At 38.0% G+C, this 72,089-nt stretch overlaps 4 protein-coding genes across 5 annotated transcripts; 3 read left to right on the top strand and 1 right to left on the bottom strand.

Annotated features, from left to right (window-relative positions):
• The first annotated feature begins 11,821 nt into the window (after nt 1-11,821).
• Nucleotides 11,822-13,661, top strand: LOC140776960 (probable sarcosine oxidase). Of its 2 annotated transcripts, none has more exons than XM_073120835.1 (2): nt 11,822-13,338; nt 13,465-13,661. In XM_073120835.1, the coding sequence occupies exon 1, from the start codon at nt 12,145-12,147 to the stop codon at nt 13,324-13,326; it is 1,182 nt and encodes a 393-aa protein (XP_072976936.1). In that variant the 5' UTR covers nt 11,822-12,144; the 3' UTR covers nt 13,327-13,338; nt 13,465-13,661. The 2 variants fall into 2 exon arrangements, with proteins under 2 accessions (XP_072976936.1, XP_072976935.1); XM_073120834.1 differs by having other exon boundaries at nt 11,822-13,366.
• A 5,968-nt stretch (nt 13,662-19,629) lies between these two features.
• Nucleotides 19,630-20,673, bottom strand: LOC140779454 (uncharacterized). The gene has a single exon (XM_073124521.1). It carries the CDS (start codon nt 20,671-20,673, stop codon nt 19,630-19,632), a length of 1,044 nt encoding a protein of 347 aa, XP_072980622.1.
• A 32,937-nt stretch (nt 20,674-53,610) lies between these two features.
• Nucleotides 53,611-55,190, top strand: LOC140778293 (probable sarcosine oxidase). The gene has a single exon (XM_073122935.1). The coding sequence runs from the start codon at nt 53,757-53,759 to the stop codon at nt 54,942-54,944; it is 1,188 nt and encodes a 395-aa protein (XP_072979036.1). The 5' UTR covers nt 53,611-53,756; the 3' UTR covers nt 54,945-55,190.
• A 6,046-nt stretch (nt 55,191-61,236) lies between these two features.
• Nucleotides 61,237-64,527, top strand: LOC140779528 (beta-glucuronosyltransferase GlcAT14A-like). Its single transcript, XM_073124628.1, has 4 exons — nt 61,237-62,500; nt 63,166-63,241; nt 63,351-63,466; nt 63,812-64,527. Exons 1-4 carry the CDS (start codon nt 62,002-62,004, stop codon nt 64,294-64,296), a joined length of 1,176 nt encoding a protein of 391 aa, XP_072980729.1. The 5' UTR covers nt 61,237-62,001; the 3' UTR covers nt 64,297-64,527.
• Nucleotides 64,528-72,089: the final 7,562 nt, after the last annotated feature.

Below are 72,089 nucleotides of genomic sequence, written 5' to 3'. Positions count from 1 at the left end.
TAATGCTTGAGAGTTACTTATGCAATGCTAGGGCATTTAGGGGTGTAAACGAGCTGAGCCTGAGTGAGCCGGCTCTAGCTCAGGCTTGGTTCGAAATTAATTTCGAGCCTCAAATTTAGGCTTAGGCTCGAGTCAGTTCAACTCGAGCTAAGCTCAAGCTAAACCAGACTAAGCTCAAACCAAGCCTAAGCTGAGCCCGAGCTTTATTAGAGGATGAGGAGGAGGAGGCGACGGTGATGAAGCGGACGGTGATGAAGAAGTCCGACACCAACGAGGCTCTCCTCAGTCTGGATGATGCGCAGCTTGCCAATGGAGGACGAGGAGGTGACGGCTAGATGAGGTGGCAATGGATTAAGGAGGAGGACAAGGCGGCGACGGATTAAGGAGGAGGACGATGACGAGGCGGCGACGACTTAAGGAGGATGACGAGGCAGCGACGGCTTGAGGAGGAGGATGATGAGGTGGTGATTGAGCGAGGATAAAGAATTAGGAAATTTAGGCTATGTGACATTGTGAATACTAATTTTTTAATATAAACCGAGCCTACCGTGCCAAGCCTAAGCGAGCCAACTCAAGCTCAGGCTAGGCTCAAAATTAATTTCGAGCCTCAAATTTAGGCTCAGGGTTAGCTCAGCTCATATCGAGCGGAGACAAGATTGAGCCGATCGTTTATTTTGACAGCCTTAAGGGCATTACATATATAATGTATATAATATAGAGAGATAAATACGCAATACAATGTTAGAAAGATAAATATGCAATACAATGCAATGTTAGATAGATAAATATGCAATACAATGCAATGCTAAGCAGATAGATATACAATACTTGAAAAATAGACATGCAACGCTTATACAAATTTATATTAACATTTAATCCTACACATTTTATTATCAAAAATAACGTTTTGAATAATATTATATAGTATTATATTTTTTTTAATATTATTATGTTGTATTATTTTAAGTAAGGATAATTCCCTTTTCACTGCCTTAACTATCAATGATTTCCACAGTGACCCTCTAAACTTTTTTTTGATACATACTGACCCTCTAAACTATCAGAAATATCTTGCTCCCATAACACCGTTAATGAAATCTGTGAATTAACTAAATTATCTTTCCATTTATAATGACAAAATAGTTAAGTAGCTTAGCTAATATTAAATATTTTAATTTTTTTAAAATTTCTTCATAGCCCCTAATCCCCATTTCTCCTTCTAACATTTCTCTCATCTTCCTCCCCCTCATCATCTTCCTACCCAAACGAGAATTCTTTTGGTACCTTGATCAATTTGGGAGGCTCGAAGAGAAAAGCGGCGCGAACCCACCATCGTCATGCTCGTGCCCGGTCCGGCAGTCGTGGGGGAGCCTCAACAACCTTATCAATCGCCTCTAAGCCACCTACAAGGAGAATGGCGGGAAGCCTGAGTTTAGCCCTTTCAGCGCCCGCGTCGTCCAACTCTATCTCCGCGAGGTACGCAAGCACCAGTTGAAGGTTAGTGTTAGGAGAAGGAGTCAAGAGATCTAGGAACCCATCGAAGATATCATCCACGGCTACTACTCTCCTCCCTCTTCGCTCTCCTCTTCCAAAACTGCCTACTTCTCCTCTCCCTCACCCCACCATTTGCTTTTTTAGGTTTTTAGTGTTGGCAATTGTGTACAAAATATTCTAAATGTTTTTATACATGTACATGAATATTTATACAAGTTTTGAAAGTATTTGGATTGAAGAATTTTAAGATCAAAGGAGAAAGGTTCATGCGTTCGCACCGCGTTTGAACGTGCTCTCAGGAGTTCGTACATACAAAGGATGCGTTCGGGGCATTCGAACACATGCACAGGCATTCACACATACAAAGAACACGTTCAGGCCATTCAAATACATGCACAAGCGTTCACATATATAGAGAACATGTTTAGACCGTTTGAACGCGTGCATAGGCATTCACATATACATAGAACACATTTAGGCCATTCGAACGTGAGCATAGGCATTTAAACATACATAGAACATGTTCGGGCCATTCGAATACATTTATAGGCATTCACAAATACAAAGAACATTTTTCTGCCGTTCAAACACAATCAAGAGTCGTTCGAACGCACCCTACATACGTTCACACATATAGAGGAGTATATTTGCGTGTTCAAACTCAACTAGTGAAAATCAAGTCATCGCATTCAAATGCACTTGGGCCCGTTCCAACGCACCTGAGAACAAGTTAGCATGTTCGAACACACTCGGGCTGCGATTTAAGGCACTTATGTAATATGCAAATTTTGGACTTACGTGAGTTCTGATATGACTTAGATTTGACTCTATCTTGGTTACATATATAAGCATTGTGATGCCCTAACTATAGGGTGGTTGGTGAAAGCAATTAAAAGAGAGTTCTTGAGGCTACATCATTTCTTCTACCAACAAGATCCGTCTCTTCTACATCGTATTAAGCTTTGGTCTTAAGGGTCATCTAGATGAACGATAAACATGAAAGGCTACTAAGGTTGGATATCAATCACCGGAAGCGGTGAATCATGGGTTCTAGTGAGCAAGACTGAGAGGAATAAAGTTGTGGGGATCGACGGGTTATTTTGTGAGTCAGTCTTGTAACTACTACTATTTTAGTGATTGGCTTTGATTTGAGTTTAGATCTGTAGTTTTTTCCTATTTAGGTTTTTCCACGTAAAAATCTTGGTGTTTATCTTTGCTTTTGTTTTTTAATATTTATTCCGCTTTTACTTAAGAAAAGGGGTGATATCATTGCCTAGGGTTTAGATACATACGTGTGTCTAAGTTTTTTCATGCTCTACTCCTTGCTTCCTTTGCTTGCATGATACGATCTCCCCTTAGGCTAAGGTTCGATCTCTTTCAATTCTCTGATCTGGATTAGCTGGCACGGAACTTTGAAATAAGATCCCAAAAGATGCCGCCGATGTGAAATTTTGATATGTTGTAGCCCCAGAAAAGAGCTTTCCAATTGTACTCGAGATATCGTCCGATTAGTGGAAGAAGGTCAAGGTGATCTGTTTAGGATCCATGGATGGAGGCACGTGATCCTAGGTGATGGTGGTTGGTGGAAGACCAACGTTAATGGGGTGGCACCGGTGAAAAGTGGTAAAGGAAGGGTTATGGTCGATGGAAGGGTTAGGGCAAGTGTCGAATAGATTGGAAGAAGTGGGAGGAAAGGGCCGCCCCAAAGGGTCTAGGGTAATTGGCCGGTTGAGAGGGGTTAGAAGCGGCGTCGCTGGGGATTGAGGGAACGAGAGCGAAGAAGATGAAGGAGGCAAGGCAAAACTCAATTCTTTAATAATCAATAATGACCTCTGGTTGCCATCCACATCCTTTTAGAGGCTAACCAACAACTCAAAATTAACCCTAAACAATACAATTTCGTCGACCGCATTCGCACGTGCCCGATCGCATTCGAACGCACCGAGTTCGCTCTTCTCTAGATTTGCGAATACGATGCAGGCATTTGAACGCGCCTGTTTCCCACTTCTCTGGATTTACGAACATGATGCAGGCATTCACAGTGCGTTCGAACGGGGCGTTCGAACGCACAATGTACACTCTTCACCCACGTTCACAACCCATTCACAAACGCGACTTACAAAAAAACTTATTTTTCATGGAAATTAAACATTGAAACAAAAAACAAAGACACTCCTAAAGTGAATCCATACTCGAGATGACATCGGTGGAGTCCGAATCGTATCATTGCAATACACATGCTCGTTCTTCGGTGACTCACGTGTCGAGGGCGTCGTCTCCTCCGTGGTGGACAAGCTCCTCAAGCGGGAGGAGAACCGAGACCTAATAGAGGGTCTGGATGAATCGTCTCAAAGAGCGAAGAGGGCGAGAGAAGCGCTCGATGACATAGAGAGGCAAGAAGCTAAGGCCTCAAAGGCTAGGTCCTATGTGCGCCAGCTCGAGAAGAAGCAATCGGAGGTGGGTATTCCCCTCTCTCTTCTTCCCCACCACCTATTTGATCTTTTTCCTTAATGAGTTGTAAACATTATCTGCTACTCCAGCACACTGAGCAACGGCGATGTCAAACTCGGAGAGGAGGTTGATGATAATGGCAACCCTAGGCTCGGAGAGGAGGGCAATCACGATGCTGGGAAGAACGTGGAGGAGAAGCGCGACGGGAGATGTGTAGTGGCCAATACCGGAGGAGGAAAATATGGGAGTTGTGGATTAGGGTATTCTCTAAGATAGGGAGGAGGAAAAAGAAGAGATCGATGGTATTCTCTAAGGGTATTTTGGTCATTATAAAAGTCTATTTTAACTTGTTAAATGCAGGTAAGAGTAATTCAGCCATTTAGTTGTCACATGTTAACTTATGGATGAAAATGGATAACGGAACCCTAACGGAAGGGGTCAAGTGGAATATTTCTAATAGTTCAGAGGGTCAATGTATATCAAAAAAAGTTCGTAGTCATTGTAGAAATCGGTGATATTTCAGGGGGTGAAAAAGGGAATTATCCCTTTTAAATATTGTTATATTTTATACCGAAATTAATAACATCTTATTTTATATGAAACATATATTTTTTAAAATATTTACACCGTCATATTTTTTATTTTAGATTAAAATATGAGATTATTAATAGTATTATTTTACTAACGCTCAAAAATAGTATTAATACTATGTTCACTTATTTTTCTATAAATATTACTCTAATGAAAAAAAATAGTAGAAAGTAAAACATTTTTGAATCACTCTTTTTTACTTGCATTTGCATATCAACCAAAGCGCTGCAATTTTATTTCACATGATATCTCATAGATCATGGCTATCGATTCAACGTCATGGCGGGTCTGAAAGATGCATGTGTCGTGTGGCTGTCTTTTTAGGAGGATCAGCTTTATTGTCCAACTTAATTATTTGAAAATTTATAGATCTAAACTAAATGTCTTTATGTAATGTTAGCTATATTTTTATTTTTTTCTACTAACATCCAAACAAATTCATCAATTAACTTTAAAAATACCCTCATCCTAGCTTTCCAATAAGGATAATTTAAACCATCTAGAAGTAGGGCTATCAAGCTCGACAAGCGGCTCGAGCTTGGCTCGGGCTTGGCTCGGCTGAAGCTCAAGTCAAGCTCGGCTATATCAAAGCTAAACCGAGCCCGAGCTGCTAAAACCGGCTTGAATTAATATCGAGCCGAGCCTAAGTTGGAGCCGGCTCGATAGGCTCGATATAAATCCCCGCATCATCCTTTGTCACGGTAGAACTCCTCCTCCTCCTCCTCCTCCTCCTCCTCCTCCTTCTTCTTCTTCTTCTTCTTCTTCGGCAGCAACTTTCTTCTTCTTCTTCTTCTTTTCTCCTCCTTCGGCAGCGGCAAGCCGCCGTGGTGCCACCTCCTCCTTTGGTAGTGGCAAGCCACCTCGGTGCCCCGCCTTCTCTTCCTTCTTGTTCTTCTTCTTTAGCAGCGGTAAGCTGCTGCAGTGCTGCCTCCTCCTCCTTTAGCAATGGCAAGCCACCGTAGTGCCGCCTCCTCCTCCTTCGGTAGAGGCAAGCTATCGTGGTGCCGCCTCCTCCTCCTTCGAGAGCGATAAGTAGTCGCGGTACCCTGCCCCTCCTCCTCCTTCTTTTTCTTCTTCTTCGGCAGCGGCAAGCTACCATAGTGCTGCCTCCTCCTCCTTCCACAGCGGCATGCAGCCACGGTGCCCCGCCTCCTCCTCCTTCTTCTTCTTCTTCATCATCATTATCATCTTATTTGGCTCAACTTGGGCTCAATCTGGATCTGTCAGGCTCGATTCGGCTCGGCTTAAATGAGGCTTGATGATAGGCTCATTTTAGGCTTGAGTTAAGCTAAGCCGAGCCTGAGCCCAATTCTAAGGATCGAAATTAATTCCGAGCTGACCTTGAGTCAGAGTCGGCTCGCTCAAGCTCGGCTCGTTTTCACCCCTACTTAGAAGAGATGGTAGTAGCCTATCATTCCCTACTTAAGTCTATATCTCAAGGATATCTCTAAAATAAGAAAACCACAATTTGATACCAATCGAAAAAAAAATTATGGTGGAGAATAGGAGTTCTAATCTGACTAGGTTTAGAGATATGGAAAAAATTAGTCAAAATTAAAAATCTAAATCTAAATTAGTTTAAAAAAATCTAGTCCTACGAGGTCTAGAAAAATCTAATAAGTATCAAACTTGAAAAACCGAAACCAATTAAGAAATCTAAATCCTACTCGAAAAAAAGAAAATCAAACTCAAATTGGTATGTGAAAAAACCAATTTAGATAAATAAAAAAAAATGAAAGACCAAATATGAATAAGAAAAATAAATACGGTTAACACAAGACGACATATTTTTTAATATGAAAAACCTCTCTCACATGTAGAGATATAGAACCTCCCAAAGCTGATTGATCCTATTTTACCGAGCAATAAAATCAAAACTTACTTACAACTCCTCACGCTACTTCATCGTCGTAGTACTTAAGTAACCGGTTGAACAATTATGATTTTTGGATCCTTTAAATAAAGTATGGCGGAATCTCCGATTTGTACTAGAAGAATCCCATAAGAAAACACCAAGTTTGAATAAAATTTAAATGTTTCTTTTTTCTAATAACTGCGAGGTGTGCATTTGACTTATTGTGTATGCATCGAGCTCTGAATTACATAAGGGCTCGTATATATGATAATCTTTTTTCCGGGGTGAGTACAACACTGTTCTGGGTGCACAACAGGCTACAAATGTTGAAAGTCGATGTTCTTATTTGATTTCTCATTCATTCTTCAATCTTCTTTGCGTAATCATGCATTCTTGCACAAGTCATATGTTTTGATCAAATAAATTTAGATTGTACAATATATTTGAAACTATTTTGTATCCACCAAACCTAATGTTAAGAACTAGGCATTGATACCAATTTGTTATTTGAATATGCTCAGGAACACCAATAGATCTCATCGCAACAGTTTAACAAAATGAGAAAATATTATGAATCGGTCTAATATTATGAAACTTAGATCCTAGCTTGATAGCCCTCCAATGGCTAAATGAATGCTAGGGTTAGTTCTTGGTGTAAAGGGGGATAAGTTATTATAGAAAAGGGGGGATAGAGGCTGAAAGAAACATACCAAAAACTTCGACGGTGGAAGAAGGAAGGTAGGAAAATGTGTCAATAGCTAAAGACAAGAGAAGAAGATAGGACTAAAGCCAATTCCAATAACAAAATCATCATCATCCTCCTCTAATTAGGGTTTCCACCATATATATATATATATATATATATAAATATATATATAAACGCTCACCCTAAGGATTTATCGACTAATTTAAACAACTCCAAACAAATCCTAACAAATCAATAAAATAAGTCTTCCTTATCTTCTCGGATTAACTCTTTATTTTGTATTCCGAATCAAGAGAAGTCATGAATATCAAAGTTGTATCTGGAGGTTGGCAAACTTGTCAAACTAGTTTGACATTATTTGGATATGTGTAGAATATTCTACGAATATTTTTCTAAAACTGCGCAGAGTTGGATTTAGCTAATTAAATAAAATCCTAACCTGCTAACTCTAACTAAATCAAATAATCAAATAAGATAATTAGACTCAATCCATTGAGCCTAATCTCTCTTTGATATGAACCGATCTAACCCAATTCGCATTAGAAAATTAAATCCCAAATAAAAATTGCAATATTAGTACATAAAAGAGAAGAAAATCGAACTAACAGATAAGCCATAAGATTTATGTGATTGACGGAGGAGAAGTTGCAAAATAACCAGAAGGAATTATGAATCCCAAGTTAATATCTCTCTCAACCTTCATTTTCAATAAAGAAAAGCAGGTAAAAATCCCTTCAAAAGTGCTTCTGCTGCTACGTGTGCAATGGTTGGCTGCTCCAAATTTTTTTCTCAAGTGAAGAACGATTCAATTGTGGCTGGCGTACTTTTGGACAAAGAAAACCTCGTTTTCTTTTCAGTCTTCATGTGAGCCCCAGTTTCAATTAACTAATAGGAAATCAATTCCCATTCGAACTTGCTTAAATCACAATCAATGGAACGAGTCAAACCCAACACCATAGCTGTAGAGCGAGAAAGGGCGATGGGAAAGAAATGATAGTATAGTTGATCCATAGTGGGTGCATGCGATTTCCATCTTCGTTAGGTGGAGAGCATGATGTATTTCTTTTTTATAATTGTAGGGCCTATAGGCTGTAGAATTTAGAAGACACTAAGATCCATAATTTTTTTTTAATAATTAAATTGGATAAGTAAGTCAATTCTCTCATAATAATAAAATTTTCTTTTTTTAATTGATCATGAGTTAATAGGCTATGTAGACTATCATGCAAAGAAATGTAGTATGCAAAAATCAATCACTCGTCAGAATATTAGAATTACAATCTAAAAGGGCTTATTTGTTGCTTTCTATCTGTTGGCCCTAGCAGTGCTCTGCTAGGGTTCAAAATTTCCCCTTTCCAAAACAAGGTTTTTCCCACCGTTGGTCACCTCTGGCAGCTTGTCTGCACTCTCTCCCACTAGTTTAGTGGGTTCCTTATTCTGTCCTCAGTCTTCTCTCTCCTTCCTTTTTTTCCTCCTTTCAAAGTTCACTCCTCCTCGTCCTTCTATCATTGGCGTGCCACTACCGTCTCGCCTTGGTCCCCTCCTCGACCTTCCACATCTCCCTCGTCTGCACCGAACGCCAAGGCTGTGGATCTTACCTCGGTCTCTTTCTCGAGCTTCCGCACTGTCGTCATCTGCGATGGTTGTCATGGATCTATGTTTGGGAAAAACAAATTTTTTATCCATGGATGTATCGACAAATCTATCACTCCCGCCCTACTCATTATTTCCTTTTCTTTTCTTACTATTTCATTCTTGGTTTTATTCTTAGTTTCACAAGTTGCTCAAAGGAGTTTTCAAGTGATTTTGTTATAATTGCTAGACTCCATCACTAGTGTGAATGTATTCCTATCTAGGCTTGCTCCTTTGTTGAGTGCTCACTATTTCAAGACTCATGTTGTTATCCCTTTAGTGCCACTACGGTTGGCTAAGCAGGAGACTTATTTTTAGAAAAAATGATCTATCTCATTTTCTTATTGTGCTCAAGTATTTGATCTTGATACTTTATTATTATTATTATTGTTCGATCTGTAGTATAGCGAAGCGAGAGGCTTGTTCTTAGGATTGTTATTTTATTCCATCTTTCTTCTCATGTATCAAATTATAATCGTTTGATTGAAATTAATAATATAATCAGTCTACAAATTTTCTCTAAAAAAAAAAATCTACATGGGCTCAAGCGATATAGTCAGATCAATTTGGATCATAAATAGAAGTCTTGATGCACAGCAATCCACATGAACTAAGCGGGCTAGGCAAAACTTTTGGAAAATACTTTAATCTCTAGCTTTGAATTTTTCAATAGATTTTCTTGTATTCCTATTTTTTGGGCCTTGTATTGGTTAATGAGATTTTGATGGTTTTTAATGGACTTTTTTTTTTTTTACTTAACGGATTTTAATTGATATACCTTTTGACTTCATGGATGTTTAAGACTAAAGTCTTTTCATTTCTTAGTTTCCAGTATTGATTTGAATTTTGCATTTTTTTTTACTTTTTTTCTTAGTTTTTTACCAAAAAAATAAAAAATTTAAAAACTGAAAATATCAAAAGAAATTATTGCATTATCACTTTTTTGAGATATATTGCATTATCACCTTTTTAATGTTTGTACTTGACTTGAATATATTATATATTGGTCTTTTAAAAGAAATTATTTTTCTTCTTTGCATGTAGGATTAAAAATACATTTAATAATTGCACGCATTATAAACCTAATTTCCATTCTAGTATCCTTTATATAGAGTGTGCATACTTTGATTATAATAGATTAACCTAGTCTTAAATGCAATTACATATATATTCATTATTAGTCAAGTAACACTTGGCTCATTGATTCACAAAGTGATAAAATCGATTGAAAAAATAAATGAAAAGTCATTATAAAAAATAAAGAATTGCTTTGCATGATGCATAGTTTCAAAAAATATTTAAGGAAAGGGCTACTCTATTTCTTAAGTGTGAAAGACATCTTTTCACATTAAAAATACCTTTAATTTGTGTATTTGTGATTTGAATTCTTTTGATCATCCTGACCTATGTTGATTCATTTGTGCATTTTAGGATCTTTTTGTGAAAATTAGTTTTTAAGATCGCGCATTTTAGTTTGTGCCGAATTTCTAAAGTGCTTAAAATATTTTTTTAACTCCTCTAATTTGAAATTAATATTTTTCTTTTTAAGTCAAATATCATGGATTGAATTTCGACACAAAAGCAATTGGACAAATTTTGAAATTTTCAGTCTAGCATTGGATTTTTCATGAATTGATCAAACTCGGTAAGTTTATGTGATCATGTGTCTTGGTTCAAATTTTTTTTATTATTCGGAGCAATTTAGTTATTTGGGATTTCATAATTTAATTTGGCATTTGATTTCAAACTGATTTTAGAATCTTAGCTTTGAAATCGGTTATATAAATTTTAGATTGTATATGGTAAATATTTAGTTTTTTGTGTCTACGAATTTGGCATTGTAAAATTTTGCCCTAACACAAATATTTATAGGATTTCAATAGAAAACTATTAACTATCATTCCCAATATACATGATATGAATTAAACTCATAACCTCCATTAGGGGTTGGTGAGATTCAGTGGTGGCTTAAAAGACCAATTTTAGTTATAACACATTTCCTGTATAAACGTGGATTAGATAGGAGCCAACTCATACTAGTCATTCCAAGGGCAATGACTTAATCAAGTCATTCTAAGCAAGTCATGATTGAATCTGAAAGAGAATATAAGTGACTCTACGATTCAAGCAAGCCGAATCAAAGTCATTAGACACACGCAATCAATGCATTGACGTTCTCAAATTAATTCTCATGGAGTTGGCTAGTATTGAATCTCAATCCCTTTATTAGTAAAGATTCAAATCCAAACCTCCTAATTGGGAGTAAAATCCAACATGAGCCTAGATAAGATGCAGGTTGTTTTACTCCTTTTTACTTGAATTATGACCGAAGAATGCCACAATAACAGCTAAACACCAATTGTACACTGTACTTACGTATGAGGCTATAAGGATATAATATAATAATAATTTGATCTAATTTTGGCCCAACCTATAAGCTATGCTAAGGTTTCTTATATTTTTTGTTTTCCCCTTTTCTAAAAACTTCTCCCCATGATGAGTGAATTTTCCCTAGCTAGTTTAGTTGGGAGGAGAGGAGAGGCTTTCATTTTATTTCCCCTCTCTCTTTCTCTCATTCTTCCTCTCTTTCTTTTCTACCCGCCCTCTTTTCCTCCTTCAACAATTGCAATGAGTCCCTTGTTACCATCACCTTTACCTAGTTTCCCCTCCCTCCATTTCTAGACCTAAATCTTACCCATCTCTATAATGTTTGATCACATCTCCTCCTCAGTCTGTGCCACCCACGAGGACCGATTAATCTATGCTCACAACTTTTTGCTGACCTCCCATCATCTACACTGACGCTGATGAATTTGACATCCTCCATCACATTAGCATCTGCAACCTTTGGGTCCCAATTCAAGGATGGGGTAGCTAGGCCGGTGTAGTAGATGCTGACATTATTATGACTAGAATAGTCATCATCATCGCTACTAGCCCCCTTGTTTGTCTTTTTTCTTTGCTTTCTTTATGATCTATTTGTTGTGCATTGCAGGTTTGTCTACGTTGGGTCTTTGTGTGGTATTGACATGGCTATAAGACTTTGATCGTATTACATATGTACTTTACCAATACCAACTTTGTCTTATTTTTAGGTCATTGTGCTATATCTTCTGGTTTTGATTGTATATGAGTGCTTATAGTATTGTTTGTTTGATATTATGTCTTATTATTGCTTAGTCTATTTTTAGCCAAGTATGGAGTATCTTTCGTTCAGAGTTGTCGCCCTATCTCTCTTTTCTCTATGTGTATCAAAGTTGTAACGGAACACTATATACTTAATTTAACAATCAATCTATAGATTTTCTCTAAAAAGAAATTATTAATTTCCTAGTACTAGTGCAAGTGAAAGCCCTCCACAACCTTTTAAAAGGTAGGAGGGAGAGAAGAGAGAAAAGCTAGAGAGGCTACAGAGATGGAACTAACGGGTGATCGCTTCGACGTGATTATCATTGGCGGCGGGATCATGGGCAGCTGCACGGCCTACGAGGCCGCAAAGCGTGGACGCCGCGCCCTCCTCCTCGAGCAATTCGACTTCCTCCACCACCGCGGCTCCTCCCACGGCGAGTCCCGCACCATCCGCGCTACCTACCCCAAGTCCTACTACCCACCGCTCGTCCTCGAGTCCTACAGCCTCTGGTCCAAAGCTGAATCGGAGGCCGGCTACCGCGTCCTCACCAAAACCCGGCACCTCGTTGTTGGCCCCGCCGCCGACTGCAGCCTCCAAGCCGTCATCGCCAACTCCGCCGCCCGCGTCATTGATCGCACCGAAGTAGACGATCTCTTCTCCGGCTCGTTCCGGCTCCCCGACGGTTGGATCGGCATCTCAGAGGCCGGCGGCGTGATCAAGCCGACGAAGGCCGTCGCCATGTTTCAAACGCTCGCCCTAAAGAGAGGAGCGGTTCTTAAAGACCACACGGAGGTGAAGGAGATCAAGAAAGACGAAGCCGGAGGGGTATTGATCACGACGGCCAACGGCCACATGTTCCGGGGAGCCAAGTGCGTGGTGACGGTTGGGAGCTGGACCAGGAAGCTAGTTAATACCGTTAGCGGTCTTGTCCTCCCGATCCAACCACTGCACACCTGCGTTTGCTATTGGAAGATCAAGGACGGCCACGAGGAGGATCTCACCCTGGAGAAGGGCTTCCCGACGTTCTCTAGCTACAGCGAGCCGCACATCTACGGGACGCCGTCGGCGGAGTTCCCGGGGCTGATCAAGATCGCGATGGACAGCGGCTACCCGTGCGACCCCGACCTCCGAGATTGGACGTCGAGCTCGGGCGTTCTGGTGGACTCTGTCGGCTCGTGGATCGAAAAGTTCCTCCCCGGGCGGATCGAGGCCGGGCGGCCGGTGATGACGCAGGCGTGCATGTACTCGATGACGCCGGACGGCGACTTCGTGATCGACTTCCTCGGGGGTGAGTTCGGGACGGATGTGGTGGTCGGGGCCGGGTTCTCCGGCCACGGGTTCAAGATGGGGCCGGCGGTCGGGCGGATCCTCGCTGACTTGGCGATCGACGGGGAGGCGAAGGGGGTGGATCTGAGGTGGTTCAGGATGGCTAGATTTGAGGAGGATCCGAAGGGGAATGCAAAGTAGTATGAGGATCAGGTCTCATCTCATCTCATTCTCTAAGAAGGTTAAATTTGGATTTGTTTGAATCTTGGGCCAGTTATTGTCGTAAGTTCTTAAATTTGGATTTTTCATTTTATTGAACTTAAATTTGGATGTTCGCAGCCTTTTGACTTGCAAACCCAGGCATCGAGTCGACGCTACAGGGGAGTTGAGCAGTTTAATTATGAGTCAATAATGCAAGCACTTGTTGCTTAAGGAAATCTATCTGTTTAATCCCGTGTTTGGAAATTTGAAAGTGTTCTTCACGTAATCGCCACTGAAAGTTTTAAATATTACAAATATCACCACTTATTTTAAAATAGAGGAATTATAACTAAAATTTGTTGATCCTTTCATAATTATGATTAGGTTTAATTATACTCATACCTCCTGAACTATGACGCACTGATCTTCTACTATTTAAAATATTACAATCAGACTCTATAAATTAATCGAACATTACAGTTTTATTCTTATCATTATATGGGCGTCTCATTTTTTAACTCAAAATGGACAGCGTTGCACGCAAAGGATTTTTGACAATCATACCTTTAGGATAAAAAATAATTACTTTAAATTATCGTTCTTCTTTTTATTTCTTTATTTTTTTTAATTTTCGTTCCTTTATTTCTTCTTCCTCCTCCACCTAACTGAAACATTACTTCTTCCTTAACTCCACCCTAAACTTAAACCCAAACTCTTCTTCCTCCTCCACCTCAACCATTCTTCTTCCTCAACCCTAAACCAAACCTAAAATCAAATCCTTCTTTCTCATCAACCCCAAACTATGAGTGAAACTAGAAGACTTTACTGGATTCGTAGCAACAATAAACTTGATACTAGATAGCATAATTTGAAGTGCACTAGTTGCAAGAGCTAGGGCTTCATGCTTATCCACACTTTTGAACCTTAATCCAAACTCACTAAGAATCCAAACCAACCTTGTGAAGGAAGGCGTTAACCTCTTAGACCTAATTGATGTAGTATTCCTCATGCCACTTCTATTATCGTCATGGTTAATTAGCATAAAGATGACTTTTTACTTAAATTTGGGGAGCATCTACAGTCTACTCCTTAGTCATAATCTTTATCATAGTGGCTGACTTTGCACATACCAAGACTAGCAATTTAACCCCCTTCCTCCTATTTAGTGTGCAAGTGGTATTCAAAGCTGTTGGAATTGTATATTTCACCTTTGTTGGAATTGATAACATAACAACAATGGCAAAGGAAACTAGAAATCCTTCGAGAGACATACCATTATGGCTGGCTATTCGGGTGGATTCGGTACTTAATAGTACCAATATGGATAGACGGGACACTTTGTGCCTTGATGCAGGATGCCAAAGAGTTAGGGCATGTCATTAGTGCCATGGATATCATCTTTGTCGATTGTAACCAATTTGTTCCTCATAGGCTCTTTCGGGTCTCAAGCAATCACCAGATTTGGAATATGCAGTGGGATAATACTCATTTACTATTATTTTGGCAACTTATAATATGGCTCATGGCTATAAGCAATATGACAAGACTAGAGAGATGCAATCGGAAAAAAGAAAAAGTGGAGGAGACATGATGAAGGCAATGGAGAGGAGAGAAGTTTGATGCTGTCCTCTCAATTCCTGATTGATGCTGTGCAATGGGAGACTTTAGGATAGATGATTTGAAAATGGAGAGGAGAGAAGCGTGATAAGATTGGGTGGTGCAGTTTTGAAATGGAGAGAGAGAGAGAGAGAGAGAGAGAGAGAGAGAGAGAGAGAGAGAGAGAGAGAGAGAGAGAAGAGGAAGTTCTTCCGTACTTCTAATCAAATAACATATAAAACAAGTATTTATATTATCTCTAAATATCAACAAATAAGAATACAAAATAAACCATGTGGACAAGGATAAAAGAATAATCTGCCATCTTTCGTTAATGTCGCTCGCTCTGTCGCACCCCTTGATTGTTTAAGCAATCTAAGTTGTAGCATTTAATACAGTAGGTGGTCACTACAACACTACCCATGGTTCATGGGTGTAATGTAATTGAACATTATTATTTTAGTTGGTTTTTTTTCGAAATATTTATAGAATATTTTTAACATGATTTTTTGAAGGTATCAATTATAATGTTGAAAAGTTTTCCCCAGTAATTATGTAAAAATTTTAATTTAAAATTACGAGAAAGTAGGTTTATACTACTTAGAGCATTATGCTCTCGTCAGGATTCATTTGGAGCTTCAAATTTAGAGCAGAGCCTGCTGTCATAGAGCTCTATCTAAAGAGAGTAGCTCATCGTTTAGACTGATAAAAGAGTGATAGGTACTGGTGGTCCTGTTGGTTGTTGCAATATTATAGCTTGAAACAAATTTTAAGTATCCGGATCCACTAAATTTTATCCTAGATTTATCGGATACGATGGGAACAATCGGGTCAGAATCCAGCTTAGACCCACCAGCTCCACTGACATTAGATATCTATACTTTCTCCGCAAGAAGCATTAAATATTTTTAATCCAATAATTACAAGTACAATGTTATATAAATTTATAATCAATGGCACAGTTGTAAATTGAACCTCGGATTAAATTATTTGGTTTAAACTGCTTAAAAATCAGATCGGATCGAGTCGGATAAAAGTAAGTCAGGCTACCGTACGCAAACCTAGCCCACGGAATAGTATATTATCATTTGCATATATTATTGACTGAAGTAGCCTAACATCTTTTAATTTCCTACATTTGCTCCAAAAGATGTCAAAATAAAATTCCCTACCAGTATTTGCAAAAGAGACAAAAAAGACCAAATAGCTAAGGATTTAACTCTAGTTCTTAAGGGGGATTTGAAGCTTGATAGTGTAAAAAGATTAGAATGGGGGAATTGTGTATTTCTCTATGATAAATCAAGTACATAAATAGGAGGAGATTATAACAATCTCTCCTATAATTAATCTGGTCTATCCAACAGATTAGGATAAAGTTGCTATATACAAGGAAAGTAAATAACAAATAGATTAACCAAATCAATAATAATAGTAATAAAATTTGATTTTGATATTTTTTCCACTACTCCCCCTCAAGTTGGAACCAATTTCAATATTTCTTTCCAACAAACACCCCTCTCAAGTTGGAACTAAATATGATTTCAATATTTTTTTCCAACACTCCCCCTCAAGTTGGAGAGTGGATATCTTGCACGCCCAACTTGCGTACCATAGGTATAAATATTTCTTTTCCCAAAGGTTTAGTTAATAAATCTGCCAATTGATTTGCTGAGCTAATATGCTTGGTAATTATTGAACCATCTTGAATCTTGTCTCGAATATAGCGACAATCCATTTCTATGTGCCTTGTGCATTCATGAAAGACTGGGTTTGCTGCTATATGCAGAGCAGCCTTGTTGTCACAATATAAGGAAGCAGGTCTATGGTGAATAAGGCCTAAGTCTCCTAATAGGCACCGAAGCCATGTTAACTCACAGCAAGCTCCTGTCATTGCGCGGTATTCTGCTTCGACTGAAGATAATGATACAGTTTTCTGTCATTTTGATTTCCATGAAATTAGTGAGGACCCAAGGAATACATAATACCCTGTAGTGGACCGTCTAGTGAGAGGACAACCTCCCCAATCTGAATCATAGTAGGCCCGTAATTTCAAATCATTTTTTGAAGAAAAGAATAGACCTTGACCTGGGGCACCCTTTAGATATCGAACAACGCGTAAGGCTGCTTCCATATGATGTCTTCTGGATTGATGCATAAATCTACTCAAGACATGAACAGAATAAGTGATATCAGGTCTTGAAACTGTCAAATATATCAGGCGGCCCACCAATCTTCTGTATCTGCTTGGATCTTTAAGCAATTCATCTTTATCTGACAGTTTTAAGCCTCTTTCCATAAGAATATCCATTGGAATAGCATTTAATAGACTAGCATCTTTGATTATTTCTAATGCATATTTTCTCTGTGACATAAAAATCCCATTCCCAGATGCAGAGATTTCTATTCCTAGAAAATATTTCAACTCGCCAAGGTCTTTAAGATTGAAATTTTTATGCAAATGCTTCTTGATGGCAGCAATACTGTTTGGATCATTTCCAATGATCAAAATGTCGTCGACATAAATTAGGAGAATGGTAAAGGACTTGCCTTTCTTTTTGGTAAAAGGGGAGTAGTTAGCTGTGGGAGAGAAAGTCTCGTGATAGTCGATGCCCTCCATTTGGGTGAATCCTTGAGCAACCAGGCGCGCCTTATGTCGCTCTATTATGCCATCAGAGTGACGTTTGATCTTGTAAACCCACCAACATCCTATGGGTTTCTTGCCAGTTGGAAGAGAGGTCAGACTCCGTGTGCCGTTGGCAGCAAGGGCATCTAACTCAAGCTTCATTGCATCACGCCATTGAGGGTTGGTGATAGCTTCATTGTAAGAGGTCGGCTCTCGCTCTTGACTGATAGAAGCAATAAACGATTTGTGTGCAGGTGTATAGTGATGATAAGAAAAGTAATTAGTCAGTGGGTACCTTGTCCCTTTGTACGAATTTGGAGAGGAGGAGGTGACTGGATCAGAGGGAGGATGCGTGACGGCGGAGCAAAGATAATCGTTGAACCTCACAGGTGGATTAGATTGTCGAGTGGAGTAGCGGAGAGGAATATTGGTTGGTGGTGGTGGATCAGGTGTTCTGGTAGAGGGAATGGTGGTAGTATGGCAAGGTGGTGGTGGCAGGGAGGAAGTAGAGGGGAGAAGGTTCATGGGTGAACACATTTCAGGCGGTTGTATGTGTAGTGGTGGTGGAGTTACGGTGGAGGGTGGTGAGGTGGGTGGGTTAGGTTCAAATGATGATAATGTGGTTGAGTTGGGTTCAAAAGAATGGTCATATGGGCTTATGGGACTTGTATCATCTCCCTTTGATGGGCTTATTGTTTGGATCAAAGGAAAGGGTAGAGAATAGGTATTATTTGGAGAATAAGAAAAAAATCTTCTTTAAAATAAACATCTCTACTTGTGAAAAATTTTTTTGTTAATAAATCAAAAAGTTAGTAACCTTTTTGACCTATCGGGTATCCAATGAAAATGGAAGGTGTAGCTCGGCAATCGAATTTATGAGAGGTATGGATGTTTGTGTCATAAGCCAAGCAACCAAAAACTCGTAGATGGGAAAAAGTAGGAGGTTTTGAGTAAAGAAGCTCAAATGGTGTCTTGTCGGCTAAAATTGGGGAAGGTAACCGATTAATGATATGAACAGCAGTAAGAGCACATTCTCCCCAAAATTGGGAAGGAAGATTAGCTTAAAATTTTAATGCTCTTGCTACTTGAAGAATGTTACGGTGTTTGCGTTCCACAACCCCATTTTGTTGAGGTGTGTATACGCTAGAATGTTGAAAAATAACACCGTTATCTTGAAAAAAAGAACAAAGAGAGATAAATTCGCCACCATTATCACTTCGAACAGTTTTGATGTGAGTTTCAAATTGAGTAGAAACATAACTGAAAAAACGTTTTAGAAGCAATTGTGTTTCATCTTTATGTCGCATCAAAAATATCTAAGTAAAACGTGAAAAATCGTCGACAATGGTGAGAAAATAATGAGAACCAGAAAGGGAAGGATGTCGATAGCGACCCCAAATATCACAATGAATAGCATCAAATGGTTTAGTAGAGAAAGTACAACTAACATTAAAAGGTAAACGACTTTGTTTGCCAAGTGGACAAATAGAGCAATTGGAATTAGTAGAAAAATTTAAGAAATTTTGGACAATAAAATTCAAGCGGGAAGATGATACATGCCCTAAGCGGTTGTGTCAAAGGTCGGTAGGTGAGATGGTAAGATTGCATGTTGGTTGGTTTGAGGATGTGGCTTCTTTAGTGGTAGACTTTCCTGCTCCTAATGCCACCAGATAATAGAGTCCGTCACTTATTTCACCCAAACCAATCATCTTCCTCGTATCCAGATCCGGCAAAATGCACCAATAAGGGAAAAATGTCACTGAACAATTTAAGACTTTTGTCAATCGTCCTACTGACAACAAATCAACTTTGAATGTAGGAACAGATAAGACATCATGCAACTTATAGACGGAATTCAAAGGCATAGATCCTTTGGCAATAGTTTTGGCCTTCTCTCCACTAGGTAATAATACGGGTGACAACGAGCAACCTTTGTCTTTATGCAGTATTTTTGATGATGAGGTGATATGATTTGTTGCACCACTATCGATAATCCAATTTCGACGAGCTAATTGAGACAAACCTGGTTTTGTGACCGCATTTGCCTTAGGATTAGGGGTACCTTCTACTTGATTATTGAGAAGTTATATAATCTGTTTTAATTGGGCCTCTATGAATGTGGTGTTAGGTCCACCTTCTTTAGAGCTCGTCTGGTTGACCGCAGAGTAATTGGGCCGAGTAGAGCCTGAGCCCGGATTGGACTTGGCCTTTGGATGGTCAGGGGGGTAGCCATGTAATTTATAACACTTTTGGACCCAATGTCCATCGGCATCACAATAGGTGCAGTGGGGTCGCACCTTTCCAGAACTGGGTCCATTATGTCTGTGATTAGAATCAGGCCGATCGCTCCACTCATTTTTCCCCGGTGATGGTGGATAAAGCTTGCGGACAGCCATGGCAGCAACCGAGGTCAGCTCGGTGGAGGTGGAAGCAACTCCTAGGTGGCGTTGTTTCTCCTCTTGAGCAACGAAGGAGTATGCTTCGCAAACCGAGGGGAAAGGTTTCATCAAGAGGATTTGACCGCGTATTGCACTATAAGATTCATTCAAACCCATTAGAAATTGCATTACCTTTTGTTGCTCCGACTGTGATGTTTCACAATGCATCCCTAGCTCGTCCCATAGGGTTTTCAATTGAGTGTAATAGGTGGAGACAGAGGTGGTTTCTTGCTTGTGGAGAGTGATGTCTCGTTGGATCTCAAATATGCGGGCTAGATTGCCCTGAGAGAATCGGGCATCGAGGTCATCCCAAACTTCTTTGGCAGTGGAATAAAAATTCACAGTGTCAGCAATTTCTGTATCACAGGTATTGACTATCCAAGAATGGATAATGTCATTACATCTTGACCAAGTGGCATGACCTTCAGGATCATCTGCTTCTGAAGTAGCTAAGATAGACCCATTGATGAATCCGAGCTTATTTCTTGTATTCAAGGCTCGAATCATGGATCTTTTCCAACTGGAGTAGTTATCTCCATTGAGGGGCTTGGAAACGAGAACCAATCCGGAATGATCGGAAGGATGGATGAAGTAAGGATTGGAGAGGTCAGTAGGGGATTTTTCTTTCCCTACCTTTGATGGATTTGGTAGAACAACACTTTGAGAAGAAGAATGATTATCTTCAGCCATTGAGGGTAATGATGGTTCCGATAGATGCTAGGGTTCTAGCTCTGATACCATATAAAAAGATTAGAATAAGGGAATTGTGTATTTCACTATGATGAATCAAGTACATAAATAGGAGGAGATTATAACAATCTCTCCTATAATTAAGGTGGTCTATCCAACAGATTAGGATAGAGTTGGTATATACAAGAAAAGTAAATAACAAATAGATTAACCAAATCAATAATAATAATAATAAAATTTGATTTTGATATTTCTTTCCAATAGATAGGAAGTGCCATATATCAAATAAACTAATGTCTGATCACAACTCCCGAGCTGGGAATGGTTTTAATAAGGCCAAGTAAAAGTACAGAGTATATCGATCCTTTGTTTGATCCCGGAAAGTCCTTTTATTTTTGTTTTTGCAAACATAAAAGAAAGAAGATCCAGGAAGAGAAAGAGACAAACTTTGATTCCGATCGGATCTCGTAGGCTGCTACGGTAATTATAGATGCTGAGAGAAGGAATCAGTTTAGATAAAAAAAAAACAAAAAGATCCTATAAAAACAAACAGGGTTGTCTTTTTCTTTATTCATATTTATTAAGAAACTAGACAAAGTAAGAGTCAAGGCCAAGCATACTTTATGTTTGTAATTCGTTGATATCTGGACAACAGGAAACTTCTGGCCTAAACATATCAAAATAGCTCGCTGACTCAAGAGGCCCGTGAGCTCAGATTGAGCTCTAAATTAGAAAACTAGATTTTAATAATAAATATTATATTTTTGTTATTATAAATTTGAACAAGTTGGATATTAGATCTAACTAATAATTTTATAACCAATTAATGTTTCCTCTTGCCCAAAGCTCTTCCAAAATCCTAGTTCCCAAACCTTTTCTAAAACCCTATAATATTCAAGTCTTTTTTTTTAATCTCTCTCTAAATCGCTGCCTACAAATACACGTCCCTCTCACGTAGATAACACTCGCATAACATCAAATCAGGCAACACCCATCGAGGAGGAAAGACATCTAGGAGTAGTATCGTCTTCATTACCTAAAAAAAAACTGACTAATTGTATGCCATTGTAGACTAAAGATCTTAGTCGTAGACCCATCACTATCATATGGGTTAGCATCGCCTCAATACTGTCCACACATGTCCCCAAGTCATCAACAATATCGTGTAGCACTGGGCTCAAAACGAGCCACAGAGTACTAAGCTCAACACAAGCACTCTCACCATACGCCGATCGGTACCACTAAGTCCAACAACCTATACCTTCTAATCATAGTTTAAAAACCATCCAGTGTCTAATCTTCGTACTCGGTAGTGTTATGCTTGCTAAAATCAGTGTATGTGATGCTTGATAGTCTCATTCTGGACCTAACAACCTAGGTATTAACTAATATAAATATAAGTACTAGATACACTCTACACCATAACCCTAGGCTAAGTGAGTAGGAAGGCATTACCGAGATAGGAATTAAATATATAGTTATACGTGGAAATGGTACAGTAGTTAACATCATCAGTCATATGACACACACATCATAGTTATCATACTTTAGGAATGCACCCAATATTCCATGTATAATTATTAAGTAGTAAATAAATATAATTATGCTAACTAGTAAATAAGTATCTGCACATACATAATATAGATGTGATGAAATCATAAAATAAACATTACTTCAGTACTACCACTATGCCAAAAAAATTTAGCTCTATCCCCCGGTAGTATCTGTATAAAATTGCACCGGATCCTTCCTGAAACATATCCTAGAATTAGATCTTGATTATCTAAACAGACCCGGAACATACTGTTAGCTTTTTTCGGCATTTTTATGTGTCAGCTACAAATTGGGTAAGTGCTGGGATATGTTTTTCCTGATTTTTGAATAAACGCCCTCTAAGCCCTAGTTGGTAAAAGTTTTTACCGACGTATTTTAGTAAATGCTGAAAAATTTCGATGCATGTAAACGCTGGCCATTATACTTGGCTTGGTGGTTTAAATGCCGAAAGAAATATATTAGCTAGCGTAAATATTCATCGGTATAAATACATTAGCTAGCAATTGTAAACGTTGGTCAACATATTTACTATCGTTTAAATAAATCAGTTTAAGTTGAATAGTCAACATTTATACAAGCCGCGCAAAATATATGTGCTGGCCTTTATTAAAGGCCAACATACTTACATTGATCGGTGTATATTAAATGTCGAAGATAGTATTTATGCTGACATATAGATATATTGGCATATGTTGCTTGGCTAGCATATATATACACAAAGAAAGTACTTTAAAATTCTTTTCATTGAATAAAAATAAAAATATTAATAGGATAAATAATTGATACTTTAATTAACTTATTAGATCAACAAAATGTCCAAAAGAATGGCAAAATAATTAGTCGATCTCTTGATTCTAATTTCCACAACTTCAAATTGAAGCATAACAAAGTTGTCATTACAAGAAGATATATATATGTCTAATACATAATAAAAGTGTATCCTCTTATAAGAAGACAAAAATGTCTTTATAAGAAGACAAATATGTCCAAACATAATAAGAAAATCAAAACCCACCTCAAATCTAAGTGTTGGTTGAGATGTATTTGCCCGTTGAATCTTTGATCACTGTTTGTAAATGAATTTTGCCAACAAATAGATTTAGTTAGAAGAGAGATTACATCAAGAAATAAATTTCGATATGAGTGAAGCATGTTCAAAAGTAAAGGAAAAGAAATCAAAAGAAACTTCAAATCTTAATTCACTTGCCAAAACAAATATTGTCGAAGAAACTAAAACTGTCTAAACAGACTTATTTTTGAAACAGAAAGAGAAACTTGTAATGACAACAAAACTATCATCCGTATAGAAATAGAAGATGAAATCTAGAGGTATTAACACTCTACTGAAAGAATAGAGGTGTTAACACACACTATTATAACAGACTCTAAAGTATGTTATACCTCTAGATTTCATCTTCTATTTGTGGGTCGCCAAAGAGTCGTCTCACTATCAGAAAAAAGGACCCAATAGACTAAAAATGTGAAATTGAAGCCAAATAATAAACATGAAAGGTTATTGCAAGATCATGCATCTCTACTTGGTCTCCCCTCGTGCTTTTTCACTTTGGTGCTGCTAATTAATAGCTCCTCTCAGTAGCACCAAAGGTTATTGCAAGGAAAGTACTCCATGTAGCATCAAATATCTTCTATCTAAGAGTATCAATCTCTCTAACTAGCAATAACAACAAAGGTAGTAGAGGAGCAGGAGTTAATTAGGAATGGGGCATCATCAGCAAAGGAGGAGTTATTAACATTCATCTTCTGTTCCTCGTCATCTCCATTGCATCTATTCTTTGGTTATTCTCTTCTTCTCAAGTACTAGTCTCAGAGGCAAGAGAGTTACTTGGATCACAAGAACCAGGTGGCTGTGACACTCCTAGTGAGAATTGTCGAGATCCCATCTGCCGCAACAAACCTACTGCAGTCCCCCCCTAATGTACTAGAACTAGTAATTATTAAAATTACAATACCATCTATTTGACTAAGTTTATTAATTTTAATTTTCAGTTACTAGTTGTTTGTTTATTGCTAAGTCAAGATTAGTATGGAGCTGCCATGTTCTAAAGGTAAAATGTCCTATTCAATAGGGTAGTGGAGTTAGGGAGAGAATAAGTCATCCAGCTATCTCTCTTGTATGCCTATAAAAGGCAATGTAATCCTATGAAATTTATCATCCAGGTTGAGAAGCATAGGAGTGATTTTCTTCTTCGACGAGATTTCTTCTAGAATAAATTTAGTACTTTTGTTCTTCTAATTTCAACAGTAATTCCATTTAATCTCATTTTGAGAATAGTGTTTCATGCATGTTTGTTATATTAGAGTTTCTAAATTCCTAGTAGCTCGAAAATTTGAGTTGTGACTATGTTGTGCCAATTCTAATAGGGTGAAGGGCAGCAGAAGCGATTCTCAATCAGCCACACAATAATTCAATAGAATAGCAATGGACAGAAGCAATACCTAATAGGAAAAATCATAAATATGACTCTAATGGTAGAGTAATAGTAATTAAACAATCTAACCATGAACAAGAACTCTTACTAAAAATATTCCACACAGAAAAGAGAGAGACCATATTTACGTGATTTGACGATATGCGTACATCCACAGGGGGTGCAAAGCTTCAATCTACTAATCCAAATCCAACTACAAAAGGTTTCTACTCTCCAATCTCTCTCAATATAATGGTGGTTATATCTCTAAGGTTTTTCCCTTACTTAATTACTCTAAAACCCCAACTTTACTATTTATAGGAGTGACTTAAAGGAGAAGAAATCAGTAGGCTGTTCGAACATTGACGGCATTCAAACGCTTGTGCGCCGCTGCAAGCCGTTCCGCAGACGATTCGAACAGATGGACGATGTAACACTTGTGCGCTGTTGGAATTTCATTCTAATGAATTTTGAACACTGACCCCTTTCGGACTCTAGAGTTATCGACCATTTGAACATTCGATCGGAAATAACGTCGTTCAAATGCGGGAACAAAATCCATAACACTAGCAATTTACAACAAACCTGTTCAAATGTCATCAGTCTGTTCCAACAATTTTTTTTAATTTGAGCCAATCTTCAACAGACTATTATTTTTTTTCTAAACAGAAGAGTTAGTCTTCGCTGAAAGAAGGCATGTTGGTCTTTGTTATGAGCTTCATAGCACGATGATAACTTTTGTATTTGGTTGACTAGGTCTAAAATGGTCACTTTTCATTGTTGCTCAATGTGTATATTCAATCTTCTAGAATGTTTCAATATTTTTCATAAATCATAGAGAAAAGAGATAAGAAATTAATAAGCCGTTGTCTAATTCAGTAATTAAATAGGAAGACATCATCTTCACATTTCACAATAAAAATGAAAAACAAAACAAAAGAACAAAAGACCAGAAGGTTTCCTAGGACTCAGACAGAGTTCGATATTCAATAAGATACGAGTCCTTTTAAGCAACTAAGTTCTATCTGATTGACTAATAATAAGATACGAGTCTTTCACAAACAAAATTAAAGGCCCAAGAGTAACGTGAAATCGAAGCCAAAGACTAACATCCACTTGTGGTCGATCTAGGAGGAAAGATCTCATTTTCTGCACTTAGACTATCTGGAGCTCTTATGGTCATATTCTCCAGGCCAACTACTCCACTCGTAGTCTCGCGCAAGGAAAAGGACTCAAATATCGTAGCATCAAGACTCTTCTATATTTAACTGTTTCAATTTCTTTGCCTAACAACAACAACAACAACAGCAACAAAGGTAGGAGAAGATCTAGGAGTTAAAGAATGGGGCCTCATCACCAGAGGAGGAGTATTAATCCTCTCCTGTTCCTCGTCATCTTCATTGCATCTATTCTTTTGCTCTCCTCTCCTTCGCAAGTACAGATGATATCAGAGGCAAGAGAGTTGTCTGACTCACTTCCAAAAGCCATCAATCGGATCGTGTCAACTGGCCCTCCTCCACCTTGTCTTGATCCTAAGGTTGAGATTTGTCCTCCTCCTGCACATCCATAGACTAATTATGATGAATGACAGTATGCTTGTGTGGAGGATCCATCTATGTAGAACTCGTTATTCAATAAATTTAAGATTTTTGCTACTCCTTATTTATTTATTTTCCAATCTCTTCCTCCTCTCGTCGTCCCTCCGTGGGTTATTCTTTCCCCTTTCGCTACTTTTGTATCCACTTCCTCATCATGCTGGCCCTTACTTAGAGACATCTCGATCGACTTCACCTCCTCCTAAAAGCTAGCCCCATAATCTCCTCTCAGTCTGCCACTCTTGGCTATCACCGCCTATCGATCACCTTTCTATTTTCTCTCCGACGAGGGTGATGGCCATGGATTTTGGTGACCGTTGCGTCACATAGGTTTTTAGGTGGTGGTTTGTTTTAGTTTTTTATTTACACTGCTTTAAGATCCACTCTACTCCAAATTAAGTAGAAGCTAAAGCTAACTAGTCTGCTATATTTGAATGTATTGGATGTCTCTCTTTCAAATTTTGTATCTCCATATGGTTTGATGTTTGTTTTTCTAATAGTGGTGATAGAGGAGCTCTTGAAAATTATCTCATCATATATGTATCAAGCTTGTAAAATATAATTGGATTCAATAAAATATGTGCCGTTGGGCTATTTCTGAATAAATAAAAATAAACAGTTGATGCATTTACGGTGTTAGTTCCTCGTGAATCAACAAATTAGAGAACATACAGGGTGAAATTAAAATTTCACACTAAAAGTATACAATATGAATTATAATATTGCTAAAATACAGGGACCCAAAACTTGTTCCACTTAGAATCTGTACATCCAAAATAAGTACCTAAATAACTATTTATTTATACCTAGATCTTTATTTATTCCTATTTTTATATGATTAATTAATTGATTAGTTTAGAGCACTTAATAAGAAGTAGAAAGAGAAAATAAAAAATAGTATAGTGTTATAGTGTCGCATCAGTATTTAATAAGACATTAAATAAGAAAATAATAAATTTAGAAGGAAAAAAAATGAAAAATATCTCATCTATAAATGAAACAAAAAATAGGTTTGATCCATAAAATCGAAAATCTGCTGTATTATGGTGCAAATTTTCCAATGCAGCCTGGGGAATGAAAAGTTTGCTCAGTGTATTACTTTTACAACTATTCTTTGGTTCTTCTCTTCTTCTCAAGTATTAGTTTCAACAGTTGGATCAGTTGAATAACACAGATATTTATGAAATTACATAGGTAGCAACATAAATGAATTCCAAGCCTTCAAAATAGTTGAATTTAAAGATACTCACTGAAGTACATTTTAGATAATTAAATAAGTCTTCCAGTGCATATAAAATAATATCGATCGGAGTTCTTACAAAAAAAGATATGAGCAGAAAAGAAAAAAAATTAATTTTATTATTTAAATAGTCAAATTTGAAGACACTAATTAAAGATGTAGTTTTAGAGAATTAATTAAGTTTTTCAACACATATAAAATAATGTCAATAAGAGTTCATATTCGAAATATCCTAGCGCTATTGTGATAGGGAGATAAAAGAAGACTTTAAAAATTACACTGCAAAGAAAGTTTTTAAAATGATAGGAAGAAGGTCGAGGATGAGGATGAAGAAATCAAAAAAATGGTCACAGCTTTTCCCTCACATCCAATCACATCTAATAAGGAAAAATTTTCTCCAAAATACTCTATATTTTGCATATGAATGTGAAATATGTTTTATCATTTCTCAGTATTTTATTAAATAAAAAGCCAAGTTATTAGAAACTTTTAAAAGGCAAGGATATTTCCAACTGGTCACAAAATAGATACTGAGAAATTGCAACTGAAACATAAAATAAGGAGAAAGTATAACTTGAAACATATTTTGGATATTTAGGTCAAAAATATCTATATTTGACTATATTACAAATAAATTTTATTTTTTAGTATTTACAAGTAAAACTCCCTATTATATATATATATATATATAAAGTTCATATCATACCGTTTGATAAATATATATAATCTAACATGGCTATCACATAGCATACCGTGTTATGTAGAGTGCTCCTGGGCAGAGTCTCCTCTCCTAGTCTTCTCCTCTCCTCGGAGAGTTTGCTCCCCTCTAATTATCTGAGAGTTTTTACCCCTGCTCCTTCTACCCCTTGTACTTGCTCTCCCCTAGTCTACTCGCTACTTATGTTTCGCTTCTCTTCTTCTTCCCACACCCACTTCTCCTTAACCTTCCTCGGTTAGGTGTTGTTCCTCCCCTTAAGCCCTTCATGGCAAATGCTGATGAAGAGCTAGTTCATCGATTCTCTACGCTCCTCCATGAAGGAAGCATGGAGGAGTCCATTCCTCTTGTAGAAGACAGCATCCTACCTAATAGGAATCCCAACCTTTATCTGGTTGGTAAACTCATCTCAAATCATCTATTGAACGGGTCCGCCCTAAAAAACTCCCTCAATTGAGCATGAAATTTGGAAGGAGCGGTGTTCATTAACACTAGCAGGAATACCTTCTTGATATCCTTTGAGAAGGAAAAGGATAAAAGGAAGGTGTGGTTTGGCTCCCTTTAGACTTTCAATAGGGATCTATTCTCCCTGGCGTAGTTTGTACCAAACACCTCCCCGAAATGATGGCTCTTTGACAAATGCAACTTCTGGGTCCAGTCCCACTGACTCCCGCTGAAGTACTTTTCAACCTTAACAGGGGAAAAGCTAATACGTGTCAAAGAAGAGGTGGTAGGGGAAGTCCTAGATGCCTCTAAATGGTCAAAGTTTATTCGAACAAGGAATTTTTCGGGTTTCATTCGATAAGTAGGTAAGTGGTTGACTCAGATGGGATCGCCCGTGAGCTCCCAGTGGAAAAACTTGTGTAGTCCGATCCACTGTGCCATAAACTAGTGTGGACATAACTAAGCCTTTTGGTGAGTTCCCTCTCGATTACGCTTCTGAATGGGCTAGTGAAAGATATGAGGGTAAGATACGAAAGGTTGCCATGCTATTGCTCATTTTATGCTAGGATTGGCCATGAACAAAGCAAATGCATGTTTAAAGGCGTCCTCGAAGAGAAGATGAAGACGGAGTTCCCAGACTATCTAGACCTACAACTATTGGAGCTCCCGAAGCCAAAAGTTCCAAACCTTAATGGGTCTTTTAGCTTGCCGAAAAAATAGTGCTAGAGGAAAGAAATTCTCACCGACAGCTCGCTATTGACTACAGGAGTTCAAGGAGGAGAGTCAAATCAACCTAATAGCTGCCCTCAATTATGTATAGAGCAGCCCATCCAAGTTGGGTACTAGAGAGGAGCACGTGTCTATTCCTACAAGGAGTTCACCAAAGAACCAATTGGATTTGGTAGGGAAGCTTAACCTGGCCAATCCCCATATCGAGAAGCCATCATTAGTCTTCTCGAAAACTAGAATTACAAGGGACAACTAGGACACCACTCCCCCTCATCAGTTCAACAACTCAGGCCTCTTCACTGTTCATGTCAGAGATGTCGAGAGTCTCACCCATCCCCAGACAACAAGCTACACTAGTAACACCCCCCATTCCTTGAAACCCAACCTAATCTAACTCCCTTAGCCTAACTAGCCAAAGCCATGCAAGTCACGTCATCCCCACTTCCTATGCAATACCCACTAACTCCCTACATGAACTAGCGCTCGCACTAATTGTCACTGGGTCCGCTAAACCAAATACAACCCTGGAGGAAAATAGCTCAAGTTTATGTTCTCCTGGCAAGTGTAAGGCTACTAACACTCTCTCATCTCAGTCTAAATAAGCACTATTACCACCATTAGCTCCGGAGTCAGCTCCAATTGATGCCAACAATGTGCTAGAGGTTGGCCCAAAGACATACACTACTACGGCGAGACCAGGCCTACTGTAGAGGGACTAATAAATGTTTTGGCATGGAATTATCAAGGGTGTGGAGGCCCACTGACAGTTCGCAACTTGCAAAGCATCCTCCACATGTCCAAAGCTAAGTTAGCTTTCTTGTTTAAAACTAAACGTGGCACCCAAAAAGCTGAGAGAATTACCTCTTGGCTCTCTCTCAAAAATTCCTTTATTGTGAGCTCAACTGGTTGGTTTGGTGGTTGGTTTGGTGACCTCTGGCTACTATGGGAGGACAGCGTCAGAGTAGTGGTTAAGTAAGCTACCTTAAACTTCATTTTTGCTCATATCCATGGTAGTTCGTTTGTTTCTGTTTGGGTTTTTCTATGTAAAAATCTTAATATTCATATTTTCTTTACTCTTTGATATTTATTCTACATTTATTTAAGTAAATGGTTGAGATCATTACCTAGGTTTAGATATATATGCGTGTCTAAGTATGTTAATTTTTTTAATTGGTATTAGAGTAGACTCTCTTACCTTAAGAGAGAGATTTGCTAGGTATGAATTTTCATAGAGATAGACAATTTTGTATTAGACCCCCTATTCTATATGGATCAAACTATGGATGTCGAAAAGCTAGAATGAGAACTTTTATGAAATCTATAGATGAGCATGTTTGGCTTGTTGTTGTGAACGATTGGAGTGCACTTATGCACTTGGTGAATGATAGCTTATTTGAAAAACCTTCAAGTCTTGAGATAGGTTGAATTATAAAAAAAAATTGGTTGGAATAGCAAATTAATTAATATGCAAGTTTTGGACTTTTAAGAGTTCTGTTTTGGCTTGGATTTGGTCTTATCTTGTTAACTTATATAAATGTTAGGATGCCCTAACCCTAGAGAGATGGGTGTTTGCTTTTGAAAATGATTTCTTAGAGCTACAACGTTCTTCCACCAACAAGGCCCGTCTCTTCTACAATGCACCAAACTTTCATCTTAAGAGTCATCTAGATGAAGGATCAATCTCGAAGGCTATTGAGATTGGAGATCAATCACGAGAAGTGGTGAATTGTGGGTTCTAATGAGCAAGACAGAAATAAAGTCGTGGGGGTTAATGAATAGTTTTGAAAGTTAGTCTTGTAATTACTACAAGTTTAGTGAATAGTTTTGATCCGATTTTGGATCTATGATTTTTTTTCCGTTTAAGTTTTTCAATGTAAAAATCTTATCGTTCATCTTTACTTTACTCTTTGATATTTATTTTGCATTTATTTAAGCAAAGAGTTGATATCATTGACTATGTTAAGATACATATACGTGTCTAAATTAAGTTTATTTTTTCATTGTTTTTGCTCCATCCTCTTTGACGTCGTCTAACCTTCTTTATTTTTGAAGACCATACATCCATAGCTATTGGACATCCCTCAGGAGAATTCCACCAATTCTTAACTAACCCTTCAAAATCCTCTTTGCAAAACCAATAGTGTTCTAACCTGAAAATATTATTTTTGTTTTTCACATCATTTCCCATATCCACCAACAAAGGCATATGGTTAGAACATATTCTAGGAAGAGCGAGAACCACAGCCATAGGGTACATTCTATCCCAATCATTTGTAACAAAAATTTTGTCCAAAAAAGCTAACATTGGTTGCTCCCTCATATTTGACCAGGTGAATTTCTACCTTTTAGTTTGAGTTCCATCAACTCTAGCTCATTTATTACCCAATTGAATACCTTCCTTTCCCTACCACCAAATGGTTTCCCCTTCCTATCATTTAAAAATCTGGTAGCTTTAAAGTCACCACCAATGATCCACTTGTCCCTCTTCAAATTTTTCAGTTTTAGCATCTCATCCCACATAATTTTCTTATCATTTCCGTCTTGGGGGCCATAAACATTAATCAAACCCCAACCCTTTTCCTTTTTTATACTTCTAACATTTAAGGCCATGGAATGAAAATTTTACACAATCTAACACCTCCAACATGTTCTCATTTATCCCAATAGCCAAACCACCAAACTGACCGGAAGCAAGTAACTAATCCTAGAAGGTTATTCTCCCCCGTCCAATACCTTCTAACATTTGGTCACTCATGACCTCTTTTTTAATTTTTTGTAAGCGCAGAAAATCGAAATATTCTTAACTGATTATCTCCCTGATCCTTCTCTTCTCACTGCCCCCAAATCACCAATATTCCAATATAATCCTTTCATAGATCTCTTGCTTTCCCCTCTGTCTTAGTGTTATTCTTTTCCTTTAAGGACTCCATATATTTCTCAACTCTCTCCCTTTCAAGGGCCTGCAATATTTCCAAATTTTTTTATTTTTCTTCCACAAGTTCCCAAGAACACAACACAAGTATGGGCAATAGACAGTGGTTTATTTTCAGAGAATTTTAAAAAGATTAGACATTATATTAGAAATGATCATTACCTGAGTTACTTATTTTCTTTGTTTGTTCTAGAGCCTTGGACCAACCTCATCTATTCTATCTTGAATCATTTGTTCCTGGCCTCCAGTTTTCAGCAGATTTCTAATACTTTCTCCTTGTAGGTATCTTCGGAGAGGAGCTCATCATCTTTTCCATATATTTCTTCATCTCAGGGACTACTTTTAAAGGCTCAACCTCTAAAACATTTTCCTCAGAATAAAGAGTTATTTGCTAGTCTTGATTTTCTTCATTTAACATTTCTTGGTCACCCAATTCTTCTTCTTCATAACTTTCTTCCTTCTATGTTTGAATTATTTTCCTCCAAGTTTTTTCTTCCACTAATTTTTTTTCTTCTTTTCCAAACCCTCTCCTTTACAATCAGATTATTTCTTTTCAACTCTCCTCTCCCCCTATATCTGTAACAATCTTTGGGGACGTCACCCAACTGCCTCCCTAATTTTCTTCTTTCCTTTCATCTCTTCCATCTCCACTATCCTTTCTTTTCCCTTTTTTGTTCTTCTGAATTTGTCCTCCCTTCATCCCTCTCCCTAACATTCTTCCTTTCTATTCCCACTTGGACCTTAACATCAGGCCCCTCATATGTCTCTTTATTCCCCACTTCCTGAAGCCAAACACCATGATTCCCTTTCATTTTATTTTCCTCCTTACCAATATAACACTTTCCTAGTATGAAATTTGATTTTTCACCCCATTTTCCCCAATCATTGTTACTACTTTGATCAATGCTACGAAATGGCCTCTTCCACAGCCTTTGATACATTTTCTCTGTCTCTTTTTTTTTTCTTTTCCATTCCCTCCAGTTCACAAGAAATCTCAAAAAGCATGCCTTCCATTATAGTTACTAATTTCACAGGAATATCAGCAATATATTTTACAAGAACCCTTAAACGAATATACTTCAGGTTTAATTTTTTACTAGTTTCCTCATCCACCATCACCAAAAACCCAAATGATTCAACTATCTTTAGAAAGTGAATATAGTTCCAACAATGTAGCAGAATACTTGAAATCCTTACCCATACAGGTTCTCTTCTGCCGATCATATTAGCATCCTTTCTCCAAGTCATGAATTTCGCAATGGGTACTCCAAGATCAACTTCACCCAACCTGGAGACCTCTTCCATCCTTTAAGCAGATGGGAAATCCACCAAATATTCTTTTCCAGAAATCACTCTGGCTCTCCATACATGCCCCCAAGACATAGCATCCATGGCCAACACCAGATAACTTGCAGAAATCCACCCTTGAGTCATTGTAACCACCATGCAAAACTTTAGATTGAACTCGTTCTTTCGCATTTCCTCTGAAGCTCGCAACATCACCAATGGTGAGCCGTCCCCCATGACATCTTGAATTTCTTCTCCTATTCTGTAGCTTCTTGCTCTATGACCAAACCTCCCGCACTTATAGCATAGAATGCTATTTTGACAGTTTGCCGCCCAATGACCTCTGCCACCACATCGGAAGTAGCCTCCCTTATGCGGACATGGAACCCTCAATATTTCTCATTGTGACGGCGGAACCCTAGATCTTTCTCCCTCAAAACGAATTTCTTCAGATCGATCAAAACCTAGCAAAACCTGTTTGTATAGAGCTTTACTAGTCCCCCTTCTCAAAAATGGATGTACTCTCTCCACGACGGCGTAAACCTTCAAGAGACATGATCTCCTCGAATCCTTTGCCCAGCGTGAGAATATCCTGCACTTTCCCCAAGGAAATCCCACTCAATGTTTTCCTGGGTGAGAATCCAAAATTCAAACCCGTATCCAGTTGATCGAACTCCGGCAAATCATCGTTGCAGGCCATTCAAAGATCCGATCTCTAGGTAGATTGATGGGTCGAATCTTGAAAATTGCCTCCTAGATAGACATGATCAAATGGCCCAGCCCGTCCATGCCCGGCCCGGATCCGGTTTAGGCCCGGCCCGGCCCGAGGGCGGCACGGGCCCGCCCTTTGTCCGCTCGACCCGGCCCGAAAGCCCGCCCGTTTGGCCCGCAACTAGATCCGCCCGTATGCTACAGTGCTTTGCCCGTTTTGTTACAGTAATTTTACCACTGCTACAGTAAAAAATATTTTGATATTATACCATTTTCCCTTATTTTAAGCACACCTTTAAAAAATTTTCATTTATTTTAATTTTTTTAAATAGAGGAATATAATAATTTAAAAAAAAATAAGCTAATAGTTTAAAATATTCTAAAAATAGCTGTAATATGGGTTAGGCCGAGTGATTGGTGGGTGGGGCCGGCCCGGCCCGACCGGATAGCCCGATCTCTCACGGGCTGACAGACGGTAACAGGCTAAACTATTCTAACCCGGTCCGGCCCGCTCGATTATTATGTCTACTCCTAGAGACTTTAAACCCATGGGAAGAGGTCCAGGAGTTAATTTTCATGTAACAACAATTAGCATAAAACAGAAGATTGATATTATAAATTTACTACGAACAAATAGATTAGGAAATTTACTTTGCTTGTAAATAATCAGATTACGAAAAAGTAGAAAGATTGTAAATGAGTGTGTGTTCTGTGACATTTATAAAATGCTAGTAAAGAGTTCATAATCCCAGTATTAATAAATGTCGTGAATACTATAACTTTTACTAAATTGAAGTGTCTATTCCGAGGCCTTTATATGTGTAGGAAAGATTTTATAGTCACTAGATTAATAAATGCCGACGTAGACTTTCATCGCCATTTATTAATGCCACTAAAAGTACATAATTACTAATTTTCCTTGCATGAGACTATGAGAGGAGTAGTTGGTCTGAAAAATTAACCTTAGGATCAAGATGGACTGCTCGAACTATTAGCACCCTCAAGCATAAGAGCTCCAGCGAGACTAAGTGCGGAAAAGAAACTTCTTTAGATGTTAAAGTCTCTGGCTTCTATTTCACGTTAGCAGAGTATTCTTGGGTCTTTCGTTTTGTTTTGTTTTTTATATTGACAATATAATGAGGATGACTTCTCCTATTTAATGTATTAGCAACTAGGGTACGTCAAGCGCATTAACCGCGTATTTCTTATCTCTTTCTCTTCATGGTTTATTTTCCTTCTTTTCTATTCCGCGTATCAATTTTTCCACCCGGTACTTTGGAGCACTTCTTCACAACAATAGACTTATTGGTTGGATGAATGGAGACTTAATATATAGTAAGTATGAACCGCTTATTTCTTATCTCTTCTCTCTAATGATTTGATTATCTTGTTTCTTCTTCTTCTGATCATTTTATTTTCAACTTTTATACCCATTAGTGATATTTACATTGCATTTCTACGACACGTATTCTCTTTATTTCTTGTCGTGCGGTTTCTATCTCAATCGCTCTCTTTCATCAATGACATAATGACATTGTCATCCCTCTCATTCCTCCAAATCCTGATTATGGGGTTGCAGCCTTGTAATATAATATGGAGGGATAAGTTATCGTTATATTTATCCTAAAAGAGCAAGTAAGTCATAAATAAATGACATTATTATTCTCAATATAAAAAGTAGTAACATCAACTAAAAACAATAGAGTTGATATAAAAATATAAATGTAAAAAAAAATAAGGTTTCAAGTAAAAGAAAATAATAAATAAAAATAAAACGTAAATAAAGAAGTTCAGAAAAGTATATTGCTTAATTTGACTTATACGTATGAATCCAGGTGGTTAATTTGTCAAAGCGATAACTCCCGGCTAGCTGGAGATAGCTAGCTTAAATTGATGGAAAGGAAGAAGTCCGACCATCTCGAAGTACTTGTCCCTCCGTATAAACTAACTAAGTGCAGTAGTGCACCATTCATCTCTTCTCCATCCCCAAGAAAATCAGTTACGAGTAGGGGTGAAAACGGATCGGATAGTGCTTAATCCATATCCGAATCCGTATTTTTAGTTCGGATACGGATTCGGATACGGATATTAGATGGATAGCAAAATTTAAAACCATATCCTAATTAAACGGATACGGATAATTTTCGGATAAAGGATCGGATCTTAAACGGATATTAATTAAATTTAAATAATTATAATATTTTATTTAAATATAATTAACACAAAATTATTAAGAGTTTTACAACAATTTTTTTGTATGTCAAATATATAAAATTAGAGAAATTAATCTATATAAATAATATATAACGCATTATTAGTAATAATATTAATACTTACTATTTAAATAAGCAAACTAAAAACTGTAAATCATTTAAAAAAATATGCGGATAAACGGATATCCGATATCCGTATCCGAATCCGAAAAATTTATCCGACCCGTATCCGAATCCGTATCCGAATTTTTTTCAAAAATTCTATCCGTATCCGAATCCGAATCCGAGTCGGATAGAATTCTTTTATCCGAATCCGATCCGAGTCGGGTCGGATAGCGAGTCGGGTCGGAGTTAATCCGACCCGTTTTCACCCCTAGTTACGAGAAGAGATGGCCCATCTTAGGAGGAGGACGAGTAGTTTAACTCCGACCCGTTTTCACCCCTAGTTACGAGAAGAGATGGCCCATCTTAGGAGGAGGACGAGTAGTTCTACTATCACTACTACTCTCTTCCTCCTCATCTCCATCATCACTTGTTCCATTCTAAGGCTTCAGCTTCCAGTGATCTCAGCCGAAAAACAAGGTAAGTGTACTGGTGAGACTTGCATAGGTGCCCCAACGACTGACAATCCTCCAGAACCTCAACGTCCTCATCGCATTACTGGGCCACCCGCCAAACATTGATAAGTGAAGTTGTGATTGGAGACCTTTTCTTTATATTAACCAAGTGTATTTTTCCTTTCTAAAGTTATGGAAGGAAAGGGCGAGCTTTCTATATATTTTTAGCGTTTCTTTTTTGCACGTGTATTCATCTAAAACTCCCCCGTTTGCTTATATACTCCTTCTCTAGTAGTACTAGAACCTTTTTTTTTTCTTTTTTTTTGGAAGAATTAATAGCCCCTTAAAGCAAATCAACGGTCTACATATATATACTCAATCTATTTAGTGGTACTACTCGTCTTTTTAACTTATAATTGTAAGGAGGAACTATATCTATGCAAAATCTTGGGTTTTAACGAATATACGTGCAAGTCATCATAAGATTTACAAAAAATACAAATAGCATCTTTTATATTTTCACTATATTACAAATAAATTTATTTTTATCCATTTACAAGTAAATCTCCCTATTTGTTAAAACTCAGTTTGACTGTCCGACTCTAATAACTATGTGTTAGGTTTTATTTGTACTTATATAATTAGTAAATTATATTTCAAAATATAATTTTTATTTATATAATGTATCTAGATTTTATGTATGAGCATATGCACAAGTTATTACATATTACGAGATATTTAATGAAAAATATTGAAGTGGAAGATTGACTTTGAAGTAAAATCAACCTTAGGGCCATTCAAACGCACTTTAGGGCCATTCGAATGCACCTTATAGCCGTTTACAATGTGTTCACACATACCGCGTTCATAATTTGCCATGACGTGCTCGATTTCATCTGACTCAGTACGAGGACTTTTAGACCATGTTGACTAAGCTAACTCAGTCAATAACGGTTCGAGCTTACCTAGAAGAGTTCGAACGAATCTGCAACCGAGTCACTGGCTAGTCAAAGTTAGCCCTGAAGAGTACCTTCATTAGTGGGTTCAGGCCTGACATTTAGGTTGAGGTCAAAGCTTTTTATATTATTGACTAATAAGATACCAAGTCTTTCATAAACAAAATTAAAGACCCAAGAATACTCTAGTAACGTGAAATCGAAGCCAAAGATTAACATTTCATAATCATTAATATCTTACTAATTTACAGTATTCATAACTAGATATTGCAACTTATTTATAACATAAATTAAATTCTTTTTAGGAAAAAAAACCAAGCAATTTGAATTTAGCAATTCTCTTTTTCTGAAATATTCGTTATAGAGCTTTTAGTTATTTTAGCATCATACATTATGTTATTTTCAAAGGAAATCAAGCAATTCATTTTTTTTCTTTGTTCTTTTTTTTGTTGCTAATGTTTAACTACGAAATTCATAAATATAATCGTGAAATTGATAAATTAAGTACAAATTTATAAATAAAAGTGTTAATAACTAGATATCGCAATTTATTTGCACCACATATTAAGAGTTTTTTTTACGAGAAATTAATTAATTCAAAGTTAAGTATACTAACTACGACGTAAATGTGCTAACATCTATAAATAAATAGAAGTTTCTCTAATAAAACTCCAATTTCTATCCCATGGAATAATTGGACAAATTCGCATACTTAATAGCAAGTCAAATGAATAGCTGAATAACTAGTCTTAATTATCTCACTACTTTTTTCTATTATTCTATTACTTTATTAATTTAAAAGTGATTAGAAGGACTTGTATAAATAAAAAAGAGAAGGAGAGATGGAAAAAGAAAAAGAGTATAATGTCACCTCTCTCTATATTAGCATTTATTGAGGCATTAAATGATAGAAGAATAAATCTGGAATGAAGAATATCTTGTGGACCTGAGTGACAAAATCAAAAACTTTACTGTATTTTTTTGTGCAAATTTCCATTACATTACATGGTGTGGAATGAAAAGTTCTCTGAGTGTATTACTTTTATTGTTCCTCGTCATGGTTGGACTATTCTTTGGCTATTCTCTTCTTCTCAAGTACCAGTCACAACGATCGGATCAGTTCCTTGTGACCCTAATACTGGGATTTGTATTACTCCTGTCATCCAAATCAAACATCCTCCTCCCTAATCTAATTATAATGTGGACTATGAGATACCTATCTATCAGTGTAGAACTACTCGTTCAATTTTAATAAAGTTTCATGTTTATTATATTCGTGTTTCCGAGTGTGGAACCTTGTACTCCTCTAAAATCACTCATACGTCTATCCAATATGTCGATGATTCAATAGTTACCTCTAATTTAATAACTTTTCTCTACATCGAGTGATCAAAAACACTGGTCAACATAGAGCAATGGTAAAAATAATTCCATACCCTTTCATTTCTAAGTAGATACATTCTAGTATTGAAAACTAATCTATATAATAGAAAATTCAAATTTGATTAAATGAAAAGGAAAATAGATATGTTGTCTTTCTTTTATACCTAAAATAATGGAATGTGGGTCATGTGGCAGTAAAAGAGTACTGTTGACTATCCCAAGTCCATCTCCAATGGTCCAAAAGTAACAACACTTGTTTTGTCAAAGGTGGAGTATTCCATGGGATCCCGTAATAAACAAGTCTGGGAGTAAACCAAGGAAAACCTCTCGTAACTTGGATTCACAATGGACAGGATAGTGCCATGCCATCGAGCTTTAAGTGAACTATATGTATGGGATTGTGGAAAAACAAGTAAAGAATGTGAAGCACACTAGTACGGTGTGGGAACGGGCAACATAGATCCATTTGAGTCGTCTCACTATAAGAGAAAAATAGGAACCAATAGACTAAAAATGTGAAATCGAAGCCAAATAATAAACACTTTAATCGGATTTCATATGACTTTTAGAATTAGTCATGCATCTCCACTTGGTCTCCCCTCGTGCTTTTTCACTTTGGTGCTGCTAATTAATAGCTCCTCCAGATAGCACCAAAGGTTATTGCAAGTAAAGTAGTCCATGTAGCATCAAATATCTTCTATCTAAGCGTATCAATTTCTCTAATTAGCAATAGCAATTGAGAAGGAGTCAATTAGGAATGGGGCATCATCAGCAGAGGAGGAGGAAGAGTATTATTCTTCTCTTGTTCCTCGTCATCTCCATTGCATCTATTCTTTGGTTGTCGTCTTCTTCTCAAGTACTAGTCTCACAGGCAAGAGAGTTATTTGGACAACCAGCAAGAGGTGGTGGTTGTGACACTCCCAGTGAGAATTGTCGAGATCCCATCTGGCGCAACAAACCTCCTGCAGTCCCTCCCTAATGTACGTAGAACTAGTAATTCTATTTTAATCTCATTTTGAGATTAATGGTGTTTCATGCATGTTTCTTATATTAGAGTTCCTAAAATTCCTATTAGCTCAAAAATTTCTATTTCTGAAATCTTGTATTCCTCTGCCTATTCATCCTGATCGCTCTCCGTAGAGATTGTAAATAAGGCGACGATGGTCATTGATGACCATCTGTGTAGAACTTGCAATTCGATTCTATTCGCTAGGGCAAGATTTGTGAGTTCATATATAGTTTTTTTTAATAAAAAAAACTTTCTTGGAAGACTTGTAGATACCCATATAATATAGATTGATGCATATTTGTATTATTCGGCAACTTACCTATATCTAGCTATGCTAGGGTTTGGCACATGCTCCTTTTAGGGAGATCATTCCCTCTTCGCACCGCCGATGAGGCTCTCCTCACCCCCCCTCCCTTAGCCGACGGGCTAGGGGAGGGGAGAACCACCTTCTTCTCTTTTTTCCCCTCCTAAAAGTTCGACCTCTCCTCCTCTCCACCACCGCGCCGCTACCACTCAACACCACGCCTGTTGCAGCTGTTCTCATCCTCCTCCCCTCCCTCACTGAATTCGGGCTTGAGTGCCCCCTTCCGCCGGATCCAAGCATGTTTCTTCCACTTCCCTTTTCATGCTCGGATATGCCCAACTCTCCCTCGTCGTTGTCGCTCCTCATCGCCGCCTTCTCCTCCCCTTCCTCGTCGGATTTAAGCTAGGTAGCCACTCTTCCTCCCCTCACCCCATCTTTGTCGGTTCCTCGCTCCGCCTTTTCTCCACCGCCCACTCCGTCAGAACTCCCTTCTTCTCAATGGCGCATTCCCCAACTCAGATGTCCCCCTCTCCAGTCACTGCTATGGTAGTAGTTGGCCGCTACTAGCTACCTTTCTAGCGGCTATCTCTCCGGCCTCGCATCGCCGTGCCTCAACTCCAATTTGTGACCCTATTGCTGTCACTTCCCCTACCTACTCAATTCCCCCTACTAGGCCTTATTAGCTGCATCTAACGACCAATAGGGAATCTACCATAGCTATAGGTGGTTGGTTGCTCGCCGTCTTGCAGTGGTTCCGTTGCCAAGGTTGGCCACTGATATGTAGGTGTAGCTTAGTGGCTTACCGAATTCTGCTAGGTGATTTTATAGTTAGTATAGTTAGGTTCGTCGCTTCATGCAGGTCAGGTCTATTTTGGTCGAGTAGAGCTATAGGACATCAACCCTTTGATGAGATGCACTCTAAATTCCAAGTCTCTTTGCAACTCTCTTTCTTTTCCAGATCTACCTCAGTAGTCTAAGAGGAAGGCTTGTTCTATAGCCGACGCCATATCTCCTCCGTTAATCTTTCCTTGTATGAGCACTTATTTAATTACAAGCTGATACTTGTTTTAGTTATAGGCCAATGCCCTATCTCCTTTTTTTCATTAGCGTATCATGTTGTAATTGCTATTTGAAGCTTAATGAATTATCTGTCTACGGATATTTTTTAGAAAAAAAAAAAACTTACCTATATCTACAAATGATACAAATATCGAAGCATGCCTGAGTGTTCTTAATGCTTGCAGCTTGCTTGACTTCTTCTAATAGGAATCCAACTAACATAATTAAGGGCCACATAATACTACTCTTTACCAATGCGAAATTGAAGCTAAACATCAACATCCCTTCGAGGTCAAGTTAGACTATTGACCAACTGCTACTCGCTGTGTAGCATCAAATCTTCTATTTAAGTATATTAACTTCTCTTACATAAAAAGAAAAAAAAACTAATTATTAGTAAGAACGAAGGTAGAAGAATAGGGTGTCAGCAAAGGAAGAGTATTAATCTTCCCTTGTTTCTAATCTCTATTGTATCTAGTTTTTCTCTTCGTCTCTGGGTTTTTTATAGGTATACCTCTTCAAAGTTTCTTATTAACGTATGTGTATGTCTTTCTAAATTTCATATTAAATGTTAAGTTTTTTTTTTATATGTATGTATACTCTCCATATTTCATGATTCTTGCATTGATGTCCCTCAGTTTTTTATTTTTTATTTTACATATATATGAGTTTAAATTTTAGTAGTTTAATGCACAGGATATAATATGTAAATACCCATTATTAAAAAGGATAGAAGCAAACAAGAATAAAGTTATTTTTGTTTCTTATAATTAAATTGTTGAAACTTAAGGGTTTATTAGGTGGATATCCATCCAAAAACAGAGTTTAAGGGTATCCTTCGAAAAGACTTGGTCTTTTGTACGATTTAATCTTCTAAACTAGCAAGAAGAACAACTGTAGAAGAAGAAGAGTTATTAAGGAATGGGACATTATGAAGAGTCTCTCTCGCTGTACAAAAGGACTTTATAGAGTAATAATGTGAAATTAATCTAAGCCGAAGACCAACATCCATTTGTGGACAAAACATCTTTGTCATCTCCACTTGGTCTCCCCTCGTGCTTTTACTTTGGTGATGCTAATTAATAGCTCCGGCGGAGGGGTGGCTAAAAATGAACTGACGAGTGTTTTGCTGATAGGAGCTATCAAAGGGGAGCAGGTTTTGTGATCTGGGACCAAGATGGACGACTCGTGAAGATGGCTTGGGAACCCTGCCCGAGCATCTCTAGTCTGTTTGCTGAACCTTGGGCTGTCAGGTTAGGTCTCAGCATGACGAATAAGGGGTGCATGTTACAACTCGAGTTGGACTCTCTAGTCCTTGAACAAATTCTCCAACGTGAGGTAAGCTGCCCATGGCAGTCAGGAACTTGGTGGAAGATTGTTGGGTTTTGTTGAGTGGGATTAGAGAGTGGAAGGTCTTACATGTGTTTCATGAGGCTAACCAACTGGGCCGCCAACTCTAGTAATATGGGCTCGACCCTTACTGTGTGGGATCGAGGAGACCCTATTCACCGGGATCTCTGTAGTTTGATTCCCCGAGTTAACCAACCAGGCAAATTAATGTACCTAATACCAGCACCTTTCGCTTAAAAAAAAAAATTAATAGCTCGCTCTCCATGTACCATCCAATCTTCTCTCTCTATATATATTATATCCTTTTTAATTCTTAAGCTTTTCCCTACATAGTTGGAAGGTGATGATGGGTAATACTACTCCAAGATAGAGGAGTAGAAGAAGCAGACATATCTTGGTGGTGGTGATGAATGATGGCCATGGCTTACTTTGGCTTCTGGGATCATCTCAAACTACAGTAGTAGCTCCAAGCACTCGGCCTCCTCCCACTGTGGCCTGCAACCCAATTACTATGCAGTGTTCACCACTTGTAAGTGCTAATCCTGTTTCCTAACCTCCCAACCCTCCCAGATTTGGGAAGTTACGACACACTAGGTTGCTCCTGACCCTTCAGAATCGTTATTAATAAATACTCAATTTTAAATTTGATGTTTGGTAGTAAACATTTGAATTGGTTCGGCTGCAAACTTTCAATATGCGTTAAGAGGTATCAATTGTGTACATCTAATGATTAAGATCGCGCCCAATATCAAATATAATGTCAGCCATCATGGCCATAAAAACGTAAGCATTTAATCCTTTTTGTTTAACACTACATTGTTACTATTATATTTTCAACTCGAAACTAAATACAAATGCTGGATCTTTAACAAAAATGGTTAAGTGACTAAAACTACTCCTATCATCCTTAAGTTAGATTATATGTCTGTGAAGTAATGCAATGCAGGATGTGGAATGAAAAATTTACAGCGTACTCCTTTATAAATATAGTCAGCAATTTTAGAGATACTTAAGCAAAATATCTTGTTTTATTATGCCTCCAGCTAAAAAGAAAACCAAGAATTGCTCCTCCTGTCAGCGACAACGCGCGTCTTTATTTACTTATTCCGAGAAATAAGTTTAGAGGCAAACATTTTTTTGGGTCAGCAAAACTAAAAGACATTTATATTTAGCACCATGATTTTCCGTAATATTATTTTCATTAATAATTCACATAAATGTACTGTTCAATACAATTTTTATCAAAAACTAAAGATATTTACGAATAGAACCTGAATTTCTGGGGTATTATTTGAACCGAAAATTCACATAAATATAGGGTGTTAAATGAAAATTTCACCAAAAACTAAAGAAATTGATGAATAGCACCTGAAATTTTGCGACGTTATTTGAACAAAAATTCACATATAGGGTGTTAAAAGAAAACTTCACCGAAACTAAAGATATTTACATTTAGCACCCTGTAATTCTGCCATCTTATTTATCCAAAAATCACATAAATACACGGTTTTTTTAAATAAAATCTTCGCCAAAACTAAAGACATATTATTTATCCGAAAATTCACATAAATATACGGTGTTAAATTAAAAAAGATCACCCAAAAATTAGTCATGTTTACATTTAGAACCCTGAATTTCGGTGATATTATTTTATCCTAAATTCACATAAATATAGGGTGTTAGATGCAAATTTTACCAAAACATTTACAAATAGCACCCTCTTTCTGCAATATTATTTTAACCGGAAATTCACAGAAATACAGGGTAATGATTGAAAACTTCACCAAAACTAAAGACATTTATATTTAAAACCCTGTAATTATGCAAAATTGTTTGAACAAAAATTTGACATAAATATGGGGCCTTAAATGGAAATTTCACCGAAATTAAAGAAATTTGCGTGTAGCTCCCCGTATTATGCAATATGGTTCAAAGTAAAAATACACTTATTTACATGGTGTTCAATAAAAACTTCAGCAAAACTAGAGAAGTTTACATTTTTTTTTTTTTGAAAACCAGGCTATATTAGGCTGACCTATCCTCCTGCGGGGATAACGGCCTCCTCCAAAACAAGGTTACATAATTCCACGGGGAGAGGGTCCATCGGCCCCAGCCGAACAGCCCCCAGACCCCGCTTACCACATTTGGCCGCCTAGTCGGCCACTTTATTCACCTCTCGCCTTACATGACTCAGGCGACAACTTACAAAAGAGCTGAGTAATACGATGCACTCAGCAACTAAATCCCTAATTTCCCACGGGCAGCTGACTCTTTTCTGCATGATCCGAACTAACCATAATGAGTCAGATTCAACTTCCACCTTGAAGTAGCCTACCGCAAGTCCAGTCCCAACCGGAGGGCGTGCCCCTCGGTTCGTAGCGACGACTCACCCGCGGACGGTTCCCACGCTGCCGCGACCAGGGTACCGTCCGCAACCCTTATTATAGCTCCTGCACCCCTGAGACGATCCACCCCGGAGAACGCACCGTCCACATTGACCTTGATCCACCCCTCCGCTGGGTGTGTCCACCTTGCCACCTGCGGCCTCTTCAGAGTGGACCTTGGCCGACCTTGCTTTGCATAGTCCATAGCAAGTTGGACAGCTCGCTATACTAGCATGTCAACATACATCTCAGCGCCGCCAGAAACCCTAGCGTTACGCAGCTTCCAAAGCAACCACAACGTGGACGCTAGCGTTCCAGGACGTGGTGATCCAGTCTGCTATTAGCATGGATGGCCACTCGTCACCCCATCCTTGGCTTGTTGCCAACGCGCGCCAGATTTCTTTCGCAACACTGCACGTGAAGAAAAGGTGTGCTATACTTTCTCGATGTATCCCACACATGGCGCAGTTCTCGTCCGGGCCAACTCGCATCGCGTAGAGGCGCGCTTGCGTTGTCAGCCTCCCCGATAGCAGCTTCCATGCAAACAAGCGAACTCTCGGGGCCACCCGCAGTCGCCAAAGATCAGTCCATCCTGCCCAACTATCTTGACCCCTCGGGTTGATGAAGGCGTAGATGGATTTGGCCTTGAATTCTCCAGCTCGCTCCGGCCACCAGATCCACCTATCCGGCTCGGTCTCCTCCGTCAGCTCCGTGGTGCCAATCTGGAAAGCCAGGTCTATTCCGGCTTCCCCCACCAGTCGGTCCGCTTGTCCCCTGGCCTCAGCGATGAGATCGCTGACGAGCATTTCTTCGTTCATCAACCTCGGGTGCATTTGCCGTGGCTGTTGGTTCCATGGTACCGCAGATAGCCAAGGTTCACTAGCCGCCTTGGTCGTTCTTCCGTTGCCTATCAGCTTGCGACACCCGCCTCGAATTGTGACCGCCGTGTTAACCAACGCTCGCCACACCCATGAAGCCCTAGCTGGAACGCTAGGGCTCCAGGGGTTAAGTTCACCGTACTTGGCTCTCAGTAGCTTCACCCACGGGCTTTCCTGCCGATTCAAGACTTTGAATACTAGTTTCCCGAGGAGCGCCACCCTTGCCTCCTTCAACTTTCTTATCGCCAAGCCCCCTTCGGCGTTCGAGCTCGTCACCGTGTTCCAGTTCTGGAGGTGGAGACCTCGGCCTGCCCCGCTCTCCCATAGGAAGGACCGGGCTTTCTTTTCTATCGCCTGTAGGATAGTATCTGGCAGCCACGTGCATCCCAACCAGTACGTCGGGATAGCCATGATCGTGGCGTTTATCAGGGTGAGTTTTCCTGCAGTGGAGAGAACCCCACGTTTCCACCCGGCAAGTTTCCTGCCCACGCGGTCCACCAACGCCTGATGTTCCCAGACTCTTACCTGGCGGTCCGAGATGAGCACACCCAGGTAGGTAAACGGCATGGTCGCCGGTTGGATTCCCAGGCAGTTGCAGAGCAGCGTCTCCCTCTCCTTATCAATCCATCGGGGGAGAAGCTGGGACTTCTCTAGGTTAACCTTTTGGTTGGTTAGCTTGGTGTAGTCTGCGAGGCACTCTTGGATACTTAGCGCATTCGACTCAGTCGCTTGTACCGTAATGAGGAGGTCGTCGGCATACAACAGGTGAGTGAGTTGGGCCTCTCCTTCCCAGTAGCCTGTCAGCTGACCGCGATCCACTCTCTCGTTAATCAGGCTGGATAGGTTCTGAGATACCAAGATGAACAGGTACGGGGAAAGGGGGTCTCCTTGTCGGAGCCCGTTAAAAGGTTGTAGCCACTGTGTCGGGGTTCCGTTGATAAGGAAGGCAAAGGCCAGGGAGGAGATACAGGCCTTTATCCACGCGCACCAACGAGACGGAATGCTCACGTGTTATATTATACACTTTCCGTACGTTAAATGTGGTAAAAGGAATGACATATCCAGTTCATCCTCCTCCTCCTCCTCCTCAATCAATAATGGAGATTCCCATCATTCCACCTGGAAATGAAACTGCATAAGAATTTCTTACTCTTTTGAATTCCTTCCTTTCTCCTGTCTTTCCAGTTTAGACGGATAATCCCAAGTGAATATTGTATTGGGCAAAGACTACTTCTCTTTTGGTCCTCTTTTTTCTTTATCATTTCGTGTCTGTTATAATAGAGCTCCAAATATAGAGCGATTGCAACATTATAGCTTGAAACAAATTTAAGTATCAGGATCCACTAAATTTTATGCTAGATTTATACAAGAGTATATAAAGCTAATATTGTTAGTGTTATAGATATAAATTTTAATATAAGTTATAATCAAACGCAAGCCTGGCACAGCTGTAGATCGAACCTCGGATTAAAATCTTCGATCAAAACCGCCAAAAATTAGATCGCGTCGAGTTGGAAGCCTAAACCACGGAGTAGTATATTATTATTGGCAAATATTGTTGACCGAAGTAGCCAACATCTTTTAATTTCCTACATTTGCTCCAAAAGATGTCAAAAGAAAATTCCCTACCAGTATTTGCAAAAGAGAAAAGAAAAAGGTCAAATAGGTAAGGATTTAATTCGAGTTCTTAGGAGGGATTTGGAGCTTGATAGGAAGTGTTATATCCTAAGATTATTTTTTAACTGGGCTCCAAAACTCTAAATTTAGAGCCAAATGAGGTTCCAAATTTGAAGCCAGCTACAGTAGAACTCCAAATTTAGAGCCCCATCTAAAAATTTGGAGCCCTCTCCAATACTATTTAACTTTTAAAAATATCAATTTTGCCCTACAAAAGATTAACCCAAAATTTTAAATTCTATCTGTATCATTTATTAAATAATTTAATTAATTAAATTGAACATATAATTAGTTTTGCTAATCAATTTTTAATAAAAGTAATACCATTAGAATGCTCTCATCGATCTTTTTAAAATGAGTCTAATATTAAATTATTTAAGTTATTTTAAATATTTTATTTTTATTTCGTGTAATATAATTTTAATGTTTTTAATTAGAAAAATAATAATTTAAAATTATTTCTAAAACTATTAAATATTAGTCTTATTATAAAGATATCAATGAGAGTTTTCTAACCATATATTTTTTATTAAAAAATAATAACATTAAGAGAACTTATTAAATAATTTAAAATATAATATATATATATATATATTATATTAATTAAATAATAAATATAGAGTCTGGTGCATTAAAGTGCACTAAGCTCTTGGCTCTATATTTAGAGTCTTTGGGCTCCAATTAAACCCTCCCTCGGAGATGCTCTAAACGTGTGATCACAACTCCAGAGCTGGGCATGGGTTTAATAAGGCCAATTAAAAACACAGAGTATATCGATCCTTTGCTTGATCTCGGAAAGTCCATTAATTTTTGTTTATGCAAACATAAAGAAAGAAGATCCAGGAAGAGAGAGACAAACTTGGATTCCGATCGGATCTCGTAGGCTGCTACGGTAATTATAGATGCTGAGAGAAGGAATCAATTTAGATAAAAACAAAAAGATCCTATAAAAAACAAACAGGGTTGTCTTTTATTTTTATTATTCATATTTATTAAGAAACTAGACAAAGTAAGAGTCAAAGGCCAGGCATACTTTATGTTGTAATTTGTTGACATCTGGAGAAGGAAGCTTCTGGCCTAAGACTATCAAAATAGCTCGCTGACTCAAGAGGCTTGTGAGCTCAGATTGAGCTCTAAATTAGTAAACTAGAATTTAATAATAAACATTATATTTTTGTTATTATAAATTTGAACAAGTTGGATATTAGATTTAACTAATAATTCTAGAACCAATTAATGTTTCCTCTTGCCCAAAGCTCTTCCAAAATCCTAGTTCCCAAACCTCTTCCAAAACCCTATATTAGTCAAGTCATTCCTTTTCCTTATCTCTCTATAAAATACTTGCCTACAAACACATCTCCCTCACGGGGATAAAACCCGTGTGATTTTCTTGTAATCTATTAGTCAATATTTTTATACAATATATAAGATAAAAATTCTAAATTTTTAAAAATAACTCAAGCAAGAAAAACCTAAAAATACCACAAGTCACATAAGTTCCAAAATATATATCTATACACCCCCACCTGATACTAATGCCCGCGTAGAGGTAACAATCCATCTAGCTCATTTTACACAAAATAATTTAATAGCTAAAATATAAAAAAAATCCTCACCACCTTCTCCACGAACTTGAAATCATCTACCAATATAAAAGTAATCTACCAAAAAGGTGGTAAGTATAAAGCACAGCAAATATACACTTCTATAGTCTAAAAGTAATATAATGAATGATGCAATATGATATATATACGATCAAAATAATACATTCGTATAATATATTCATCATATCCACAACTATAGCTAACATGTATCAATAACAAAAAGCATGTCATGCGTCACACTAAATTATCAAATTCTTTTACTCAGGCTCACGCAGATCCTCCACATAACATCACAAGCTCACATCAGGCAACAACCATCAAGGAGAAAAGACATCCAGCAATAGTATCGTTTGTCCATTATACCTAGTGAATAACTAACTAATTGTCTATCATCGTAGACTAAAAATCTTAATCGTAGGCCCATCAACATTATATGGCGACAAAGTGCCCAGCTCGGTTGACCCTGATAGGCCAGGCCCAAACTTGGCATGGCCCGCCCGATGATCACGTGTACTTGGTGCAACTTCACAATGATACCAACCACTAGATAATGGTAGTATGAAGAAGAGAAGAAGAATGGGAGACATCCACACGCGTAGGGATGAGGAACTATACACCTCTACCCGTTGGTACTCTAGGGCAAGAGAATTGCGCACACATAGTGTTGCCTCCTCCTACCGGCATCATGAAGCCAAACATGGAGATGCTATCAAGGTCTATTGATGATTTGGACAAACTTCTCCCCCATCCTCACCTAAAACATCAGAACCCTAAGTCAAATGATCGTGCAACAAAACGTCGAGTTCTTATAGGTGATCCGAGATGGGGCAATTCGAGGACAAGAGATACCCCAACCTTCCATACCTGAACCATTACATTAGAAGACCATGCCACCGCATAAACAACGACCCATGATGGTCCCACCAGTTAGCCAAGAACAAGAGAGAGACCACGTCCGACCGAGACTAGGTGGGCCTCGTTAGTGAGCGCAATTTGGGGACGATGATGATGATGATCCCTGGACTAAGAGGGATGATAACGAAGACCGAGAAGCTGAAAGAGGATGTTAGAGGAACCATGTATGGCCAGGGGACCTCCGATTAGGGCTAGAGTAAGATTCAACCCCAATTACGATACCGGCATCCAAGGATGCATTGTTGGTTTGAACCACTCTAACCCCCTATCTACCCATTAAACATAGATCACTTCCCTACCACAAGCCCTAACCTAGCCTATCTACTCTTCTTCACCCATTCGCCTATTGCTTTGGGATTGGGTTGCAACAATGTAACCATGTATTCATCATATCTATCAATCGAATGTGGATCTGTATATATTTCAATAGTTCAAAGTTAGTCTTTTATCTAATTAAAACTCATTTGTATAAAATATGATAATTTATTAGGTATAGAATTACTCTTTTTTATTTTATTAAATAACTAAATTTATATTATATATTTAATTCTAATATTGTTTCTATGATACTACTACATATTATATTTATTTATTAAGAACCTTAGTTTGCTAATTATAGAGTAAGCATATAATAATTAATCTCTTTCTATTAAAAAACATAACATTCTAAAGATACATATAGTAAGATACAAGTATGTACAATATCTAATTATTTTGTGACTACTACTCTTATTTAACTAATCATTAATTATACAAAAAATAGTCATCATCAAATCATGTAAAAAAATAAATATGTAAGCTTAGTATTTATTTTATGCAAATTAATATTTAATACTAAGATTCTAGGAATACATATGTATATTATGAACATGAATATAAATGTATATGAATTTGATAATTATTAATAGAACTATATGTATTAATCTAATATTAATATATAAGCTATAGATATACTTGTATGCAAATATTAAAAATTTTAATTAATTAATAATTATACTAATTACATCCAATTAATAATCATATTAGTAACTACGTAATCTTAAAATAATTAACTATCCATACAATTTAATTTAAATTAACAAACTAAAATAAAATGAATAGTTAAAAGAAAACAAATAAAAAGAAAATTATATTGAAACCCAACTACAATGCTAGGCTCGGCCTAGCACTATTAGACCAAGGATAAAGAAAAGAGAAGAAGAAAGAGAAGGGAAAGGAATGGGAGGAAAATTTGGGCTATTAGGGAGGGGCTCCACTACTACTGGCCAACCAGCGGCTAACATCTCATCGACGGCTCAGTTCTAGCAAACCCAAGCGAGAGAGAAAAACTGAGAGAGATTGGAAGAGGGAAGGACTAGGTGGCAGAGGTGTTAATCGAGAGAGATTTGAGGGGGTGATGGAGGAGAACGAGATAGAGATAAAGAGATATTTAGAAGGAGAAAGAGAGGCGGTAGGGGGGGAGAGGGGGAGTGTTTTGCGGTGGCCTGCCGCACCTAACTGGCTCAGCCCGGTTAGCTATTGTGGATCAGGCTGTGATGGTTTATTTGATGTGATGGTGTGGATGATTTGTTGGTGGAATTAATAGAGATGGTAAGATCTATAGGATAGGAGTGGAAGGGATAATAGAGATGATGATGGCATGAAGTAGATATATGATTTAGAAAGGAAAAAAAAGAAAAAGATGGTCAGTCCTAAAAAAGAAGGGGGATCGACTGATGAGGAGGGAGGAGCTAGCCGGCAACTAGGGTTTGATAGGAGGTCACAACAATAAGATCAGGCCATCAAGGCATCGGATCTTTAGAATCTTTCAATTCTTTGAAGTCATCGATTGGTGGCTCAGGGGGACGTCGATGGTGATTAACGACTGCTTCGGGATGCCTATCTATTAGTGTGGGCAACAAGGGCTTCATTGGTGGTGGTGTATGCCTCAATAATCCTCCATCACGTGACGGAGGTGGTGGCGGGGTCTGATTGCGAAGGTGGTGGGGGATGGTGGACGGCTAAAGGTGATGGAGGATGGTCATAAAATATGGTGGCTCATGGAGGAAGATGGTGGCTAGGATTCAAAAAGAAAAGATAGGCGGTAATGGATGTGATGGTAGGAGATTAATTTACTTCTATTCCTAGTTTACTCATATGACTACTCCTATGCTACTCTTACTCTTACTCTTAAGATGGACTAAGGCTAAAATATAATTCTTAGTTCTTTAATGGATGATTAAACAAAGGTCAAAGGGTGGCCGACGGCCAAAGGTGATAGGAGAAGGTTATAAGGTAGGGTGGCTCGTGGAGGAAAATAGTGGCTAGGGTTTGAAAAGAGAAGATAAGCGGTAATGGAGGTGATAATTGAAGATTAATTTACTTATACTCCTAGTTTACTCTTATGACTACTTCTGTGCTACCCGTACTCTTACTCTTAAGATGGACTAAGGCTGAAACGTAATGATCAATTCTTTAATGGATGATTAAATAAAAGAGTTCAACCCATATCGAGTATAATGAGTCCTAATATGACTAGCCCTAAAGGCTTACGTGGCTCGAATTAGGATTTACCTTCAAATGCTTAAATGACTTAATTAGACTTGTCTTAAAGGCTTACTTGACTTAATTAGACTTACCTTAAAGACTTTCAAGACTTATTTAGACATGTTTTAATGGCTCATATTTAACTAGACTTGCCTCAAGGGCTTGCATCATGAATTAATTAAAAGATAAATAGACTCGATACATCGAACCCAATATTTTATGTTGTGATCCGATCTGACCCGATTCGCATTAGCCTAGCACTGGAATGTTTCTCACAACTTACACCTCTTTCCTCTTCATGGATTTCACTTGAATTTATAGATCCATCTCTTATTGGAGCCGAAAAATAGTCTGGTTTTAGCTCTGTGGAGTGTCTTCGGTTTAGAGTTGTCGCCCTATCTTTCTTTGTATCAAGTTGTTACGGAACACTATATACTTACGTTAACAATCAATCTATGAATTTTCTCTTAAAAAAATTAGGCATATAATAATATGACTCCATTAATTTCCTTTCTAAAAACAAGAAAAGAAAATAGTACTAGTGCAAGTGCAAGTGAATGCCCTCAATAACCTCTTAGAAGGTAGGAGGGAGAGAGAGAGAGAGAGAGAGAAAAGCTAGAGAAGCTACAGACATGGAACTCCCGGGCGATCGCTTCGACGTGATCATCATCGGCGGCGGGATCATGGGCAGCTGCACGGCCTACGAGGCCGCAAAGCGTGGACGCCGCGCCCTCCTCCTCGAGCAGTTCGACTTCCTCCACCACCGCGGCTCCTCCCACGGCGAGTCCCGCACCATCCGCGCCACCTACCCCAAGTCCTACTACCCACCGCTCGTCCTCGAGTCCTACAGCCTCTGGTCCAAAGCTGAGTCGGAGGCCGGCTACCGCGTCCTCACCAAAACCCGGCACCTCGTTGTTGGCCCCGCTGCCGACTGCAGCCTCCAAGCCGTCATCGCCAACTCCGCCGCCCGCGTCATTGATCGCACCGAAGTAGACGATCTCTTCTCCGGCTCGTTCCGGCTCCCCGACGGATGGATCGGCATCTCAGAGGCCGGCGGCGTGATCAAGCCGACGAAGGCCGTCGCCATGTTTCAAACGCTCGCCCTAAAGAGAGGAGCGGTTCTTAAAGACCACACGGAGGTGAAGGAGATCAAGAAAGACGAAGCCGGAGGGGTATTGATCACGACGGCCAACGGCCACATGTTCCGGGGAGCCAAGTGCGTGGTGACGGTTGGGAGCTGGACCAGGAAGCTAGTTAATACCGTTACCGGTCTTGTCCTCCCGATCCAACCTCTGCACACCTGCGTTTGCTATTGGAAGATCAAGGACGGCTACGAGAAGGATCTCACCCTGGAGAAGGGCTTCCCGACGTTCTCTAGCTACAGCGAGCCGCACATCTACGGGACGCCGTCGGCGGAGTTTCCGGGGCTGATTAAGATCGCGATGGACAGTGGCTACCCGTGCGACCCCGACCTCCGGGATTGGACGTCGAGCTCAGGCGTTCTGGTCGACGCTGTCCGCTCGTGGATCAAGGAGTTCCTCCCCGGGAGGGTCGAGGCCGAGCGGCCGGTGATGACGCAGGCGTGCATGTACTCGATGACGCCGGACGGCGACTTCGTGATCGACTTCCTCGGGGGTGAGTTCGGGACGGATGTGGTGGTCGGGGCCGGGTTCTCCGGCCACGGGTTCAAGATGGGGCCGGCAGTCGGGCGGATCCTCGCTGACTTGGCGATCGACGGGGAGGCGAAGGGGGTGGATCTGAGGTGGTTCAGGATGGCTAGATTTGAGGAGGATCCGAAGGGGAATGCAAAAGGAGTATGAGGGTCCGGTCTCATCTCATCTCACGTCATTCTGTGAGAAGCTTAAATTTGGATTTGTTTGAATCTTGGGCCGGTTCTTGTCATAAGTTTGGATTTTTCATTTTCTTGAACTTAAGTTTGGATGTTCACAGCCTTCTGACTTGCAAACCCAGCCATCGAGTTGACGCAGCAGGGGAGTCTGAGCAGTTTAGTTATGAATCAATAATGCAAGAACTTGTTGCTTAAGGAAATATCTCTGTTTTGGAAATTTGAAAGTGTTCTAAAGTAATTGCCACTGAAAGTTTTAAAGTATTACAACTATCACCATGTATTTTAAAATAGTGGAGTTGCCACTAAAATTGCTTGATCCTTTCAGAATTATCTTCTACCATTTAAATAAAACGCTACAATCATACTATAAACTAATCGAGCATTGCAGTATTTCTATGCCATTATATCAGTTTTTTAACTCAATGGTCATGCATTGCATATAAAGGATTTCTGGCAATTATATGTGTAGAATAAAAAATTACTTTAAATTATCGTTCTTATCTATTTCTTCATTTTTTTTCATCTTCATTCCTTCATTTCTTCTTTCTTAACTCCACCCTAAACTTAAATCTCAACCCAACTGTTCTTCTTTCTCAACCCTAAACCAAACCTAAAACCAAATCCTTCTTTCTCATAAACCCCAACCTAAGAGTGAAACTAGAAGACTTTACTGGGTTCATCACTTGAGAGCATAATTGGAAGTGCACTAGTTGCAAGAGCTAGGGCTTCATACTTATCCACACTTTTGAACCTTACTCCAAACTCACTAAGAATCCAAACCAACCTTGAGAAGGAAGGATGTTAACCTCTTAGACCCAACTGATGTAGTATTCCTCATGTCACTTCTACTATTGTCATGGTTAGCATAAAGATGACTTTTACTTCAATTTGGGGAGCATCCACAGTCTACTCCTTAGTCATAATCTTTATCATAGTGGCTAACTTTGCACATACCAAGACTAGCAATTTAACCCCCTTCCTCCTATTTAGTGTGCAAGTGGTATTCAAAGCTGTTGGAATTGTGCAAGTGGTATTTCACCTTTGGTGGAACTGATAGCATAACAACAATGGCAAAGGAAACTAAAAACCCTTCGAGAGACATACCATTATGCCTATTCGGGTGGATTAGGTACTTAATAATACCAATATGGATAGATGGGATACTTTGTGCCTTAATGCAGGGTGCCAAAGAGTTAGGGAGTGTCATCAGTGCCATGGATGTCATCTTTATCGATTGTAACCAGTTTGTTCCTCATAGGCTCTTTGGGGTCTCAAGCAATCATTAGATTTGGAATATGCAATGGGATAATGCTCATTCACTTTTCTTTTGGAGTACAGGCAACTTATAATATGGCTCATAGCTATAGGCAATATGATAAGACTAGATAGATGCAATCGGAAAAAAGAAGAGTGGAGGAGAGACATCATGAAGGCAATTGAGAGGAGAGAAGTTTGATGATGATGCCCTCTCAATTCCTGATTGATGCTATGCAATGGGAGACTTTCATATCTCATCCATTAACAATGATCAGTAAAATAAGTATTTATATAATCTCCAATATCAACCAATAAGGATGCAAAATAATGCGATGCGGACAAGGAAAAGAAAAAGTAATATGTCATCTTTCTTTAATGCCGCCCGCTCCGTCACACCCCCTCGTAGTTTATGCTCTTAGACACTACCCTATAGTTTATGGATGTAATATAATTAAACCCTATTTTTTTAGTTAATTTTTTATCAAATATTTAGAGAACATTCTTAACATTATATTTTGAAGAATATAATGTACTATCAATTATAGCGTCGAAAAGATTTTCCCAGCAATTATGTAAAAAAATTTAATTTAAAATTATGAGAAAATAGATTTATACTTACTTGGAGCATCTCTAATCGAGCTCGAAATCTTTATATTTAGAGCCCAATTTTGGGTTAATCAGATTTCATTTGGGGCTCCAAATTTAGAGCATGCTATATAATAGAGCTCCATATATAGAGAAATGCTCCTAAAAAGAGTAGCTGATCTGTGAGACTGATAAAAGAGTGATGGGTACTGGTGGTCCTGATGGTTGTTGCAATATTATAGCTTGAAACAAATTTAAGTATCAGGATCCACTGAATCTTATCCTAGATTTATCGGATACGATGGTAACAAAGAAAAAAGATGCTTGTGACTACTTCAAGATAAAGAGACGTGACGTCTGCTTGTCGTACTTAGCTCAATTTTGTTAATGTTATAGATATAAACTTTAATATAAGTTATAATCAAACGCAAGCCTGGCACCGTTGTAGATCGAACCTCAGGTTAAAATCTTTGATGTAAACTGCTAAAATTTAGATCGGATTGAGTCGGATCAAATAGGTCGGGCTACCATAAGCAAGCCTAAATGGCAAAGTAGTATGTTATCATTTGCATATATTATTGACCGAAGTAGCCAACATCTTCCCAAAAGATGTCAAAAGAAATCTGTGAATAATCTAACTAATAGATCCTCCTAAATTTTGAATATGTTGTTGCCCTTGAAGAGAGCTTTCTAACGAATTCAAGATCATAGGATTTGAACGATTAGATCTCAAGATATCGACCGAATAGTGGTCTAAAGTCAATTAGATCCTAGCTTGATAGCCCACCAATGGCTAGATAGATGCTAGGTTTAGTTCTTGGTATGAAGGTGAAAAAGTTGTTGTAAAAGAGGGAGGTTAGAAGTTGGAAGAAGCCGACCAAAGACTTGAGCGGAGAAAAAAGGGAGGTGAGAGAGGACGCCAATGGCTAGAGATAAATAGAGAAGGAGATAAAGGCCAAATCTAATTCCAATAACATGATAAGACCTCAATTAGAGTTTCTTTTACATATATATAGAAGCTTATCCTAAGAACTCCTTAATTAACTTAACAACTCCAAACAACCCTAACAATCTCTAACAAAACCCACACTTTTGCCGCGGTGCGTTTGAACGCGCCCAATTGCATTTGAACGCAAAATTTCCGTTCTTTGTCAATGTGAATGTGATACAAGTGTTCGAATGGCCACGTTCGAATGCACCCGTTTCTGTTTTAATGCGTCATTTTCGTTTTCTGTCGATGCGAACGTGATGTAGACGTTCGAACCACCCCATTTGAATATAGTCCTTACGTTCGAACGCACCCTAGCAAAAATTAATTTTATTACTTCTACAAACTCAACTAAATAAATAAGCTTATTTTCATGAACCCAATGTCATGTGTGAAGCTAATATGAATCGAATCATATCACAGTATTTGCAAAAGAGAAGATAAACAAGAAAGACCAAATAGGTAAGGATTGAACTCGAGTTCATAGGAGGGATTTGGAGCTTGATAGGAAGTGTCATACCCTAAATGTCTGACCACAACTGCAGAGCTGGGCATGGTTTTAGTAAGGCCAAGTAAAAGAACAGAGTATATCGATCCTTGTTTGATCTTGGAAAGTCCATTTATTTTTGCAAACATAAAGAAAGAAGATCCAGGAACAAGACAAACTTTGATTCCGATCAGATCTTGTAAGCTGCTATGGTAATTATAGATGCTGGAAAGAAGGAATCAATTTAGATAAAAACAAAAAGATCCCATAATAACAAAGAGGGTTGTCTTTTTTTTCTTTTTTAATTCATATTTATTAAGAAACTGGACAAAGTAAGTTGTTGTAAATTGTTGACACATCTGGAGTAACTGGAAACTTCTGGCCTAAGACTATCAAAATAGATCGCTGACTCGTGAGGCTCAGATTGAGCTCCAAGTAAGTAAGCTATACAATTTAGCTCGCTTGAGAGCTCGGTTCGATAAAAGCTCGATAATAATATTAATTATTAGTATATATTTTGATAGTCTTAGGCTAGAAGTTTCCAGTTACTCGTCAAGTCCCCACACTTGAGTTAGGCCAATGACAACCGTAGTAGAAGACTGGCAGAGCACTGTCGATGACCCTCCTCGCTGCAGCAAAACCACAGCAAGTGGTTGCTAGTCCGACATTCCAGCGACCACCGGTGGCCCAAGTCAGCTCCCATTGGCTGACTGCAAGACTGTAGTGGCCACTACAACTGTCGGCAACCACTACATGGTCGAACTAGACGGCCACTCTCGCAGTGATATTGCTCGAGCAAAGCCACATCGGGGTGGCTTTCGCAGGCCTTGTCGCCGCCGAGGCTCCACGACAGGGCGTTCAAACTCTTGACATTTTACTGCTCTCAGATTTTGGCGTTCAAATGACATTAGTCGGGCATTCAAAAGCCTTAACGAAGGCTAATCTTCTATTCCACCTTCTAAACATCGTTAGCCGAGTGTTCAACCACACAGCCCAAGGCTAAAAGTTCTTCAAAAATAATAAACAAGTAATCTAGATAAGCAGGTTCAACCCAACAAACCCAACGTACTTGGTGTGGTGACACGACTGAGGATCATATCATTAGCCGAGTCGACGGTTGGGGCCACGTTGCACGCATGCATCGGGACAAGGGCAACCACATCGTGCCCTATGAACATTTATTTATTTAGGGCTAGGTTGTTATATTTTCCTTCTCTCATCATAAAAATTTTGACCCCAAAATTTAGATCATAAAAACTTTGAGATTTACATTCCTAGTTCATGATATTTTGACAAATCCACAATTATTGAATTTACTAGTTTTTACTCATTAATTCCTAACATTACACAACCATGAATAACCTCAATATAAGAATTAATTACCTAAATCTAGGCTAGTCAAATAATCCTCCTACAGAAATAAATCAGAGGGAAAAAATTTATAATAATACTGACTTGTAAGAATTATAATTGCACAGTAATCAAATATACTGATTCTATAATATGGAAAGTGTTATCGTTTGTTAATTATATCATTTTTTTTATTCTAAGACACCTAGATTTGTCCAAATCTTTCACTTCTCATGCAAACTACAACCATATAATAACTAATGCCATAAATACCTATGATAATACAATACAAATTATTTAAATAGATTGTCTCCGATATCTAGTAGATGTATACCCCACTAAACATTCTTAATAATCACTCAGTAGTATCACTAATGGTGGGTAGAACACTAAATATAGACTATACCATGAAATATGAAATTCCTACTTCTTTTTCTAACCTAATTTTTTACTAACATAAATATATGCTCACAATCCATCTAACTTCATCATGAAGAGTCTGGGCAATAGTCAAGTTCTCTTATCTAAAGGTACACCTCTCATACACTTTAATTGTTATACGAAATCATAGTCTATATTCATAATGCACTCTTCAAAATAATATGCAACTCATTGTAGTATCCGATCTATTAATACTAATCATATTACAATATCAAAATAAATTTTTATGATCTTTCGATTACGTAAATTATCCCCATGCTTAAACTGCAATACCTAAATGGTTAGATTCAACTAAAAATCTTTGCTTTAATAATATATTAACTTACCGACTACTTTAAACATTTAATAATGTTTTGCGTATTCTATATGCAAAGGATGATGATTCATCTATCCTTCCTTGAAAGTACAATCAGAACTGCCAATTAGCAATGTCTAACAACGTCTCAGTGAGAACTATACTGAGAGGAGATTATTATTTTTTAATTCCTTTCTTTTTTGTTTAATTTAAAGTCTAAATTAAAGTTCCTTCATGCAAGGGGAGATGTCAAGCTTCAAATACGATCGACCAAATTGCTAGCTCAATGAATGAGGGCATCTTTCACATGGAAAAGCTAGCAATGCGCTCAAAGTAGGATTTAGACTCACATGGGAAGGGATTATTTTCACACAACTTCCTACTTCGCTTTCTCCATCAAAATAATAGGACATAAAGCAAGTTGTGACCTCTTCTATCAGCCAAAAGAGTGCAATATTATATGTCACTTTCTCAAAGGTCATCGCTATCTATTTAACGCCATAGTGGATTAGTTCACCTCCCACCTCTTCCTATGGCAAGAACACTCGTCGATCTTCTTTCTATCATGGCAAACAGCAAACCAGAAACAAATGAAACTTTTAGAGGCCTTTTGATCTCCATCAATTAGCCGCACTCCTTGGTGTATTTGCTCGGGATATATGTGATCACTTGCACCAATTAAGCAACCACCTTCCATCTCTCTCTCTCTCTCTCTCTTTCTCTCTCTCTCTCTCTCTCTCTCTCTCTCTCTCACTTTCTTGTTGGGCCCCCTCCATTTAACCATATTAATTTGTGGATGGTGGACGGTGGACGACAAGATAACATTATTATTAGGAAGAAACCTCGAAATCCCCACCCCTGATGTGGTTTTCACATTCTTCTCGCGTACCAAGATTCCAATTTTGAACGTTTCCCATTTCTCCGGTAGTTTCTCGTACTTCCCTTCGAAGGCCTCTATTTTTCCTACATGACTTATAGTCCAAAAGGAGCCATCTTGCTAATCTTTTGTTCAAGAATTTGATGGTATTGTGAAGGTTTTGACGGCCCAATTCCTCTTTTCGCATGAGTTCTTTGGGATTCGAGTGGTACCCACTTGCGTATATTACCAAAACTCTAGCTTTCCTCGTCCAAGATTGTAGCTTTCTTGCGATTTTTTTAGTTTTTGTACACATCATATGGGTATCACATTCTTTTTTTTATGTTGATCTTTCACCCACATCGCTTTCTTCATTCACTTAGTCTATGTCCATACGGCACTTGTGGCTATTATCTCCATTTATGATCCTGTAAGTTGAACAAAAAATTCCACAAGGTGGGTCCAAATTTTACCACACGAACTTTTTTTCGGTCTCTCTCTCTCTCTACAGTTACCTCAATCTGAAAGACTAGAAGCTAAATTTTGTTGGGATTATTCGTACCATTTAGATATTTGCATCACCTTCTCCTAAATTTGAGCTGTTTAGACTTTCCAAATTTGATAGAGGCTGCTATTTGATTTACATGCTCTGGTAGTATTCAGAAGGCAGTTCATGTTACTGCTTGAAATTCTTCTTTGAAACCTTTGGGTGGTGTTCCAAGTCGTGCTATTAAGATTTTCAAGTGAATTCATATGATTGTCATCATCCATGAGGCTATCAAGATTTTCTCCATGGCTTGCGCTGGTGGTGTTGATCTCGGGTGCTTCAATTCTTTATTTTTCTTTTCTGGGAGGTGGAATTTGGACATCAAATTTAGAAGTTGAAGTCATGACTAGATCTCTACAGAAGGATCATGGCAATCCTCCAGTATTTGCTTATTGGATTTCAGGTTCTGGTGGGGAGAGTCAGAAGATGCTTAGGTTGCTGAAGGCAGTTTTCCACCCAAGAAATCGCTACCTTCTGCATCTTGACTCAGGTTCCACGGCTGATGAGAGGACTAAACTTGCAAGTGCCATTCGATCAGATGAGGTGTTGAGAGTCTTTGCAAATGTCGATTTCATGGGCAAAGCTTACGCAGTTGATCGAACTGGTTCATCTGTACTTGCTGCCACACTTCATGCAGCTGCAGTTCTGCTTAAGATCAGCGCAGACTGGGATTGGTTTATTGCATTAAGCGCCGCAGATTACCCAATTGTAACTCAGGATGGTAAGACTTTTGTTCTAGAAATTCTAGCCATTTTGTCTGACAATCCTCTGCAACTTCAATCAGTGTAGTTAGTAGCAATATGTAGTTCTACCTTAAATTCAGTGATTCTGCTCCACTAATCTGTTTGATATATTTTTCTCTTAGAAAGCCAAGTTACTTATGCTTGCTTGTTAGTATTTATATGAGAGAACAAACTGATTTTTCACAATCTTTTGTGCAAGATAATCCAAGGATCAAAATTTATCGATCTTAAGCATTTACTAGCTGATTTTATTCTTTCCATCTTTCTCTATTTTCATTCTAAGAACAAACAAAGAAGGATCAAAATTTATCAATCTTAAGCATTACTTAGTTGATTTTATTCTTTCCATCTTTCTCTATTTTCATTCTAAGAACAAACAAAGAAGGATCAAAATTTATCAATCTTAAGCATTTACTATCTGATTTTATTCTTTCCATCTTTCTCTATTTTCATTCCAAGAACAAACAAAAGAGGAGATCTTAGAGGTTCACTACTTTGTTCTAGGATATTTAAATGACAAAATTTCCATGGAAAACCATATGATTTTTTCAAATTTCAACAAAGGAAAATGTGAAAATGATTTCCCTTCTACTTACTTCTGCTTTCTTTTCAAACTGATGAATCAAGTCCAATTCTACTTCAGATCTTCTTTATGCTTTCGCAACTGTGCCGAGGGACCTCAATTTCATTGATCACACCAGTGATCTTGGATGGAAAGAGTGAGTACCTCCAGGATCTGTCATACTAGTTTTCAGAAACTTTGTATTCTTCAATTCTTTTCTCTTTACATCAGTTGAGTTAACTCTTATCATTTTTTTATCAGCGCAGGCGTGAACGGTTCAATAAGGTTATTATAGATCCAAGTCTCTATAAGAATACAAGTACCCGGATCTTCTTTGCTACAGAGCCAAGAAAAACACCTGATGCTTTCAAGATATTCACAGGTGTGTATGTCTGATAGCTTTTTTAACTTCATGTAGCTTCAGTAGCTTCATATCCTCATTCTTTGGTTGAAAACAAATGAGTAGGTACTGAGTTATGCTTTCTTCTGTTGGAATTTGCTTATTCTTAGGATGCAAATATTATATAAAATATACTCATGCCAAAGGTTTTGCTTAAGTATTTTTATCCTTTCATCAGTTCTGCAAAGACTTGTTTGAACCATAATAAATCTAATATAATCATACAAAGGTAGAGTTTGGACCATAATATATCGATAATGCAGGGTGTAGAATAAACTTTTGCTTCAATTGAGAGTCATGACCTTCTACTTCCTTTATGTGGAGCAGGTTCTCCATGGATGATTCTTAGTAGACGTTTTACAGAATATTGTGTGCATGGCTGGGACAACCTCCCAAGGAAGCTACTCATGTACTTTGCAAATGTGGCCTACTCCATGGAGTCCTATTTCCAAACAGTCATCTGCAATTCGCCCGAATTTCAAAACACCACAATCAACAACGATCTTCGGTACTTCATTTGGGATAATCCGCCCGGTTTGGATCCGCTCTTTCTCAACCAGTCACATTTTGAGGCTATGACGAGCAGCGGAGCTGCCTTTGCAAGGCGGTTCCCAGAAGATGACCCAGTGCTTCAGATGATTGATGAGAGTAAATTGAGGCGATTGCAGGATGCAGTTGGTTATGGAAAGTGGTGTCAGGGCCAGAATGACATCTCTAAGGGGGGAGACATCAATGCCGTTGAGCCAGGGGCTGACGGCAAGAAGTTGAGCCTCTTTGTATCAGAGCTCATCCAGAAAAGAGGCTGCATCTGAAATAGTACAAAATTTACATGAAAATTTATCTGTTAAAGATCATATGTATGTCAGAAAGTTAACCATAAATTACTCTGATGACGATTTCATAATTTTTAGTAGCTTTTGTAAAGATAGAAAGAATAGATAGCAGTACTTGAGGCCTCATTGGAATAAATAGGAGTCATTTGATGGACATTTCCTTTCATAGGAAACAAATCTATATATTGAGCTGAAGAAAGAGTATGTTTATTTTTTTTTCTTTTGCAGTATGTGAATGGTGCAGACCTTTTTGATGTTCAAGTCAAATGCAGAATTTCTTTTTATCTGAAAATGTTATATGCCTGAATGCTTTATCTTTTTTATTTCATTGGAGGTTCAGTAGAGGCAACGAAGGAAGGATGGCAATAGCTATTGCTCCACTAGATAGAATCTAAGATGATGGCTTATTCAAGTTGGCAATGTTGGAAGAGCTTGGAGGCCAAAAAAAGTAGTACCTAATCATCAATCTTGTTCAATTGAGACAACTAAAGTATACCCATTACCAATAATGAAAAAGGAGAGGACCAAAATTGTAGACAAAAAATAGACACATGCATAAAGAACTTTTTCAATGTCATTTCATTTTTAAGGTGACTCTTATTATTTTACCGGGCAAAGATCCAAGGAGAGGAGACGGTGAAAAAGGCTCATCGACAAAACGACCCAAAATTGTGAAGTTAGATGAGAAATAATGACAGAGCTTTGGGATTACTGCTGCTTTACTTTGTTTCATGTTGTCTAGTTCATTGTGAGTGTTCGAAAATTTTTGTTAAGTTGATAACAGTGGTAATTTTTCGATGGTTTAGATAACTCAGTAGTTTGTTAGTTGGTGGTTGTAAGTGATTGTTCAGCTTTATTTCCTCTTTATGAGTGTTATAGGGCTTTATTGTGGTCCATATGCCGGGACAAATTAAATTATTTATTTTGTTGTGGTTAATCTTGTGGAAGATTACTACTTTTAAAAGTTTCAATGAAGCAAAGACAGAGACTGCAGCTTGTTTGTCGAAAAAAAATATATATCATTTCATTTTAATTTTTCCCTGAATGGAAGAAACCAGTGTTCAAATCACCTTTTCTTTTAACCATTTCACTTCTCTTCTTTGTAGATTCCATCCACACAAATAGCTGCTGCATCACTTCTATCTTGTTGCTTTTCTGCTGGCAAATTTTTATGCTTCTCCAAGATATCCAAGCAGCTTAGCTTTTTTTCTCCATATCATCTGATTTTCCTTTTCATTTTTCCAATGACTTTAATCTCTACCAGAGGAGAACAAACTCTCCCCTGTTGACCATAGAGTAGTTTCACAGATTGCAGTATTGCTTGCTTCTCTAAAACCTTGATTTCTGTCAAAAAAAACACACTGAAAATAGCTGTATGAAACCATTTGATCACATAGATTTCTAGTTCTCAATGATACTCCTGTCTTGTTTGTTCCATTTTTTGGACTTTCAAAAGCTTACTTTCTCCAATAGGCACCTGAGAAATTATAAAAATAGAATATGTTGTAAAGAAAAGTAGGTTTTATATCCCCTTTTTCAGGGTAAAATCTAGAAAGATTGCACAAAATTGCTTCTATCCACCGGTATTCTTGACCATTTTGGAAGCTATAAAAACATTACATGTAAGCAAATAGCAGCATGCTAGCTCAAAGTTGAGACCGTCGTTTATGCCCTTCACCGGCAACAATTTAATATGCACCAAGATATTAAGTTTTGAATCAAACTTATTTCACAAAAAAATGTCTTACTAACACATTCAAATCATTGCACATATGTGAAAGAGTTAACAGATACGCTCTAACATAAGCGAAACACACCCACAACTACTCACAGACTATTCATAACCTTTCCACCCATCGGCCACATACTTGCTTAGGCTCCCACATGATATGCACGACACATGTGGTAGGACTGATGGATCGTTCACATAGAAATAAATTTCTACTCACAATAAATCATCCTAGATGTAAATCATACTATAATCTATATAAATTGGTTACCATATAAACATCTAAATTCACAGTAACAATACTAAGCGACTATAGATAGCACCAACACATGCTACAATAAACTATTAAGTTTATGACTAGTACACAGAAACAAATATAATTCAATATGTACAAATCTCTTATTATATAAATCATAGTACAATATAACTCAATTCATATATAATTCTCTAATATCAGCTCACTTGTAGCCCACTTCGTCTTGCTCTAAAAAGTCTCTTGACCATATCTCAAATTGTTATCATATATCTCATATTTGAGTGTTAAAAAAAAAAAAGAATCATGAGTTAAAGGTTCGATGAATTAATTTTACCATGAATTAGTAATATCAAACAAAGAGAATTCATGTATGAAATAATATAAAAAAAAATATGTCAGAAATAAACATATAAATGTACCCTCAATAATATATAGATATATAACAAGGACTATGTTGTAAATTAGCATGTAACTATATCCTCAATAATATATATATATATGATTATAATTAATAAAGCTATGCATGTATTATAATAAAAAAATAAAATTTATAGATGTATTTATGTGCAAATGTTTACAATTAAAATTATACTAATTACACTTATTTAATGTATATATATATATAAACCTGATTATAATTAATAAAGTTATGTATTAATCTAATAAAAAATATAATTTATAGATATATTTATATGCAAATGTTTACAATTAAAATTATACTAATTACACTTATCTAATGTCTATATAGAAAAATGAAAAGATATAAGGCCTAAACCTAGATTGGGTTTGAAGAGAAAAGAAGATTTTGTGAAAAATGTATTACTTGAAATGATAGAGAGGAACTTGACCCTATTTATATAAAGTCATCATATATCTAAATAAATAAATAATATAACACAATAACTGTAATATCTCTCCCCTCTCAAACTCAAGGTGGATCATAAGTCAACATATCACAGATGTGACTTAGGAAAAAGGAAAAATTAGTGGAGGATCTATGTACACTTCTCATTAAGAAAACTATAAAGAAACATATTCTTCACATCCATCTGATGAAAATGTCACTAATGACTCGAAGCAATAGCAAGAATAGTATGGACTGAGCATCCATACAACATGAGCAAATGTCTCCTCGTAATTTATCCCATATCCTAAGTAAAGCCCCGAGCAACCAGATGAGCTTTATTAAACCTAGCAATAGATCCAACAGGTCGATACTTGACCTTGAAAATCTATTTGCAGCTTACAAGCACAATGTCGAGCAGGCGAAGGACTTGAAGTTTATCTATCATAGCTTGCTACCATCAAGTAACTAGATAGTCTCATGATTTTACCTAGGTTGAGGGGTAGAGTAGATGGCTACAAGGAAGGTGTGAAACTGAGGAGTGTATGTAGCGAAAGACATTAAAAAATTATATTAGTCAGAAGGGTGACGCTCACACTCTAGATAACGACGAGCGAGTGCAAGAGCCGTCACAGTAAAGAATGGGACGGTTGGAGAGATACTACCAATAGAGTGAGGCTCAACTATAGAAGGGGGACACGACTTGCAAGTGTAGAAGTATGGTAGAATCGTCATAGGAGGGGGGTATTCCAATGGAAGAGTAAGAACCTCCACGAGAGAGCGTTCTAAAGGGGCAGATGGATTTGATAGCAAAGGAGTGTCGATGGTAGAAGAGTATCAGGCAAGTAGGAGCAGATTGTGAGGCTAAAATAGGGACATTCGAGAGGACAAAAGATAAGATAGTATAGAGAGATCTAGAAATGGTAAGTTTGAGGATGCCAAAGTATCGAAGGTGAAGAAGTGTATCTCTAGATATGGCATAATATCCTAAGATAACGAGCATAAGTGTTATGACAACAATAGCTTTTATGCTCAGGACTATATCTTAGAAAAATGTATTTAGCTGTTCAAGGGACAACTTGTTGCGTTCACCCAAAGGAAAAAGAACAAGCAAGTGCACCCAAAGACATGAAGATGACCATAAGATAGTGAAGTACCATAGAGACATTCGTACAAGATTACACCATCAAAGATTGAAGATAGAGTTCAATTAATTAGATAGAGAGTAATAAGAAGGGCATTAGCCTAATAAGAATGAGGAACAAAAGCCTTAAAGAGAAGAGCACAAGTAGTCTCAAGAAGATGAAGATACTTACGTTCAACAACACCATTTTTAAAAGGGGTATAGGGACATGACTATTAAGGTAGGGTGCCAACAGAAGCATAAATAGAATGAAACTCAAAAGAAAGGTACTCTTGAGCACCGTCAAATTAAAAGATCTTAATAGATCGACCGAACTAAATACAAATCATAGAAGAAAAATCACGATAGATCTAACATACCTCATACACTAGACATACCTCAGGGCGCTAGCGCATGCGATAAACTAGGTGAAACTGATATACTTAGTTAGGATCTTTTCTTATTACATTAAGTGTTTATTTTTATTAAATTAAAATTTTTGTAGGTCGCGTTTGAACTCAAGAGGGGTCGCGTTTGAACGCCCTTGCGAACGCATACATCAGGTTCGCAAATACAGAGAACGTATATTATGGGTTCGAACGCAGTCGGGTGAGTTCGAACGCCCGCGTTCAAACATGATTAGGCGCATTCGAATGCGATCGAGCGTGATCAGGCACGTTCAAACGCGATCGATGGGAATCCTCTAGAATTAGGGTTTCATATTATTTTAGGACTTGTTGGCTAGCCTCTATAAATATGTGGATGTCAGCCAACTTCATTATGCTATTAGATTATTGATTTCTTACCTTCTATCTTTTCTCTAGACTCTCTCCGTCCTCCTTCTTCACTACCCTTCCACCTCTACCGTTGGCAAGGTTTCTTTTAACTTCTAATCTCCTTCGACTGTCGAGCCATCCCTCTTCTTTGGGATCTCGACCACTTCGTTTCCTTCATCTATATTCCTTAATCACATTCACCATCCACCTTCACCTCCATACCCATCCATAACCCTAACATCTACTCCACCCGTCACCACTACCATCACCCACGTTCTTCCATATTTTTGTCTCTGTTACAGTTCGAATCTGTAAAGGGCATAAATACAAAAGTTGTAGATCAAGAAGTTACAGACCTAACCCAATTTGTTTTGTAATTTTCTAACTATTGGATAATATCTAACGAATATTTTCCCATAGTTGCGTGGACTGATTTCTGTAATACATTCAGATTTTGAAAGAATCATTGCGTAGCCTATCTTTAGTACAAGAACCTATCAAATTGGTATCAGAGTTTATCAATTAGTATCAGAGCCTATCAGAAACAAGAGAAATCATTAATAAATTATACATAATAGAGAAAATCGAGACTAAAGAAAAGGGGAATCAAAGATACTCTCCTTAATAGGAAAATAAAAGGCTCGATGTTTTTCTAACCTATAGTCAGTACAAGGAGACAAATAAGAAAAATAGCTAGTGCCTACGGATCCAAACATGGATAAAGTCTTGAGATGCTGACTCAATATATGACCTAAATATTGATGCCATAGGTCTAAAGGAGATAGAGAAGTGACGAGGTAAACACTAGGACTAGGTGGAGGAAGATGAAGCTAGTCCAAGTAGTAGAGCCCATGAATTCGATTATTGGTCCCACTCGTCTAGCCTATTAAAGTGTCCTGCACAATACAAAAAGTCGAAGAGAAGGACATAGTATAACTTTTAGAGTCCAAAAGCTAAGTAGTATAAATAAGGCTCATTATAAGACTTGGAACAAGCCAGGCATCCAATAAAGTAAGACGACTAATAGGATCCATGATGGAGGTAATATAACTAATATGAGAGATGGGGTAATGAGTCTCGTCAATAGTGTGAACATGAGAAAAGCAGTGGAGGAAAGAGTGAGAATAGTGAAAATGGAAGTCACTGGTCATATCATGTGAGGCGCTAGAATAAAAAATCTAAGATTTAATTATACTAAAGAAAGCCAAGGCAAAAATAGACGCACTAGTGAAGCTAAGACTCTTATGATTGATCGGAACATAAAATGTCATTAGAAGAGAGACAATCTATCTGCCACCTTAAGGGCATTTTGAAATTTTCTAACTTGAGTCTTTCGTCGAACACTCGGTGAACAATGTTGCTAACCTTGACATACTGTCAAATAGGTGCCAAATATGGACAGATCTGGTGAAAGCATGAGGAATCAAAATTGTATACTTTTGTCAAACAGTTGATGAGCACTTGCTGAAAACAAAACTACTAAAGAATAAGTGCTCGACATAGTAAAATTTCGTCAAACACTAGGTGGGCACTCGTTGAAAAGTAATTATGATGCTACTGCATGTGACATATTGAACTTTTGTCAAACACCTAATGGCATCACCGAAAACATTGTTTGCTACTGTATGCTTTTCGTCAAACACTTGAAAAGGAAACTTTCAAGGCTTCCTTGACTTCAATACCAATACTAGTGGGCGACAGAAAGAGTGAAACACAATTCGCTAGTTGGTGAAGTCAGTGTAGCTTTTCGTCGAATAGTTGGTGAGCAAGCCTTCAAGTCTTCCTTATCTTCAATTCTAGCAACAATGGATTGCAAGAAAAGTGAAGCAGGGAATGTGGCTTCATTAACCCATGGTGGAGCCAGTTGCAAGAGAAGATGACACCGTTGGAGTTGTGAAAGAAGTGACGTCTGATGTGGTCAATGGGCGCAACACGGTTTGGGGAGGCTGCAGCAAGAAGAGCTGGTTTCTTCACTAGGAATTGGCGGACAGCTACTGTTGGAGCTACTCATAGGGAGGAGGCCATGAGGGAACTGCTTGTCGAAGAGCTCGAATCGAGCCAATATGTCTAAAGGACCCAATGGAGACTATGAAGAGGAAATGGGATTGTTTGGGCTGAGTCCCTAGAGATCGAGATGCTATGATACTATGAAACAATATTATGCCTAACCCTAGATTATGTTTGGAGAGAAAAGAGAGAGAGAATAAGATTTGATAAAAATGTATTGCTTGAAATGATAGAGAGGGACTTGGCCCTATTTATACAAAGTTACCATATATATATAATAACTCTAAGAAAAAATATAGACTAAACCCTAGGCACAATTCTTAATTCATTGCTCAAATAAATAAAATATAGAATAATAATCAACTAATCGAGCACCAAGATTTTTACATGGAATAACCCCAAAACTGGTAAAAAAACTATGAATCAAAATTCAGATCAAACCAATCGCTAATAAAACTGTAGTAGTTTATACGACCGACTTACAGACAACCCATCGATCTCTATAGCTTTATCTGACACAGTCTTGATTGTTCGACCTTATGACTATTTTCCATGATTGATTTTCAATCTTAGTAATAGTCAATATTGATCTTCTGTTTTAATGACCTTTAAGATGAATATTTTCGCATGTAGAAGATGATTAAAGCTTCTATCTACAAGAATTAATATTTCTTCAAAAACGTCTTCTAAAAGTAATGATTGACTGCCGTTAGGGTTAGGGCATCCTAACTCTTTATTAAGATAGTGCCAAAATCTTAGTCAAATTATATCTCATAGATTCTTAGATTTTGTAAGATTCATGACCCTGTTCAAATGCAAAATCACCCCCGTTGGAACAACCTAACTTGAGTCTTTGTATTTTTGAATGGTTTCAAATATTTTTCAATGTGCGTTTAAATGACCAAAAACTATGCCTATGTATCTTCAAATGACTTCTAGGGTGCAGTCAAGCACCCTTCGAAAGACATAGCTTATTTATTTTAAAATTCAAAAATCTTCAATTCAAATCTTATCGACACTTATGTATATATACTCAT

Source organism: Typha angustifolia, chromosome 15, assembly GCF_048772165.1.
Source record: "Typha angustifolia cultivar Huaian chromosome 15, ASM4877216v1, whole genome shotgun sequence".
NCBI classification, from domain to species: domain Eukaryota; kingdom Viridiplantae; phylum Streptophyta; class Magnoliopsida; order Poales; family Typhaceae; genus Typha; species Typha angustifolia.
This window is presented reverse-complemented; position numbering and strand designations above follow the sequence as displayed.

Coding starts and splice junctions, on each gene's coding strand:
- LOC140776960 (XM_073120835.1), top strand. CDS start 12,145: ATGGAACTAACGGGTGATCGCTTCGACGTGATTATCATTGGCGGCGGG.
- LOC140779454 (XM_073124521.1), bottom strand. CDS start 20,673: ATGGCTGAAGATAATCATTCTTCTTCTCAAAGTGTTGTTCTACCAAAT.
- LOC140778293 (XM_073122935.1), top strand. CDS start 53,757: ATGGAACTCCCGGGCGATCGCTTCGACGTGATCATCATCGGCGGCGGG.
- LOC140779528 (XM_073124628.1), top strand. CDS start 62,002: ATGAGGCTATCAAGATTTTCTCCATGGCTTGCGCTGGTGGTGTTGATC. Junction 63,242..63,350: donor AGTGATCTTGGATGGAAAGA/GTGAGTACCTCC, acceptor TTATCAGCGCAG/GCGTGAACGGTTCAATAAGG. Junction 63,467..63,811: donor TGCTTTCAAGATATTCACAG/GTGTGTATGTCT, acceptor TATGTGGAGCAG/GTTCTCCATGGATGATTCTT.